General features: G+C 41.9%; 1 protein-coding gene across 15 annotated transcripts; it reads left to right on the forward strand.

Annotated features, from left to right (window-relative positions):
• The first annotated feature begins 5,110 nt into the window (after positions 1 to 5,110).
• Positions 5,111 to 46,056, forward strand: MYSM1 (Myb like, SWIRM and MPN domains 1). 15 transcript variants are annotated; one of them, XM_070609429.1, is made up of 21 exons: positions 5,111 to 5,273; positions 9,583 to 9,661; positions 11,180 to 11,250; positions 13,166 to 13,243; positions 13,337 to 13,360; positions 14,481 to 14,559; positions 17,512 to 17,610; positions 18,343 to 18,443; positions 19,803 to 20,575; positions 24,381 to 24,511; positions 25,661 to 25,764; positions 27,016 to 27,093; positions 29,065 to 29,153; positions 31,973 to 32,027; positions 32,364 to 32,414; positions 33,121 to 33,195; positions 34,274 to 34,462; positions 35,032 to 35,164; positions 39,245 to 39,350; positions 39,528 to 39,585; positions 40,885 to 46,056. In XM_070609429.1, exons 8-21 carry the CDS (start codon positions 18,369 to 18,371, stop codon positions 41,050 to 41,052), a joined length of 2,085 nt encoding a protein of 694 aa, XP_070465530.1. In that variant the 5' UTR covers positions 5,111 to 5,273; positions 9,583 to 9,661; positions 11,180 to 11,250; positions 13,166 to 13,243; positions 13,337 to 13,360; positions 14,481 to 14,559; positions 17,512 to 17,610; positions 18,343 to 18,368; the 3' UTR covers positions 41,053 to 46,056. The 15 variants fall into 15 exon arrangements, with proteins under 15 accessions (XP_070465530.1, XP_070465527.1, XP_070465521.1 ...); XM_070609426.1 differs by having other exon boundaries at positions 44,430 to 46,056; XM_070609420.1 differs by lacking the exon at positions 18,343 to 18,443 and having other exon boundaries at positions 5,117 to 5,273; positions 39,525 to 39,585; positions 40,885 to 41,062; positions 44,430 to 46,056.
• Positions 46,057 to 71,928: the final 25,872 nt, after the last annotated feature.

The raw sequence follows: 71,928 nt of genomic DNA on the forward strand, positions 1-71,928 counted from the left end.
AAGGCTTGAAGACTGATGTGGCTACTCACATTGAGAACTGTGACTGCCACATGTCAATAAATCTCTCATCAATAGGATCAGTCCAAGCTCTTGTTCTGTGGGAAGAGAATTCACGAAATCTGAAGGTTAGTTTCTGAGTGTGAAGTCATAACAAGGAGAGTTAAGTATGTTTCCAACTTAATGGCTCCATGCCATTAGTCATGGCCTTCTGTGAGCATTTATTCAACAAATATTTACTGAGTGCCTGCTATGCAGCCAGCATTGTTCCAGGCCATAGGAATAAAGCAACAAACAAAACAAAGCCCCTCCTCTCATGGCTGCTACTTGCTTTATTGCAGTATGAGTGGTCCAGCTAACAGGATGGAAACATAGTGGAATCTTTCTCCATCCGTACTAGAACTGTAAACCTGTAATCCTCCAGCTTCCTTCTTCTTGGACTTTGCTCAGAAAGGCATTGACAGTATTTACCACTGTGAATTTAGATGTGTAAATTCACTCAGGTCTGAATGTCCTTCTGTTTCTTTAAGTTTACTTGGATATCTCTGCTCTAATGAGGTGATGTCACCATTTAACTCTAAAGACGATCTGATGTTCTTTACTTATAAGTCTTTGAGGGTCAACTCTCTGTAGACCAAGGAGCTCAAGACATTCATATTTGATAACATATAAACTGGAGAGACAGTCTGGTGTGGAAAAAGTAACACTAGTTTTGAAGCTGGCTTTGGTTTGAATTCCTGTTCCACTAATTCCTAGTTCCTAGTTTTACTTCCTTTAGCAAGTTACAAACCCTCTCCTTTCGCTGCATTCAAAAAAAAAAAAAAATAGTAGGGCTAGCCCAGGGGCCTAGTGGTTAAGTTCTGTGTGCTCTGCTTTGGGGGTCCGGGTTCAGTTCCCAGGTGCTGACCTATACCGGTGGTCTGTCAGTGGCCATGTTGTGGCGGCACCTCACATACAAAAAGAGGAAGATTGGCAGTGGATGTTAGCTCAGGGCGAATCTTCCTCAGCAGAAAAGAGAAGGATTGGCAGCAGATGTTAGCTCAGGGTGAATCTTCCTCAGCAACAACAACAACAAAAAAGTACAAGTAATATATGAATAAATTTCCATTGTTAACATTCAAACTTTGTTTTGTTATTGTACTGATTACTTTAGGGTTTATACTATACATCTGTAGTATATCACAGTGATAACATATTCAACATATTCATATCACTTCATATAATAACCTTACAATAATATGCTTGCATTTCTTACTTTCTAGACTTTATTTTATTGTTGTTATATACTTTACTTATACATATGTTATGAATCTCATACTACACTGTTATTATTTCTGCTTACACAGTCAACTTTCTTTTAAAGAGATTCAAAATCTAAGAAAAAAATCCTGTATATTTACCATGTAAAGTCATGGGTTGCTTAATGAGGGGGATACATTCTAAGAAATGTATCACTAGGCAATTTTGTCATTGTGTGAACATGACAGAGGACACTTACACAAACCTAGATGGTACAGCCTACCACACACCTAGGCTCTATGGTACCACTGTCGTATGTGTGGTCCATCCTTGACCAAAAAGTTATGTGGCACGTGACTACTTTCCATTCCCTTCCTTCTTTTAGGTAGATCAAGATTTTCATCTGATATCATTCCTTTCTGACTGAAGGATGTCCTTTAACATTTCTTGTAGTAAAGATAGGTCGAGGGGCTGGCCCCGTGGCCGAGTGGTTAAGTTCATGTGCTCCACTTCAGTGGCCCACGGTTTTGCTGGTTTGGATCCTGAGCACAGACCTGGTACCGCTCATCAGGCCGTGCTGAGGTGGCGTCCCACATAGTAGAGCCAGAAGGACCTACAACTAAAATATGCAACTATGTACTGGGGGGCTTTGGGGAGAAGAAGAAAAAAAGGAGAGAAGACTGGCAACAGATGTTAGCTCAGGTGCCAATCTCTAAAAAAAAAAAGACAGGTTGATGATGAGTTGTTTCAGATTTTGTGTCTTAGAAAGGCTTAACTTTGCTTTCATTTTCGAAAGATATTTTTACTAGGTATACAATTCTCTAAGTTGACTGAATGTTTTCCTTTCAGTAACTTAAGGATGTTGCCTCCATTGTTTCCATCAAGAAGTTTGTTGTCATTCTTATCTTCCCTCTGTAGGCAACATGCCTTTGTTCTCTGGAAAGTTTTCCTCTTTACCACTGGTTTTGAGCAATTTGATTATAGTGGGGCTTAGTGTAGTTTCCTTTTGCCTGGGGCTCCTTGAGTTTCTTGGATCTGTGAATTTATAGGTTTCCTCAAGTCTGAAAAAATTTTCAGTCATTATTTCCTCAGATATTTTTCCTGATCTCCTGCCCTTCACTTTTCACAGACTCCTTTAACACACACATTAGGAAGCTGGAAGTTGTGCTCATCAATTTTCTGTTCACTTCTGAACCCTTTTATTTTTCAGTGTGTTTCTTTTATCATGTGCTCTAGTTCACTAATCCTTTCTTTTGCCATTAATCTCAGTCAGTATATTTTTCATCTCAGGCATTGTAGTTATTATCTTTAGAAATTCAATTTCATTCTTTTTATATTTTCCATGTCTCTACTTAACCTTCCAAACATACAGAATACAATTAAAATAACTTAATGTCTTAGTGTGGTAATTCTAACACCTGTGTCAGTACTGGGTGGGTTCCAACTGGTTGATTTTTTTTCCTTATCATGGGTCACATTTTCCTACTTCTTTGCGTGCCTGCTGATTGGATGCCAGACATTTTGAAATCCGTTTTGTTGGGTGCTGGGTATTTTTGTATTCCTACAAATATTCTTGAACTTTTTGGGGGTGGGGAAGGGCACAGTTGCATTTACCTGGAAACAGTTTGATCCTTTCAGATCTTGTCTTTAAGATTTGTTAGGCAGGACCAGAGCATGCTCTACCTAGAACCCATCATTCTCCGTGACTCAGGCAATACCCTTCTGAGTTATCTACCCCGCGCCAAATGAATCATGAGGTTTTCCAGCCTGGTCAGTGGGAACAGACACTATTCCTAGCTCTGTGTGAGTAGCAGGGACTATTCCTGCTAATCTTTTTCCGTTGATTCTTTCTCCAAGTTAGCAACAGGGTCTCCTATGTTGTATTCCCCAGAGCTTAGAGCATTACTCTCAAATTTTGACTGATCAATATCTTCCTCAGAAATGTGATTAGGAGAGGGTTCATTCTGAGATAAGCGCCCCTCCTCTGTGATCCCACAGCAGCCTGCAGCTCCTCCATCACAGAACTTACGACATCATCTTGAAATTGCATGTTCGATAGGCTTTATGAGGGCAGAGGCTGAGCCCGTCTTGTCCAATGTCACTGCCCCAGTATCAAGCACAGTAGGAGTACAAGTATTTGTGAAATACACATTCTGAATTCTTCATTCTGCTTTCAAACTACTTGGTGAGAAAATGGGTCTTTAAACAAGGCACAGAGTTGCAGACCTCTGGAACAGGGAATTTTAAATAGTAGCCAGGCCTCAGGCAGGAGCTCACCCCCTGTGAGGTTACAGGCCTATCCCTGCAGATAGTTGGGCTTAGACCCTTATGAGCCTATTTCACCTAAAGGCAACTAGCCAGGAGCATGGTGTGGGGTATGTATGGGAAGGCTTCAGACTAGTCTCCCTGTTTAGGGAGGCCTCTTCATCTAAAGACCTTGGGGCAATTTGAATTCTGTGCAGGCCTTGCCTTCCTTCTGCATATATTTTAATGCCTACCAATGCCTGGCACTGGGCCTGAAGACCTTCAGTGCTGGGTTGCAGAAGATGCTGTTCACATGGTATTCTGTTTGACAGTCTAGGAGGCATTTGATATCATGTGTATCCAGATCGCCCTGCTAGGGTTCCCATCCCAGCCTGCTACATAAAGATCAACTAAAAGCATGTCTATTCTACATTTCTTTTGACTATCTGGCCAAGTACATCTTTCTAATCTTACTCTAAATTAAATTCATCGATCATCTTAGAATGCCTGCTCCGGGCCAGGTCATTGGAGAAGCCATTTGACAACAAGAACAGCACCCCTAGGGTGCCCTAAGGCTGGGGCACTAGGCAGTTTCTGAGCACTGTATCTCCCTCTTTACAAAACTTTCTCTCCACCTTCTGCCATCACCTTCACAGTACAGTTCATCTTATGCCCTGAGCACAAACAAAAGTGAGATGGGACGAATTGAGAATACTGTGGGAAGTGAACTCATTTCATTGATTGGTTCATTCGTTCATCAATTCAATATTTATTGAGCACCTACTATGTGTCAGACACCATGCTGAATGCTGGTAGTATAAAGACTAGCAGATACTGCCTTTGTCTTTAAAGAATTCACAGTCCAGTGGTGGAGGCAGACAAGTGAACAAACAGTTACAATAAATGTGAGTGATAGACGCTAAGGCAGGAAAATACATAAGGCCAATATCTAATTTCTTGAAGAGTCCAAATTCTCTGAGAGAAAAGGTGTTTATCTTTCACAGTTACCAAAAACACAGTTTGTAGACGGTGAGCCCTCAGTAAAGAGTCAAAAGAACTGGATTCTGGTTCCAGCTCTGTCTTCGAACAGCTTAGTAACCCGACAGTGATTTCAGCTTTCTGAGCCTCAGTTTCCTCATCTGTAAAGTGTGACTGATGACACCAGTCCTGCCTACCTCATTGGGTTATTGCAAAAATCAAGGGTCACGAGAGTAATTTTTTCGTTAACTGTAAAGGTTTCTACAAAATAAAGCATGCAATCATAAGTTATATTCCTGTGTTTAATTTTAAACGTTGTTCAGCACTTCACGTACGTGCTGAATGATCGTTTTCTTAAAAAAAAAAAAAAGAATACCAGCAGGTAAGCGTCCCTCACTGTCGCCAACTTCACAGCTCAAAGCAGGTCGGCCTTGCCCTTTCCTGCACTCCAGAAAGATATTTGCCGTCGTCCCCACTTCAGAAACGAAAGAGGGGAGGCGCCAGAGCACCCGTCCCGAAGCACTGCCTCTCCAAAGCGCAGGCCCGGACCCCGCCCGGTCGCCCCGCCCCCGCCCAGGGCCGAGGACCGAGGACCGCGCCTGGCTCAGGAAGCCTCGCCTCCCGGCTCGGGGGCCGGAGGAGCCGCGACTCCGCCCCGTGACGCGCAGGCCCCGCCCCCGGCCCCGCCCCCGGCCCCCACCTCTCGCGCGATCTCTCGAGACTAGAGGCCGGATGGGGTCGGGGCCCGTGATGGCGGCGGAAGAGGCGGATGTGGATGTGGAAGGGGACGTGGTGCCCGCGGCGGCACAGCCCGGGTGAGGCGTGGAGACCGGGTCTCTCCGGGACGGGGAGCGCGGGGATGCGATGAGAGGCCCTGGAGAGGCCTCGGCCCGGCCGGGGAGGGGCGCGGGGCCGCCCGCTGGGCCGGTCTGCGGCGGCTGGGAGCGCCGCGCCTCCCGCCTGCTGTGGGGCGCCGCCCGCCGGCGGAGCGCTGGCTTGCTCCCTTGCCCCACCCCGGCACCCGGCCCTCGCCCAGCCGGGCGGCAGCTCGGACGAGGGCGGCCTCTGGCCGGGACCTGAGCCCGCGCATCCTCGCGCCGTCGCCTGCGTGCCGGCGGCCTTGGGCGTGCCGTTCCATCCCGCCTGGCGCGACTTTCCTCTTCCACCGGGGGCGGTTGTGGAAACCCCCTGGAGGCAGCCCCACCGGAAGGAAGGGGCGGGCTGCGGAGCCGGGCAGCTCTGGGACCTCCCGCATGGGCTGGCCCCGCCGTCGCCCGCAGTGTGACCTTGCCCCAGAGGTGTAGGCGGCCCGAGTCTCAGCCCACGTGTAAACTGACAGTCGGGATGAGCACCTCCTGCGGTCGCGGGAGGGCCCCGCGACGCGGCGCTGGGATGCGCAGAGCACAGGTGCCCTGCAGCCGCCCGCTGCCGTCCCGGCTCAGAGCGGGCGCTGAGGACCCGGCAGGGGTCGCAGGCACCTGATAGCGGTTCCCGCGCAACCGGCCGCTGTGGTTTAAGCGGCAGCCTCCAGCTTGAGGGCTCTAGCCCTTTGCTTGCTCTTCGTGTAAGAAATTGATACCGTTTGGAAATGTGTTTCCAGAAGCGCCTTTTAGTAACGGAAGAAGCCTAGCCTGGTCAGGAGTAAGACATAACAGGCACTGTTCACGTATGTTTAGACGGAGTCAATCTTGACCAAGTGCTTTTGCATGCGTGACTTAACTCACTTTTCACAACAAGGCTGTGAGCTGGGTGGGCACGGATGTCTATCTGCAGTCCAGAGGGAAACGATCTGGCCTTGGAAACGCTGAAGATCATCTGAGAGCGTTGGCTCTACCCCTTTTCATAGCTTCTGTATTTTTCTGATTGTGTGTAATTTTTCTCCCTTTTCTCTTCTTTTCGCTTAGTATCCTCATGGAGCCTTAGGTTTACTGGTGGCACCTGTGATCATTCTACTCTCATGCAAGCAGGATTACAAAGGTTGTTGGTTCCTGATGGTCAGAGCCATTGCTTTACACAACTCCAGGGAGCACCCATAATATTATATTCTGGTGAATGGTGCTCCCCGGTGTTGGGGCTCAGATCATACGGAGTCTAGGGTGAATGATGCCCCCTGAAGTGTGTAGTTACAGCTGATGATAATGTCTGTGGAACCGTTGAAGATTGATTGAAAACACACTTTTTTAAGTACTTGCTAAGCGCTAGGTACCAGAGGTAGAAGATGGCATTGAAACTTTTTGGTTTCCCTTCTGCTTCTCTGACCATTCCTTCTAGTCTTCGTTTTCTTCTGCTTGACCTTTAAATCATATCGTTTCAAGGGGTTTTGTTATGAGACTTCTCACTGTGTAGCCCCTGGTGATACCATCTCAGAAGACTTAAATTTCTGTTAGGTTAGACCAAATGAAATTTTGCCAATTTTTGACCTACAAAAATGGCTGTTTTAGGGCCTGGCCTAGTGGTTAAGTTTGGCACGCTCTGCTTTGGCAGCCCAGGTTCAGATTCTGCACCATTTGGCGGCAACCATGCTGTGGTTGTGACCCACATACAAAATAGAGGAAGATTGGCACAGATGTTAGCTCAGGGTGAATCTTCCTCAGCAAAAAACGCACAAAAAAGGCAGTTTTATAAGTTCCACCTAATACATGCTGATGTTTCCCAAATCTGTCACCCAGTTCTCTCCTGAGCTTCAGATCCGTTTGTCCAGTTCTCTGAAATCTGTCTGTCCTTGGATGTTCCACAAGCATCTCGATCTCAGCTTATAAACTTTCCCCACCAAACCCACCTCTCCAAGTTCCCCAGTTCAATAAATGGCACCAGTCACCCACGGCACAGACCTAGACTTTATCCCTCCTTCTTACTCTCTTCTTCCACTCCTTCTATCCTGTCAGTTCTTGAGGGTCTGCTGACTCTAAGTATCCTCTCAGATGTATTCATCTCCTATTTACACTCTGTGTTCGCTAGGTCTGGGTTACTGTCACCTCTCTCTGGTATTTGTGTAATCACTCCCTCTTCACTGCTCCTTTCTTTTAAGCTCCCTTCCGTTCTTTCCTGAAGTTGGAGCAGTCTTTCTCACATCCAGTTCTGATCATGTTATTTCCTTCAATCCCCACTTGGCTTTATGGTAAAATCATTGTTCTTTAACTTCTAGAGATCTGTGTGTTCAATGCCCCACCTACCTCGTTCATTCAATCATTCAGCAAATGTTAGATGGAGCACCTTTTATATACCAAGCCCTGGGTAGATAGCAGTTATCAGAACTGAGTGCTTGCTGTCATAGAACTAACATTCTTATTGGATGAGACAGACAGTAACACATACATATGCCAGATGGAGATAAGTGGAAAAAGATAAAAGAGAAGGTGGATGGCTTGTCAGCTTTATCTCGTGTGCACGAGGAAAGGTCTGGAAAATGTTAACGTCTGAAACTACAGGACCTCAGAGGTCAATGTGGATCTAGTGGAGGGACTGGATTTGAAAAGGGGGGAAGCAACAAATTGGGTGTGCATTGTAAGGCAGTAAGGGCAGACTCAGATTTCTGACTTGGGCGACCAGAGGGATGGAGATGCCATTGGCTGAGATAGAGAACAATGGAAGTGGAGCAGATTCGCTAGGTGAGGTGAGCTAAGGCTTAAACATGTTTGATGTGTAGTACTTATGGAGGTTCAGGTAGGTGTCCGGATGCATACGCCAGAGGTATGGATGTTGCTAGTCTTTGTGCCAGAGGTATAGATGTTGCTAGTCTTTGTTGAGGAATACTAGGTAAGAAGATGGCTGCAGTAAACTTGAAATGATGCTAGTCCCACTTCCTGCACCCTTAGCAGACCTAGTTAGTTAAGCACAGGCTTCCTTCTGCTGATAAAGTCTCAGAACCCTTTTTTTTTTTCCTTTTAGATTAGCACCTGAGTAAACAACTGTTGCCAGTCTTGTTTTTTTTTTTTGCTTTTTCTCCCCAAATCTCCCCAGTACATAGTTGTGTATATTTTTAGTTGTGGGTCCCTCTAGTGTGGCATGTGGGACGCTGCCTCAGCGTGGCCTGATTAATGGTGCCAGGTCTGCACCCAGGATCCGAACCGGTGAAACCCTGGGCCACTGAAGCGGAGCGCACGAACTTAACCACTCGGCCATGAGGCCGCCCGAGAACCCTTTGTTTAGCATTCCTGGTAGTCTCTGCCCAAGCAGAGTTGGCCCTTGAGTTCAAACCTTTTTGCCATCAACAGTTGAGGGAAATTACTGCTTTTAGTTCTTTGTGGACAGGCTGTTAGTCCCGCAATTTATTAGAACCACTGTAGCACTAATTGAAGATTTAAGAGTATAAACCTGTAGATAGGTTTTTGTAGTCTAATAGGTACAAAATTCCTACTGCTAGACTGGGTCTGGGAAAAGTCAGTAACTTAACTACGAAACTTGATAACTTTAAGGCATACAAAAGCAAACATTACATTTAATTATATCGTAGATTGGGCCTCCCCAAACTTAACTATTCAGTATTTTTTCTTAAAGTGAGCAGTATGACTTTAGAGAGTTCTTATTAGTTCAATGAAAGGAGTGGGTAAATTAACAAAGTTTAAACTACCATGGACATAGAAAAGCCCCCAAATAACTTGTTAATTTTTTTTATTATGTGAGTTGTTGTTGCAACAGTGCGTTTTCTTATATCTTCGCTTACTGCCCTTCAAGTATTTCCTATTTTGGTTCTTCCATCTATTCTTATTTTTACTTCATTTTGAGGGTGGTGCTGTTGATAGTGTCTTTTATACTTTAACTAAAAAAAAATAATAGTAAAGTTGAATTCCTGTATGTACGTGGATACTCATCAAAAGACATCTGCAGTGTTGGTTCATAGCCACAGAGCATGTTGGGGTTACTGCTTTGGGGTATTTTTTTCCTCATGAAACAGAAGAAATGAACAGACGTGATGTGTAGCAGTTGAAATAGGGTGGCTTAAAGCCTCTCTGAATTTCACAGACCAAAGAGGTAAAGCAGGCGTTTCTGCAGTGTTAAATCTGTCACGGGGAGAAGGGAACTGGATATTTGCTTAACATCTACCACCTGCCAGTCACTGTGCTGTGTGAATTATATCCCTTAACTGGTATAATATCACTTTTGTACCCATTTTCTTTATTACAGAAGTGATGAAAATACAGCATCTGCTTTACAACAAGATTACTACCTTGATTCATCGTGGAGAACTCAGAATGGTTTTATTGTAAGTATTTTATGAAAATATCAGGTGCATTAAGCTGTTACTCATTGCCCTACTTTTTTACTTGGTGCTAGTTCTCAGCAGTCGCAGAAGTAATATATTGAAATGTTTTTCTTACTTTGAAAATAGAAGAAACTTATTCTTATTTCTTTTGACTTTGAAAAATGGCCTTTTGGGAAACAACTTTGGAGCCAGCTAGATTTAGGTACAAATCCTTACTCTACCACTTATAAATTTATGAGCCTCGGTTTCCTCATCTAAAAAGTGAGGATCATTGCAGGGTTCATGTCTTCATTTAGGAGTTATTTACTGAGTACTTACTGTGTGCCAGACATTGGGCCAGGCTTGGGGGATGCAGCTATAATCAAGACAGACATGGTCCTGCTCTCAAGGAGCTTATATTCTAAAGGGGAGTCAGGTGATAAACAAGTAGACAAACTAATTATAGATCATGAAGAACATGAGCAAGATGCTAACTGAGTAACAGGTTGGGGAACCTGCTATAGATAAAGTTGTCAGTGAAAGAAACTGAGGAAGTGACATTTAAGTTGAAAAGTAATAGACAGTGAGGAGTAGATTTGTGAAGAGCTGAGGAAAAGCATTCTAGGCAGAAGGACTAGCAGCACAAAGGCTCTGGTTGAAAGCCACTGTCTAAACAGTGGGACAAGGGGAAGTGAGCTATGACAAGGGTGGAGAGGCAGAGGATAGCTCTGTCATACTTGTAGGACGCAAAGAGACCAGTTGGGAAACATTTGTCATAATCTAGGCAAGATTTCGTGATGACTTGGCTTGAGGTTGTGGCGGAAGTGGACAGATGTAAATTATAGTTTAGAGGCAGAACTGCTTGGTAGGTTGACTGTGGGGATTGAGCAAAAAGGACAGAATCCAGGACGATTCCTGGGTTTCTAGCGGGAATAACTTGAGGACTAGAGGTGCTATTTATAGAGTTGGGAAGACATGGGAAGGATCAAGTGAGGGTATGTGATGTCAAGTTCTGTTTAGAATATGTGAAGTTTGAGAAGCCTACTAGATATCCAAGGGAAAGTTTTGAATGGGCAGTTGCATGTAACAGTCTAGACAGAGCTTGGAGAAGAGACCTGAGCTGAAAATGTTTGAGTTGTGAGAGTTGCAGTTGAGTATGATCATTTAAGGAGAGATTGTGGCTTATGGGAAAAAAGAGCAATGTGTTGAGTTTTGGAAATTGGCAAAATGCCTGACACCTAAATTGTTCCTCATATGTGACAGCCTTAGTTACTTTATAATGGGTAGGAGCCTGAGCCTTGGAATCCAACAGACTTGTGTGTCAGATCTCTGCTCTTCTACTTGAAATGCTAGCAGTGCTGTGGATGCGTCAAAAGTATTGATGCTCACCTGCTAGCGTTATTGTGTGTGCTCAGTAAGTGGTGGCTTTATCATTTGTAATCATTGTATCATTTTATGTTTTTATTTAACAAAACATAGAAGCTAATTTCAAAAAGTAGTAAATAAAAAAGAAAAATATATTCTTCTCTTTTTTAATAGCCTTGGACTCTGGATAGCACCATCAGTGAAGAAAACAGAGCTGTCATTGAGAAAATGTTGTTGGAAGAAGAGTATCCTTTAATGATTATGAGGAAAGTAAGATTTCAGTGTTAAAAATCTGTAAGTGCAAAACTTACAAAAGATACCACTGTTGATTACTAGATGGATTTTATTTGGCCCCAGATAGCTTTTATATGGTATGTTGCCTACCTATGCAGAAAGCAGCCTTTTATTCCTGTGGTTCTATTTTATCACTGAGGCTGAGATCTAACTCAGTATTTTTGAGTTTCTGTTATCAACCAACTCTTTATACTGTCTGAATATTGAGTAGAAATTATAGAATGTTCTAAGTCAACTGGAACCTTTAGTCCAAGCCTCCATTTTCAGTTATATAAGCTGAACCCCAGAGACATTAATTTGTCCAAGGACACAGAATTACAATATGAAAAAGTTCTTCTCTCTTCTTACTCTACCAATTTATAGGTGTTACGTGGGAGGAATCTAAGTAAAAAGGCGCAAAACAAATACCATAGGATGAAAATCTCCCCCCCCCCCCCCAGGAATTGTATATCCTTACCCACAGTTCAGCCACTGGCTTCTTGTCCTTGTTTCTTTTATCTATTTGTGATGTTGGCAACTTAACTTCTTTGGGACTCAGTTTTCTTATATGTCAAATGAAAGGATTGAACAAAATGATTTCTGATTTTATGATTTATAAAGATTATTAATAGTCTAATAAGTAGTGGTTTATTTTTAACTCTCTCATTTGTATTTCATGGATTTCTACTTCCTTTTTAAGCCAGAATTTCTCTGTTCCCTTTATTTCCAATTAGTGCTATGTTGATTTCAGAGTGTCTGTCTACCTTTAATTATCATAGGTTAACTCCTTTTGGGCTTTCTTATTCTCTATCGCCAAACATTGCAGTTATAGCCGAGATCATTGCTTTTCAGTAGAAAAATAGTGTGAGTTACATATATCATTTAAAATTTTCTAGTAGCCAGAGTAAGAGCAGGTGAAATTAATTTGAATATATTTTATTTAACCCAATGTATTTAAAATATTGTTATTTCAGCATTTAATCGATGTGAAAACATTATTGAGACATTTTGCATTCTTTGTTTCATACTCTTGGAAATCCATTGTGTATTTCATACTTATAGTACATCTCAGTTTGTGCTAGCCACATTTCAAGTAGTCAACAGCTATATGTGTGGCTGTTGGCTAATGTATTGAATAGTGCAATTGTAGATTCATGAATACTTCAGCAGTCACTGGTTCACTTCCAGATTTGGAAACGGAAAAGTTGAGAGTAAAAGCTATGTGAGATCTTGAAGGATGGGGGTCATGTTTAGTTGTATCTTTGTCCTTAGCACTTGGTATGTGGCGTAGTGCCTCCCATACACACTGTACAGTCAGTATCGATTAAGTGAAGAGTGTGTGAGACTAACCTGGGAGTATCGCAGTCAGCTCGTTGTGAGAAGTTTGAGAGGGAGGCTCCCTGGTAGCTTCGACCTAAGTGTGTGCTATGTTTATTAGGGTGGAGAACAACCCTGACCTCTTCTCTTACGTTTAGAAATATGAAAAGAAATACTCCTAGATTACCCTGGACAACCAATCAAATTCATCTATTACATTCTCCATATATTTTAGGAAAAAAGGTTTAAAGAAAACATTGAGGACATTTCTTCTCTTAGCCACTTCTAATAGGGAAGATAAGAGGAACTAGCGTTTATGCAGCACACATTTGATGCAGGCACTGTGTTTGTGCGATTCCACAAGAAGTAGCTAATCCGTACGACAACCCTGTGAGGTATGAGCGTTTTATCAGAATCTTTGTAGACCTGGGCAGCGTTTTCAGAGGGACTGGTTTAGCCGGGATTCAAACGTGACTGTCAAGAGTGTGCGAGGGCCTGCTTTATAGTAAAGTCGCATAAAAATTACATGACTTTATTATTGTTTTAAAAGTTTCTTTAATAATTACACAGGTATTATTTGTCTAAAAAATCACTTCCAGAAAAATTCTGTCTTGATCAAAAGGAAGATCATAAAAAATATATGAAAAGGTAAAATCTATTTATAATACTTTTGAAAGTCTGGACTGTATTTTTAAAAGATTCTTCACAAGCTTCCTTATTTTCTTTTTTCATGTGGTGCAGTGTGCAGAAAACAGCAAAAATCATGTATGTACTTATGTTTTATATTTTAAAACCTTTTTGATAAGTTAAAAATTATGGGAGAATTAAAAAATTATTGTTGGCCTGTGAAAAAGCCCTTTTGACCTTGGCTTATGCAAAAATATGAAATCGAAAATTTTTTTGTACAGATTTTGGAATGCCCCAAGATAATTTTATGATGTTACTTATTTGCCAGAATTTCTTTTATGGCCCTGCATAGGTAATTTCGTTAGATTATAGAAAAGACGGTTTCCTAGGGATTTGGGGTGAAATTTTTTAAAGCTGCTATCTATTAGGAATTGACCTGATTTCTCTTGCTCTGTCAGTTAATTTTCAGGCATTTCAAAGAAAAATTTAATGTGAATTTGTGGCTTTCAAAAATTATCTGGAGAAATTAAATATTAACTATTTTATAAATATTCTTTCCCTATAACTGAAGAAAATTTGCTGTTATTTGGTGTTTGTAAACTTGCCTAACCTTAAGGGTTAGGTCCCTTAAAGGGCACACTTACAGATGTGCACTTGCCAGGAGCTTGAGTGCTGAGCAGACCTTGGCCTTTGCATTTTGCTGAATAAACAGCAGCAACAAAAAATGAAGTTAATGAAAAGATTGATGGTTTGTTTGAATTAAATTAGTGAGCTTCATCACTATTTTTTAATTTCTTAAGGTACTGCATTTCAAAAGCAATAAACATAATGCCATAGTTTTTTCACTTCTTTTCTGGCTTGATATTTACATAGATTTACATGGAAGAATGAAAGAGAGAATATTTCTGGAGCCTGTGTAAGCTCTTCCATACGTTCAGGATTTGGAAACATTAATGTCTACTGCTTTTTGTCCATTTTAAGGAAGCCTGTTTGTCTTTTATCACATTGACTTCCCTTGATGTCTTCTAATGTTGTCTTCACTCAGACCCAAGGGTTGTGTTTGGGGGCTGTTACCCTCCTGAGCTAGAGAAGGCAGGGTGAATCTGTGCCCCAGGTGGAGGCTGCAGCCTTCTTCTTTTTAATTCTTAGACTCACAGTATTGAGTTTTTAGCCCTTGGCTCTCTATAACCTTTAGCTGCATAAGTATGGAATGTTCCATTTCAGAAATTTTTTTTGCAATTCCTTTTTTTCCCCTCAGGGTACACTCTCCTACAAAACCAGCCAGTTACTCAGTAAAGTGGACGATAGAAGAAAAAGAGCTGTTTGAACAAGGGCTGGTAAATAGAGCAATTTTTAATTTATAGTAAAGTAATTCTAGAAGCAAATATTGAATTACAGGGTGAAATTAATTTATAGAAACTGGAAATTTCTTTTTAAATACAGTGATCACACCTATTTTTTTTTGTAGCGTGATAATGTTTGTAGTGTACAAGAGAATTCCTTTTAACTCATATCTAAATTACTAAAATATTAAAATAGATTTGGATCAGTATTTTAGATAATTTTCACTGGTTTTTTTTTGTTATTAACAAAACCCAAGAAATTGAGCTATATCTACATACATGACACCAACTACGTGGATTAAAAGACAAAATTATTCAGTTATCTGATGTTTTTTCTCTTGAAAAAAACTTGTTGGGTAATTAGCTGAGTTCTTTTTTATTCAGATATTTGGCATTGTACACATGTTCTAAATATTTTAGCAAATTTAATTAAAGACCAGAAACATCTTTTGAATTTATGTTACATTGAGATTTATTTAAATGTCTACAAGTTACATAATGGAAAATATATGTACGTCAATTTCTAAGTCTAAAAATACTCCTTAATATGAAGAAATCTTTAACAAGATATTCAGGAATTTTTTTTTTTTTAACTATCAAGAGTAGATTGTATCTTTCCCTTTAATGTAATTGTTACTAAGTATTGTGCTAATTAATTTTGAAATTGTATATTTACATATATAGAATATTTATGTAGGATTCATGAATGCAAATTGAAATATCCTTGTTAATGTTTCTACAGATCATGGAAACAAAATGTGCTTGTATTTTTATAGGTAGTCATCACTGTGACATCTATATATTCTTTGATGTTTTTATGTGAATACATAAACTATCTTGAGGGTTTTATCTCTTTCTGAGGTTTTTCTTCAGTACTGTTGATGTTTCTTATATTGATATTTAATCTGTTGCATGATTGTCATTTATATAGTCTGACTTTAATGAACCAATCATTGATTTAAGATTGCTGACAGTTTTGGTGTTTTGCCCCTTACCAAAGACCACAGATAGATAGACAGACAGACAGACACACCCACATAAATAGATAGGCAGACAGACACACAAACAGGTTGTGAATTTTTAGGTAATTATTTTTGGCATTGGCAGGGACTGTGTCTGCATGGTTCAAAATTCAGAAGGTGCCTGAAGTTGTGGGGTATTAACTCTCCCTCTCACTCCTGTCTCAGCCTTCAGTTCTTTGCCTGATGTGACCATTGTCATCTGTTCTTTGTCTACCCTTCCAGAGAGATTTTGTCCCTATATAAACAAATATGCGTTTATTTATATACATATGTAGATATCTACCTATATACTTTAACAGATATTTTAAATTTACAATGTTTTCCCACAAAAATGCATGTTGCTGTTGGCTGTAGTCTCAGCCTTTTTTTTTTTTTTAAGAAGACTGGCCCTGAGCTAGCATCCACGCTTATCTTCCTCTACTTTATACGTGGGATGCCTCCCACAGCATGGTGTGCTAAGCGGTGCCATGTTCGCACCCGGGATCCAAACCGGGGAACCCCAGGCCGCCGAAGCGGAACGTGCGCACTTAACCGCTGCGCCACCGGGCCGGCCCCAGTCCCAGCCTTCTTAATCTATTAACAGAGTTTGATCATCGACTGAACTCGCTCAGGCTTGAGGGAGGGGAGTTACGTGGTACTGAATGATGAAGGGAGGTTTTTCCTTCCCTTTGTTGAGTATAAGCTGTCCCTTTCTCTGTTTTGAAATTGATGAATTTTTTTTTTGCTTCTCTTGTTAGTGTCCCCTCTCCAATATTTGTAGTGCCCAAGCCCCTACAATCCCAACTGGTCGCGTTTTATCCAGATCTTTCCTGTCTTCAAAACTGCCCCATGCTACTAAGTTATCGATTTGCCTTATCCCACAATAAAGATAACTAATTCTTCAGTAAGTTGATCTCAGCTAGTTAAGAAAAGTCTTAAGTAATGAGTTTATACTTACTAATAATTTTCCCAGAAGTACTTTCAGTTGTAAGAAATTGTCCGTATGTCAGATTTCCTCATGAATACCAGAAATAAGTGTATACGTTAAGCTTTATCATTTGGGCCTGGTCTTTGAAGAGTATTTACTACCGTAGGTCATGACTGCTTGGCCTGTTGATCTGGCCCTGGGATCAGCTTCCCTGAGTTGTGGCTGGGGTTTTTTTTTCTCCCCATAGTTTTAAGAATTCTAAAAAATTGGAATTGTTGAGCTACTTTAGGAAGTAGAGAGAATCTTATGTTGGAGATATCGTGAAGGAGATTTATGTGTCAAATGATAGACTTGATACCTAAAAATCCTTTTAGTTTAAAGTTATATTGCATTCTTTTCTGTGCTTTGGAACACGGCAGAGCTCCCACCAGCTCTGTTTCCCACCGCGGCGTCAGTGTTAGCAGGCGCACAGCCTGTGACGGGAGAGGGGGCAGGGAGGCACTGGTTGCAGGTCACTTCACGTGTGATTCACTCTTGGAAGTCAGTTTTCTGTAAAAGTATCTGCTATGGGATGTAATGGCTATTGTCACAGGTGGAATCTGGGTAAAAAAAATTTTTTTTAATTATTCGATTGATTCTATAAATGGAAAATATAACCTGCCTCCATTTCAGGCACTTGTTTTTTTTAAAAAAATTTAGATTTGGAACATCATAATACACAATATGAGTACATGCTGTTAGGAATACGTGAAAATGATGGATCTTCATTTAGATAGCTATAAAAAGAAAACCAATTTCTAAATAATTTTGGTCAGTTTTCAGAAGTCCAGATTCCAAAAGAAGAATGTGGGCTTTGATTTTCAGAGTCTTAGCTATGTATGAGGCTTCACTGTGTGTTTTAGGAAAGAAATAAAGATTGGGGAGTTTTTTAAGGTTTCTTTCTTAATGTGACAATTGCTTGGAATATTAGCAAGCAAGTTAATCAAAAGCTATTTCTTTTCCGTTCTGATAACATAGGCTAAATTTGGCCGAAGGTGGACCAAAATTGCAAAGGTAGTTGGAAGTCGCACTGTTTTACAAGTGAAGAGTTATGCCAAACAGTACTTTAAAAATAAGGTAAGCAGAATATAAATATTCTAGTTAATAATGATAATATTTAAAATAAATAAATTTAGTAAGCAAAAATAGATCTTTAATTCAGGCATTGAAGGCTTAATGTTCAAAGTTTTTATAGTGAAAGTATTTTATACCCATAAAGTACTCTACAAACGTTTATCTTCAAAAATGTCAAAGCATTATCTTCAGTGTTTTGAGTATTGCTATTAAATAGGTATTATGTTATTCCACTTAATTTCATACAGTTAATTAGAAGGTCAAAATATTAATTGCTCAGAAACATCCTATAAAGCAAGTAGTATTCCACAAAGAAAACCTTAAAGGTCATTGTTTCCTGGAAAATATCTTTTCTTTTTAAATATTTGCATTATAGAAACTTTTAAGAATGATTAGAGTTTAGGGGCCATAAATTCTAACATCATTCTAAGATCTGTTTAATAGCAGTGAAACTTTTACAATTGTTATGAAGAATTGTCTGAAAACTTTAATAAATTGCGGTCTTCAGAAAGATATACTTATGGTCTAGTTTCTTAATCTTTCAAGTAATCTGTGTTATATTCAACCATGTAGTTTCGATATTTAGAATTTTTTAATATGTTCTGCTTGAGTTCTAGGAACATAATGACATAGAATTGGAAGTATCTTAAGTGAAATTGGTGTTTTCTTTTAATGTAAAGAATGAGTTTTACCCTGTACACAAGATTTGTCTAACTTCGTGTCATTTGCGCGTAGGAAGTAAGTAGCGGAATGGCTTCCTCATGCGTCAGTCATCTCTTAGGTCTTCTCACCAAGCAAAAGCAAAAGCGTTTCCAAGGCAGCTCTCCAAGGTTGAGGTATTATGCAACAGAGTAAAGCTTAACTTGGTTATTCCTACTTCCAAGCTTCTCAGACTAGAACATGCAGTACATCTTGGAGTGTCAGTTTTATTCAAAGACTTGGGGCGAAAGGGTACATTTTAATATAAAAAGAGACATTAATACATTGTGAAATATAATGCAAAATTTTATCTGAATTTTTAAGATAAAAACAGAAGACTTTGAATAAATAGCAAGGTTGTTAAAAGCTATTTCAGGCTTTATGTCCAAATGTCCTTCTCCCTCCTGCTACCCTTTTGTTCTCCACTACACAGGAAGCTAGTTAACCTCCAATACAAGATTCTGGGTTTCTCTTGTGCTGCAGGGTCTGTAAATAATCTCTTGGGGGGCTGTCATCCCTCGGGTATGTCGGTCACCTATAAGATTTTTCAAAAACACTGTATGTAAAGATTTTATTTAAAATCATATGTGCTCATTGACATTCATTTTCCTTTCCTTATTACATTATCAGATATTTATGGCAGATATAGAACGTAATTTCATGCCTTAAATTATAAGCTCTATAATATTAGCACTATGTTAACCTGTGAAAAAGTTTTTTTTCTATTGTCTCTGTATTTAAGTGAAAGATGATTTTAATTTACCAAGTAGAGATATGTGAGATAGATTCCTTTAAATAAAGGATTATTTAGCTTTATAAATAATGATCAGGGGCTGGCCTGGTGCCGGAGTGGTTAAGTGCGCACATTCCACTTCGGCGGCCCGGGGTTTGCTGGTTCAGATCCCAGATGCAGACATGGCACTGCTTGGCAAGCCATGCTGTGGTAGGCGTCCCACATATAAAGTAGAGGAAGATGGGCATGGATGTTAGCTCAGAGCCAGTGTTCCTTAGCAAAAAGAGGAGGATTGGCAGCAGATGTTAGCTCAGAGCTAATCTTCCTCAAAAAAAAAAGAGAAAAAGATCAGCTGAGGTATCAGACATTCTGAGAAATAAGGCTTTGAAGATATTTTAATATCTTAGAGAAGATCTCTTAGTCTGGTAGTTGTTACTTGTTTCTCTGTGGTTTATCTGAGCCAGATCCCTATTTCAACCTTAATATTGAAAAATTAGTAGTAGTTCTTTATAGGTCATGATTATTTAATTAATAAAGATCACCAGACCATGAATGAGTCAAATATATTTATGGAAATTTTAAATGATTATCTTGTACATTTAAAATGCAGTTGTAAACCCTTTGAAGAAAAGCACAGTAAAGATTTAATATACCATTGACATATACTCAGTTTAGTAGCATTGTATTTATCCTATTTTTTTGTGCCGGTGATTAAATTTTAAAATGTTGATATTATGGGGATTTCATCTTGATTTTTAATAAGGTAAAATTAGATGGTCCAGAGAAGGAAACACCACATCAGAAGAACGGCAGTGATCTTCAGATTAAAAATGAAGATGAAGCCACAGAGGTGTGGACACCATCAGGTTTAAGGGGACGTGCCGATCCCAACTTGAATGCTGTCAAAATTGAAAAGTTATCTGATGATGAGGAAGTAAACATCACAGATGAGGCAGATGAGTTGACTTCTCAAGCTCCCCAAAAGAATCCTAGCAGTGATTTTTTATTAGACATTCCTAATAGTAAACGTCATGAAACCAGTCAAGTAGAAGTCATTGCTTCTGACAGCCAGGAAGATCCCATTTCTAAATCTTCTAAGGAATATCTTCAGAATATAAAGCAAGGTGAGATGGAAACACTTTCAAGCTCAGGAATTACATTTTGGACTGAAAAACAGAGCACAAGTGACAAAAAATCAGTTGAATTAAATGATCAGAAATGTAATAAACTGATGAAGAACTGTGATAAGCATGATGGAAATGGAGTAACAGATGATGCCAGGCACTTGCCTTCTCCAGAGCCTTGTGAGGCTCAGAAAGATTTGAGTGATAATGAAATGCTTTTTCATTCTTCCTGCCAAGTGGAGGAGGAGAGCCATGAGGAAGAAGAGCTGAAGCCACCAGAACAAGAAGTAGAAATAGATAGAGATGTCATTCAAGAAGAAGAAAAGCAAGCAATTCCTGAGTTTTTTGAGGGGCGACAAGCTAAAACACCAGAACGCTATTTGAAAATTAGGAATTACATTTTGGATCAGTGGTAAGGAAGAATTATATTTTAGATGCTATTTTAAGATTTAACGATCTCTAGAGTGTTTTAATTAGGCCTATGCAGAATTTAATATTGTACATTGCTAGTGATCCAGAGAGCTTTAACATGGTAATATACTTCAATAGGTAAGACTTAAAATTTCTCAGAGTGAAACTTTTTGAAAGTTTTGGTCAATACTGTCTTCGATAGCTCTTTTAACCCATCAGTCTATTCATTAAGAGTGTTTAGTCCTGGGAAAAAAAGGGAATAGATGATCGCCTTAAGAAGCCAGTTCTTAGGACAGTGTTAGGAAGGCGCAGAAAACACTGCTGCACTGGAAGATGGGGAGTACCTTTCCCAGTCTGTCACGCACTTTGAAGTATAAAGAACGAAAACTTTGGTGACAGAAGGATAGTGTCATTAAATGTAGCTGGGTTTCAGAAACCCTTCTAAATAGCTGCCTTAAATGCTTTCAGCTTTGACCTTGTAGCATAATATTTTAATAATTCCTTCATCCAGCTTCATTAGGATACAGGAATTTTCTGATATATGAAGTTTACCCTCCAAATTGTCAGTACCTTTTATTTGAATTATTTTAGTGAAGGATGGGGAACAAACCAAAAAACTTCCCGCCTTATTAGTCTAAGTGCTCTGAAAATAATTTGGATTTTTCATAATAGTTGAATTAAGGCATTATCAAACATTCGTAGTTGTTGCTGCTTCAGGAGCTACTGAATCGTGTAGGGCCATCTTTACAGAGGGCTTCTGCTATAACCTAGGATGATTATCAGAGGAGAACAACCAGACTTATTAAAACCTTCATTTTGTACACACAATATTAAGTAATTTGGGTTTTAAAGATAGCCCTATTCTAAAAGAAAGATTTTTGGTCTTGTACTTGACTCGTGGTTATCTTGTAAATGGTTGAGATTGCTAAAAGTAAAACTTGTAGATAAGTGTGGTATGAGAGTAAAGAATATTTACGAGGTGCAATTCCTGACATTTGCCTAGTGCTTTACAGTCTACAGAGAGCTCTTTTGTGTCAGCTGATTCCTCACAGCAATCCTGTAGAACCAGCGGGTGTTTGAAAGAGCAGTTCTGAGGTTGACCCGCCTTTGATTATGCAGCCAGCTACTGACAGAAGAAAGCCTTCTGTAGATCATTCTTCCCGTTATTTCACATTGCCTAATTCACGCTATGAAAAAAGACAAATTAAATTAGCTCTCTATTGGTATCAAATTTGTTTTTGAAAATAAGAGTATGACTGGCCAAAATTGAAGGTCTTCAGAGTCATAGCTAACTCAAACATGTCTATGTAAATCATCAGTGAGTACTTAGTGTTACTGTAATCAAAGTCCGCTTGTTACCTTGAAGTTTTGATTTTAAATGAGGCGGAATAATTTATATAGGTAGTATAAATTATATGGCAGTAGTTTCCTAATGTCATTTGCCTTAGTTCATGAAACCGGTTGAATGTGGCTGTTTCACTATGGTGACTGAGCAGAACAGTGTGAAAGCAAGAAGAAAGGTTTTGAACAGGAACTCAAACGTGTGCTCTTCAGAAATAGAACAGAGTGATTAGGGACTGGAGGTGGTGGTAAAATAGAAGGAAGAGTTAGAGTTTTAAAAAGAAACAGAGGCCTGCTTGATTTGCTTGTGGCTTAAAGATCTTTTCATAAAAGCACATGGAATTGACTCCGTTTGGGGACACCTTTACTAAAATAGTAGCTGATACCATTATTGAAGGCCTGTCAAATGCTGTGCATTGTATTTAAATCATCTCCATTCCTCTTGACAACCTTGTCCTCATTTTGAGATATGAGAAAAGTGAGGTTCAGAGAGGAGAAGGAACTTGTTCTGGGTCACAGTAGGTGAAGGTGATTCCAGAGTCTGCAGTCCTGACTCATTATTTTCACACTTTCTGCTCGGGCCCTCGACCCAGACTTCTTGCTCTGCCTGGCTGATTCTGCCTCCCAGATCCTGACGAATCTTGCTTTGTCGTCTCCTTCAGGTCTGCTCAGGGGAAATTAGAGGCCTTCCCTGAGCGCCCTGTGTAAAGTAGCTCACATGCCTTCTCTGTCTCATTCCATACCTTGTGTTTAATTTATCTTCATAGAACTTCCTACCACTGAAAATATTGTCTTTGTATTTGTGTGTAGTCTCCTCTTCCTCGCCATCCCCTGAGATAACGCAGGCTCCACGAGGGCAGATCTTGGTTTTGTTCAGTTTCATCCCTAGTGCTTAGGACAGTGCTTGGGGCGCAGAAGGCGCTGTCTGTGCGGGGAAGCTGGAACCAGTGAGTCAGTGTGGATCTTCAACAGGGATTTTAGAGGCCTTGCTGTTGGTTCACTGCTGGACTAGTGCTGGGCTCTGTTTGAAGCCTCTGACTCGATTGATCTTTGATTAGATCAGTTCCCTTCTGGATTCTGACAGTTCTTTGGTAGCCACTTATACTGTGCTCATTCCTGCTTCCCCGCTCCCGTTTGTGCGGTTCGTTTCCTTTTCTTGGAAGACACTGAAATCTCAGCTTTTCAGCGGAACTTCTGATACCTCCCACATCACAAATTACTTTTTACCCTCCCTGAACATGTGTAGAATTTATGATTTTAAACTTGGTCTCTGCTTAGAGGCCTTCCCTAGACACCCTATCTAAAATCTCTGTGCCTGTTTGTCTCACCCGCTCCCCTTAGCCTTCTTACTTTTCCTTCCTAGCACTTAATGCTACCTGACACTATCATACATATTATTCATAAATGTATTGACTGTCTCCGCCATTAGAATGTAAGGTCAGGAACTTTGTGTTCACCTCTGTATCCTTAGTGCATAGAACAATACCTGGTGCGTAGGACACAAAATAAGTATTTATAGAATAAAATAAAGATTGAATAAGAAATACCTATGTTATACGAGCTATCTGAATACTTGGTTTATAATATGTGTTTCAGCCCTGACTGTCACTTCCTTAAGTAAGTGCTTTAATCCTTCTCATCTTGTTGTTTCCTCATCTCTAAAATAAGAATAAGAAAATCTACTCTGTAGAGTTGTTGTGAGGATTAAGGTTATGTAACTCTTAGTACAGCACCTACACTTAGTACACTTAGGCTAGCATAAGCACTCAGTCATCGTTGCTACTATTATTAGGGTCACTGTTACTCTTAAACTTTATATTCTACTATCTGGCATGGTATATTAAGTATATTCAGTAAAATGTGTTTTATTATATACCTCTTATTTCTTTCATAGTCTCTGGACGTTTCTTGATTCCTTTGGAATCTTCTGTACTATCTATTTCTGTTTTCTACCGAGAGTAAGCACTTAATATTTATTGGTATAATGGTTAAAAACTAATGAAACTTTTAAGCATTTATAAGGTAGCTTATAATTATAAGATACTGTCCAGTAAAGTAAAAGTAGATGAACACAAGTAATATATTAAAAATTCAAAAAGTTTAATACTAAATACTTTCAATATATTATGAAAGTGCCCTTTTTATTCAAAGATTCGGCTTGAATTTGGATCTGTAGATAAGTAAGCTTCTGAACTTCAAAGTTGTGGGATAACTGGAATCTATTGAATTTAATATTGAGGAAGAAACGTGTAAAAGTCACGCTATACTTGTAAGTTATTGTATTATTTAAAGGTATTTTAGAAAAAGTACACTTGGGTGTTATATATTAACATTGTATTTACTACACGTTTACATATTAGAGGGGGTAAATTTTTAAGATGTTTCAAATATTAAAAGTTTTCTCCAGAAATCTTTTTTTCATGTTTTTGTTTATCCAAAATAATTGTACTTCATCTCTTAATTAGGGAGATATGCAAACCGAAATACTTAAATAAGACCTCAGTACGTCCTGGCCTGAAGAACTGTGGGGATGTTAATTGTATTGGACGGATTCATACATACCTCGAGTTGATAGGAGCAATCAATTTTGGATGTGGTAAAAATAAAAACCCAACAGCACCTTTACTCAACCTTTTTCATCCTTATAGCACCTCTTAATTTCTTCGATGCTTAGAATTCAAGTAGATTTAGTATAGATATAGAATTCAGAAAGATGATCTAACATTATGGAATAAATGTGTTACTGATATTTTGTTGTAAAACAGATTTCTGTTGATTATACTGTATTTCCCTTTAATCTAGAGTGAAAATTGGTGGTGTGATTTTTAAGGGAAAAATATTCAGTCTAAGTAGTAGAAATAATTTAAGAATACAGTTCTTTGTCAAGTAAAAGTAATTTTATGAAAAGTCTAATAGCCCATTTAATTTGCAAATACAGGATTAATGTTAGAAATACTGTCTAGCACTGTTTAAATAAAGGAAATAGTTTATGAGGCTCTACACTTAAATGTAATAAAAGTGTCAAAATATTTTTCATGGAAGAAAGTTTCTTTCATCCTAGTTTTTCTCAAATTTAAAGTCAATCAATATGCATATTTTTATATACATTGTGCCCTTTTATTGAATTAACACGACAGAAACATTTTGAAGAAAGATAATAGCCGTAGGTGCAAAGTGACAAGGTAATTAGAACCTTGTACCCATGGTTTGAGAAGAGTATGTTCTATATTCTGTGTCAATGAAAAGACAACTAACCAGAAAACTTCCTGTCATCAGAGACGATTTCATTTCATGTAGAGATAGATGGAATTTACAGTGTGCCCTGGGACCTGTACTTCATTTCAGTGTCTTTGTTTGCCCAAAGCACTGTCTATTGGGACTGGCTTTTCAGGAAAGCTGAGGTGTCATACCTTCCTCAGCCACTAAAAGAAAAATGAAATCATGTTTTTTGTGTTAGATTTCCAAAGTTAGTAAAATGGGCTTAGCACTCATTTAATCAGAAATTAAACAAATAACCCATTTCCTAACTATCCCATTTTATTGAGATTTTCTTATAATAATAGCATTACTGTTATGTGAGAACTACCAAGTAACACATCAAAGGCGTGATTGTGGAATCAAATAGAAGCTCGTGTATAAAAAATCTTAGAAATCAGCTTATAGTTGATAGTCAGTGTAGATGTGGCTTCCTGTTTAGCCAGTGAGTTCGCTAAAGTAATCGACTGTTGTCCTCAACTTCCATTAGAGCAGGCTGTGTATAGCAGGCCGCAGCCGGTCGGTAAAGTTCGGATCCGGGACAGGAAAGAGGCAGTGGAAGCGCGCCAGCTCGCCCAGCGTCTGCAGTCCATGGTGAGCGGCCGCCTCTTGCGTTAAGTGACCTCTCCAAATTGCTCCTTCCCTGGTGAAGTCACGCACTTCTACTTTTCTTCAGCTGTTTGACAGACGGCCGTTTGGTGAAGAACAGGTTTTCTCTTGTATTTCATCTTAGCCATACACTTTTCTGGTTTCCGTTCAGTTTCGTGTTGGTTTATGAGGCAAAAACAAACCAAAAACACCTCAGAATTCACTAACAAACTTTACACAGCATAATATTTTGCTAAAGAGGTCTTAGACTGCTTGGTTTTGATTTCTAAGTCTAAATCTTTTCAAACTATACAGTTAAGCTTTTTTTATCTATTTCAGTTATTTTTTGTTTGCTTAAAATTCTTAAGATTCAAGATGTTGGAATAGCTATCAGAAATGTTTTAGCCTTTATTTTTAATTCTTGAGGTTAGTGAGTTTTACAATATTTTAAAATTCATGAATCTGATTTTAAAAACAATTCAACCAACAAGTCTCCTAAAAGGCAGAGTTATATTGTGATCTTATTGGTTTTACTAATAAGGTAGAATTGTTAAATTGGTAATAGGTGAGAGAAATGAAAAAAAGTATACATGATAGAGTGGGTATTTTTCTCAGGGTATTTAGGCTGCAACCATCTCTACCTAGACGTCCTTCATTGAGAAAGGATGTTTTCAAATATATCGCTGGAGATGGCGCTAGTAGCAGACTGGCTTCTAGCAGCTGGGCCGTTTCAGAGGCTTCAGTATTGAGGTTTGCCAAACTGGGTCTTGGTAATCCAGTCAACCAACTTTGTAGTTTTTACTATTTGTTTTAACTAGGCAATCTTTTCCTTTCTAAGGCTGAGATATAATTATTTTGCTTCTGGTTTGCAATATTATACCTCTTGCTGTGTTTTTTTGCAAGTTTTCTCCCACAAGTAAGGTTGAAAGGGAAGTCATTTTCTTGGTGGTTCTTTTTGATCTTAAAAGTATTTTTTATCCTGGTGTTTTAGCTCCCAAATGGTGAAAGGAAATGAAAATTAAGAAATCTAAGAAAAATTCAGGAAATCATCACTGATTTATTTCTGAGCAGAGTGCTAACTATTGAACATAAATTAATAAAATAAAATTTAGTCAGGCATTGCTAATCAGACATAATATTTTAATGGAGAAGTTAATTGGTGTTTAGAAAATTATCATTTTGGTATTATATATTAATGTGCTGTGATTTCGCCAAGTTAATCTTGTTACCTTTTGCTTTATTTTAATCTCATCACAGCGCACAAGGAGACGTAGGGTCCGAGACCCCTGGGGAAATTGGTGTAATGCAAAAGACTTAGAAGGACAAACATTTGAGGTAACTATGACCTTTTCTTGTCTTTTTTTTTTTTTGCTGGAAAGATTTCCCTTGAGCTAACATCTGTTGCCAGTCTTCCTCTCTCTTTTTTTTTCTTTTTCCTCCCTAAAGCCCCAGTACACAGCTATATATTTTAGTTGTAAGTCCTTATAGTTCTTCCATATGAGCTGCCACCACAGCATGGCTGCTGACAGACAGACAAGTGGTGTGGTTCTGCGCCCAGGAACTGAACCCGGGCTGCTGAAGCAGAGCACGCCGAGCTTTAACTCCTTGGCCATCAGGGCTGGCTCTGTATTAGTATATCTCAACTCACATGTGTTACACTTGTTTTACATGTCTACTTCTATAGGTCTTCTCACGTTAATTTGTTTGTCGAGAAGTCACCAATAAACAAAGTAGAAAGCAGTGGTGGTGCAATTAACTAGGAATTTGACTCATTTTCAGAACTTTATCTCTCTTTACATTCTGGTCTCTAGCTCAAGAATATCTGTTAGGGTGCCAGGAAGTTGGTATGCCCAGTTCATTTCAATAAATATTTATTGAATGATGTTCTGATGCACCAATTAAAAGATTGTCCCAAAGGTGAGACATAAATTGAATTACAAATATTAAAGTGTTATTTCTACTAATAAAAACTATAGGCCTAAAAAGAAACATAGGCAACGAATGTGTGTATGTATACACACACACCTAGTCTATGCATACATAATTTGTCTGGGAACCAGTGCAGTAGAATGGAAAGAATGTGAATGTGGACTTACCAGCTTTGTTACCTTGAACAATTTCTTAAACTCACTGAATCTCAGGTGGTTATTTATAAAGTGTGAGTAGTAATACCTCCCTCAAAAGATTGTTGTGAAAATTAAGTGATATAAATGAAATAAAATATATGAAGGTCTTAGTACTAGGTACTTAGTAAGCGTTGCATGTATGTGACTCAGTAAATGTTAGTTCTCTTCTTTCTCTCTTCCCTACTCCCTGCCCCTAGCCTCACACCTGAGCACTCTTCTAGGCACCACAATTAGTAATACATGGTTTCTAGAAGGAACTTAAATTTCTGGTAGGAAAGAGAAAACCTGTGGTAAGTTCCATGAGGTTGGTCCCAAGAAATATGAGGTCCTCCCAAAGGGTGTGATGAGGGCGGGTCTCACAGAAGATGTGGTGTTTCATCTGTGACATGAAGGGTGAGCAGTAGAATCTCCAAATGTAGGAAAGTAGGTGAGGGTACTCCAGGCTGAGGGATCGGCATAAGCAGGCGTACAGATGTGGGGAGACACCAGACGTGTTCTGCAAAAGGTGCGTAGTTAATCTGGACTAGCGCGTAAGCTTGGTGGTAGAAATAGAATGAAAGAGACTTATTTTACTTTATACTTATATAGGGCTTACTGTGCGTCAGACACTATTGTCAGTATTTCACGAACATTAACTCATTTAGTCTTCACAATAGCACTGTGACATTGTCACTGCCATTATTATTCTCATTTTAAAGATGAGGAAATTGAAGCACAGAAGCCTTCAGTAACTTGGCCAGGGTCACCTAGCTAGTAAGTAGCAGAGCCAGGATTCTGCCTCCAGAATCGTGCTGTTTATCATTATGCTGTCATGTCTCTTGGTTGGGAAAGAAAATTCAACACACTAGGATTGGTGACTAGAAATGGGAAATGACTGAGAGGAAAGGCTCAGGTGAGTCTGAGGCTTTTCAACCTGGGTGACAGGTACCATCGATTGAAACGCGCAAGTCAAGAGAAGGAGTAAATTTTAGGTTTAGTATGGCTCTGTATTTTGGAACAATTTTTTTTATATATTATCCAGCATTTCTGTTTGTTAGTAGCAAGAAGGAGCGACATCGACATCACTTAGTCTGTCTTGTTCTCACATGCCCTCGAATATGGTCTTAAAGGAGTATTTCTTTTAAGTTAATTCTGCCTGTCAGTGGTTGATGGACTCTGATCACCGTGTTGTCTGTTTTAGCATCTCTCTGCTGAGGAGTTGGCGAGGAGAAGAGAAGAGGGAAAATGCAAGCCTGTTAAATCTTCAAAAGGGCCAAGACCAACAAAAAGGTGATTCTTTTTAACTTATCACAAATGATTAGAAGATATACGGAAAAAATATCCAATATAGCAACATTATATTCTTCACATTAAGTTTAAGAATACTACTGAAATTTTTGAAGTTTTTTATTTCACTGATAGGCAATTTAGGAGACCTTGAGCAAAAGTTTAATTTGTTCAGGTTCAGTGAATATAGGATCCAACATGTGTTGTAAAGGGGACCTGGTTATGACAGGTGGTCTTTCAGCTCCTTAGACCTTATGAATAGGTAAACTCATGAAATGACTAGTTCTCTCTTTGGTCGGTGCTGATGTTAGCAAGGTTTTGTTTTTTAATCTAAAATTTGGAACTTGTAGCATTAAGGGTCATCAAGTAAGTTAAATGCCTTGATTTTCTAGACCCTCACTTCCTGCAGATGCCCCATTGAATAGACTGTAGTTTTGTGTCCCTTTTAAAACAAGACATCCAGGAATGCCACTGGGTCTTTTTCAGTGGAAAATGCCCTGATACTTAACCAGTATGTCCTTGGGTAGGTTACTTAAAGCCTTTATAAGCCTCGGGTCCTCATTTGTAAAATAATAACTATAATAGCTAACATTGTTACCTGCGTTTTAAGCACTTCGTGTATATTAACTCATTTAATCCTCATAACAACACTATGCAGTAGTTACTATTATTCCCATTTTATAGATGAGGAAACTGAGAGGCACAAAGAGGTTGAGTAACTCACCCATGCTTATTAGTGGTGGAGCTGTGATTTAAACCCAGGCATTAAGGCTTGAGAATCCATATTCCTAGCAATTACATTATATACCACCTCTCTAAAATAAAAATAAAAATTTGCAGTTGTTAGAATAAATTAAATCAGATAGACTGTAAAAATATTGTCACGCATAAGCTGGGACTCCTCATCTAGTATCTGTTTGATTTTCTGAATCTAAAAGTGAGACACATTTATTGTGATTTTCACGTCATTGTTCCAGTTTGTCAGAATCCTTGTGAATCCAGATCCACTTTTCTCATGTTAGCCTTCGTAGCTTTGCATCATCAACAGTTCAGTAAGCTCGCCTTGTGCCCCATTGATCACTGATTAAAATGTGTAACTGAGATAAATGCAAACCTCTGACATCGTTGTTCAATCTGCTATACGTTGCCATAATTAACCCATATTTCTTTGTCTTATACAGAAGAATCATCATAGCAGACGTCTTGCTTACATTCAGAGGAAATATATTTGAATCTTTGTGTGTCTGCTGGTTTCTAGCAGATCATTCCTATGGAAAATAAAATTTAGGTTTTACTTATGATAACTTATATTTTCATGAACCCATTATTTTTCTTAGTAGTCACCTCTTCACTGACTAAAGGTTCAGAAATCAGCTGTTTAATACTTTTCTAGAATCTTCCAGTTATTCAACATCTGGTTTTCTGCTTCTAAAGTCTGCTGTTTTATGTTTTGAAAACAAGCCCAGTAATTGCCTATCCTCAGTCCCCCGATTATTTTCCCATTCTCTACAGCTCCTCAGAGAAGGTTGACTGGTTTCCCATTACGGTTCTTCAGTGCTATGGGACACATATGCTCTCTTTCTGTTTTCTCATCCATCTTGGCTTTTAGTTTCTTTTTATTTGTGTTGATTAAGCACTATCTAACTTGAAGAGTTTTCTTCTTCATTCGACAAATACTTTTTGAATGCCTGCTGTGTGTCAGGCACTGTTCTAGGCACTTGGAATACAGTTTTCAGCAAAACGAAGGGGCTCATCTCCTCGTGCTAACTGTTTCTGGTGTAATAGGAGCTAAATAGTCCTGCTCTTTTCCAGTTGTGTTGACATGAGCATGTTCCTTGTTTGTTTGACTTTTTTCTTTCTCTGAACATAGCCTAAAAAAACCTTTTTATCGTTCTTAATATTTTCTTCTGCTTTTGAATCTAGCCTTGCTTAGATGCTTCTGTTTCCATCTTTTTTTACTTTTTCATTTTAAAATGAGTTTATCATAGAACTTTCTATATATGTTAATTTCTTTAGTGGACATGTTTGTCATTTATTCATTCAACAAATATTTATTGAGTCCTCACTCTGTGCTGAGCACATTATTGTACTGACAAGTGTTTTTTTTTTTTCTCTCTCTTTTTTTTTTCTCTCTTTTTTTTTCCTCTCTCTTTTTTTTCTCTCTTTTTTTTTTTCTCTCTCTTTTTTTTTTTTTTTAAAGATTTTATTTTTTCCTTTTTCTCCCCAAAGCCCCCCGGTACATAGTTGTGTATTCTTCGTTGTGGGTTCTTCTAGTTGTGGCATGTGGGACGCTGCCTCAGCGTGGTCTGATGAGCAGTGCCATGTCCGCGCCCAGGATTCGAACTAACGAAACACTGGGCCACCTGCAGCGGAGCGCGCGAACTTAACCACTCGGCCACGGGGCCAGCCCCCTGACAAGTGTTTTTGAGAAACTTCCATCTTTCTTGAACTTCCCTTTCCCATCTCATGTCAAGGAATTGGTTACATTTTCAGTGAACTTTTTGAAACCTGTTTTCGGTATAGAATACATGTCTGCCAATTTGTAATGTTCTCTTTGAATGTTAAAAGAAATTAAGACTGTAGAATTACTTCCTCTCAAAGGTCCTGTCATTTCCCGTATTTTTTTTTCAAGTCCAAAAGACCAACGCTGCTTTCAAAAGGGCTGTATGGAATGTCCTAAGAAATTCTCCTGGTTTAACATTTTTCTCACTCAGAATTTAGGTTTAGATTGTTGATATACATTTTCAAATTTGTAAATAAATGGTTTTTTTTTTATCTTGTCACTGAGTTATACTAGAAATGAAATGTTCTTTCTTTTTCAGCTCATTTGATCCCTTCCAACTGATACCTTGTAATGTTTTCAGTGAAGAAAAGCAGGTACTACATATGTATCACTGAATGACCATGAATAATGCTCCTGTCAGACATGAAATGTTTCTTCTTTTTCTGTCCGTGCAAGGCATTTGTATGTGAAAGATTGGACAGGGCAAGGTACATTAAGGGTGAGATGAATGATACAGATGGAAAATGAGAGAGGATTTCTCCATGTTGGGGTTTTGATTAATGTTTTTTAAAGTCTTGTCTGTGCTGAGCCTTGATGGGTGGTGAGAACGTGGTGTGATAGGTAGAGGAGAGAAGGGGGACACTCCAGACAGGGAGAATGATATCTCTATTTTTATGCTACCCCATTTTTTTTTTTTTTTTATATTTCAGGAGCCATTTCAGGTGAAAGTGGCTTCAGAAGCACTTTTAATAATGGATTTGGTAAGGATCATCTATTGTGTTTACTTAGTTATTCTGATTTCTATTCTTGTGTATTTTTATTGCAGGCATAAGAGAGTATGGAAGACGTGTATTTTGGATCTTAACTATCCTCTTTTACAAGGAATCTAAAAATAAATCTTTTCTTTTGGAGAAAAGCCAAACAATTGCATGTTTCCGTATTTTAGAGAAAATAACTTAATGTGAGTTTTTGCAGACTGTTTATCATCATTAACCCTGTTTTCATTTCCTAGTATCCTTTGTCTGCTGCCTTCTAGATCAGTGCAACAAAGCACAGCTCATATAATGTGGAGGGTCCTTGTTGGCCCTGAGTCACTGAGCCCTCCACCTTGTTGTGTTTGTTTGCGGTATTTTTCTGTAGGAGGGTCCAGGGTGATTTTTACTTTGTGTCCTTATGATGCCTCTCCTGGATAGGGAGAGCAGCGATATCTTCATTTTGTAAATGAAACATGGCATCATGGAGTGTTGGAATGTTAGGTCCAAAGCCTCCCAGCCGGCAGGGAAGATAGGTGCGGAATTTTAGGTCTGTGCGCTGAGCCTGGCGTCTGCTTCCTCTCCTGGGCTACTTCACTTCGGGAAACATGGTTACCTTACTCGTAAACGGCCTGCTATGATAAGTGAGTTTTATTCTGAGTCTTTCTCAGGTGGGTTTGTTGTTTGGGCTGAGTCTCTCTTGTATTTCTTTTAGCATGCTCATGTTTCTCTCGCAGAAGTGATTGGTCTGTTAGGAGGAAGATACTCAGAAGCTGATAAGATAGTTGAAGTAAGTTCTCTTTTCTTAAAAACTTTTTATTTAGTCTTGCCACCATACAAAATGTTTTTATAGATTTCAGTGGGTAAATTAAAATACGGACTTTACCTATGATATAAATGAGAATATGCAAACATAGAAAGTTCTGTGTTCCCGGAAGTGACTTAACATTCCATATACAGTCGTGTGCTGTGTGGTGACATTTTGGTCGAAGACAGACCACTTATACCATGGTGGTCTGATAAGATTGGTATCATTGGGCCAGCCCAGTGGTGCAGCGGTTAAGTTCACACGTTCCACTTCTGCGACCTGGGGTTCGCCGGGTCGGATCCCGGGCGCAGACATGGCACCGCTTGGCAAGCCATGCTGTGGCAGGCGTCCTGCTTATAAAGTGGAGGAAGATGGGCATGGATGTTAGCTCAGGGCCAGTCTTCCTCAGCAAAAAGAGGAGGATTGGCAGCAGTTAGCTCAGGGCTGATCTTCCTCAAAAAAAAGATTGGTATCATATAGGCATGGTGTGTAGTAGGCTATACCATCTAGGTTTGTGTAAGTGCACTCTTGTGGTATTCACACGACAACATCGCCTGATGGCATGTTTCTCAGAACGTATCCCCGTCATTAGGCAGCGCATGACTGCAGTGAACATCTGTCTCCTTTTATGACCGAGAGCACAGGAACACTGCCAGGCCTTGGCTCCTCATTGCCTTCACCAGCCAAAAGTTACAACTCCTAAGAGGCCAGTAAATGTGTGCTAACCTTATAGTTGAAACTTGATATGTATCATTCTCTGGAAATTATCATCATAAATAATAGGGTGCACTGAAGACTGTGTGCACATATTGTATGGGCTGACCTGGAAAACTAGCAATTATCATGACCTTATTTGAGTAGAAAAATGGATTCTGAGTTCCAGGCATACAGTCACACTTTTGGAGTGTAATTCATTCACAAGGTAAAGGCTGCCTGTGATACAGTCAGATGAAAGACTTGACTTTAAAAAGTTTCTGTATCTATGTATGAAAGAACTGAGACATTAAAGTATTAGGAAAAACAGGATTTCAGTGTAATCATAAGGCTTAATCCTTTCCAGGTGTGTGCAGCGGAACCGTGTAACAGTCTGAGTACAGGCCTCCAGTGTGAGATGGACCCAGTCTCACAAACGCAGGCCTCTGAAGCCCTGGCTCTACGAGGGTGCAGCGTCATTGGATGGTATCATTCTCACCCTGCCTTCGATCCTGATCCCTCCCTACGAGATATTGACACTCAAGCCAAATACCAGGTGTGTTTATACGGCTTGTGTGTATGTAGTCTGAAATAATTACACATTCTCTCCCCTCATTGCTTTCTATTAAATAAATATACTTTTAACATTTCTAGCAAAATACTGCATTTATAGTATTCTTTACATCTGGAGTTTTGAAATAACTTACATTCTTTTCTGATTACAAAAGTAATACATGTTTATTTAAACATTTGGAAAATCAGCAATTTTGTTTAATACAGATAATTTTATGTTTGATATGTGTATGTTTTTGCTGTAGGCAGCTGTTTGTAAATTACTATCATATTGATAAAGATTATAGCTGAAGGGTAATGAATATAATTTGTAAAAAATATTTATGGCAAATACAGATTTTGTAGGGCAGATGATCTTTTTAAGGGTCGTTTCAGGTTGGATTGAACACATTTTGGCCTGAAAAATTTAGTGTGTGAAATGAATATATAAGACATTACATTTAGCTGCTGTTTGGATGTGGTTTTAACACACCTTTGTGTTCCCTTTTCCTCCATTAGATGTTTACAATGTTGGTATGTAGTTGAAACTAATTGTCTTTCCTTTCATTGTAGAGTTACTTCTCCAGAGGCGGTGCAAAGTTCATTGGAATGATTGTTAGTCCTTATAATCGGAACAATTCTTTACCATATTCCCAGATCACCTGCCTGGTTATAAGTGATGAAATTAGCCCAGATGGCTCCTACCGTAAGTTTTCAACAACGACATCATCATCCTATTTCTACCTTCATTTGTTTGAATCTTACAGCTCAAGGAATTTACAGCTGTGCAAAACTCTGTGATGGAGAAGTTTGTGCCCTGAACTAGGGAATCACTGTCAGCACAGTGTGCAGTACAGACACCCCCTTCTCTTGTCTCGTACCTTTCCAGATTCACGTCCCTCCTGTGTTACCATGGTCACTGAGCAAAAGGATTACAACGTAGCGGAAAGGTGTGGCCAGGCAGTGTCCCTGTTAGGTACCAGAGACACTGCAATAAGCAAAATAGACAAAGTCTCTGTTCTCATGAAAAATTTTTGATAAATGCAGACTGGCTTTCTCTGCAATGACATTCAAATGAAAAAAATGAAAGAAAAATGACCACCCTAGCACCAGCTCTCCATGGCCTCGCAGTTTAGGCTTAACAATGGCTAACTCGATTTTTATATCTCGTAGTTTCCATTCTATCTCGAGGAAGAATTTGGTTGGTTTAGCCTGCCATATGACTTGGTTCCTTTGGGGTTTATGTCCACTTCTGGCCCAGTCGGCTCTGGCTGGATAGGGAATTATTGTAGCAGACTAGGGAAAGTAGGGGAAGGTAAGAAGGGATTGTGGGTAGAGCTACAGGAAGAGATTGGAGGCAACAGTCGACATCCCCAGGATATTGATTCTTTCTTCTCTGTCCTTACCACCACTGCTCTAGGTCACTGTCCTCTCTGGCGCTGTCACTGCACATTGTACTCTTCCCCATTAGCCCATGGGCTGGCTCGTTTAGGGTAGAATTATATTGTACTCATTTTCCTATCCTCAGTTTCTAGCACAAGGCCTGGCATAACGTAGGTACTAAATGAATGTTTGCTTAACAATTAATGTCTTCATTCTTAATGATGTCAGTCAGATGCCCTGTCTTTGACAAAGACCCCAGCACTGGCCCTGTGTTATTTACTCTTAGAGCTGCTTGGTTCTCTGCTCACTGTTGTCTTGCAATGTCATTCATCAGTTGAACATGTCTGGCTAAACTGCCAGCCCCAGAGAGCAGAGCTGTGTCTTCATTGTCTTTGTGTCACCAGTACCATCTAATCAGTTGCCTTGCACCTAGGAAGTGGGCAGGGCTCCATAGGGTTTTATTGAATGAATAGTATTGACATTAACTTTAGTCTAAAATGCCCATTTTGAGCATAGCACATATGTACATCATTCTTTAGCCCAGTCTAAGTTTACAAAAAGTTAGGAAAGGGGGAATCACAGTTACCTTATTCTCAGTTTAAATCATTTCCTTATGTCACAGTGTGCTAGGTTTGGAAGTGAGCCTCTTCCCTGATGCTGTCCAACACAGTAGCTACTAGCCACATGGGACTTTAAATTAATTAGGATTAAATGAAGCTTAAAATTCAGTTTCTAGAATTCTACTTCTGGCCAAAATGAAGTAACAAAGACCTGTCTGAAACAACCAAAGAACTGGACATAATATTTAAAGCAATGGTGTTTAGGCTATAACATCAGGCAGTGAAGGGAGATGATTGCTGGGAGACGGAAACAAATGAAGTGAGCCCCAAATTTCCCTAGCTTCCTGACTTAAGAGTTTTCAGGTATGGCGCAAGGAAAAGAAACCCACCCAGAGCCTGGCAGACGTTGAATTGAGGTGATGGAGATGAGAAAGGCAGTTCAGTTTGGAGGACAGAGTACCAGAGAGGGGAAGCCGCATCGAGTGCAGGCTCCAGAGAGGGTGTGGACTTAATATTGAGCAGGATGCAGACCGCTGCGCGCCTGGGTGGAAACTGCCCCAGACAGGCAAGAGCCGCTTGAAAGGAAGGGAGGATGCAGTACTGGATGCTCACACAAGCCACCGTGGACAGCGCACAAGCATCCAACATTCTCAGTGCAGAAATTTGTTTTGGGCAGAGCTGCTCTTAAATGACTTAACCATTATTAGCACTCCTTATTAGGCCTTAATCCTAGGTCCTTCACTTTGCTTTTCTTGGAAACCCTCTGGTTCAAGAATTAAGATTTTCTAAAAGCCTTGGGATACCTTGTGTTACAGTACTTTTAACTTGGATCCTATCTTTATTTTTTTTTCTTCTTCTTTTAGGTATATACACAAATCCTGTCTTTAAAATATCTCTAATGGTTAAGCACTTTCTTTGCTTGTAATAGGCAGGAAATATATGTGGTGATTAGTTTTCTGATGTTTTAGTGGATAAAAATATTCAGTACAAAAGGACGTTTTTACTGGTTTTAGTGCCATTTTTTTAACCTAGAAAAATAAATTCTTAATACTAAATAGAGCCATATATTGTGTGCATTAGTGAATTTTCATGGTTTTCCATCAGCACAGATTGAAAATGCATTAATTTACCTCTCTTTATTCTGTTTTCAACTTTTGTTAAAAGTAGTTGCTTACCTGGATTCAGATCCCAGCTCTAACATTTGTTGGTTATTTTACCTTGGGCAGATTACTTAAGCTCTCTTATTCTCCTTTGCCACATCTGTAAAATGAGAAAAAATTATTCCCTTGCTTACAGGGGTAAAGATTGTCAGTCATGTATGTAAAGTCCTTAGCAAATAATAGGTCTTTGATAGGTAGTTATGATTATAGCTGTTGTCTGTGCTTCATAGGTGATCAAAACATAGCAAGTAAATGATTGTTATCACCAAAAGAAGTTTGCTTAATAGCTTGCAGACTGTAATGTGCCACTCCAGTTTTGGAGGGGAGAAAGTGAAATGGTGGAGAATTGAGAAATCAAAAAAAAAGATCAATTATCATCATGCCTGCTCTTTACTTCCCTCCTTCCATACACCTGAAAAAAAATGGGGGAAAAACAAAAGGCTTTGAGAGCATATTGACAAACTATTCCTGTGGGGAGGAAGTATAGTCCTGGTTTTTTTTCTTATTTTTTTTCATGCATTTTGATTTGTTGGCATTCATTTACTTGAAAAGCCTTATGACAGCTGAAACCCGGTTGAGAGGCAGTCTAATTTAAGGGTTAAGAACATGAACTCGAGGCAGACTGCCTGGGTTCAAAGCCGGGCTCTGCCTCTTCCTAGGCAGTTACTTATGCCCAGGAACACGTTAGTTAACTTCGCTGTGGCTCAGTGTCCTCATCAAAGAAAAAGATTGGGGACCGGGGGGCACAATACTTACTGGTAGCTGGTTCATTTAAGCGGCCTTGTATATATAAAGCACCTTAAACCTGGCACGTGATAAACATAAGTGTTACTAGAATTATTATGGTAGTGGCCGTTGGTAATGAACCAGCTGAGCTTTTAATATACTGAAAATACAGTTACATGGGAATTTTGAAGGATATGTGAGAAGTTTCTAAGTAGGCTCATCCTTTGATACCTTTTCCTTTCTAGCTGTCTCCATGATATCCACCCCTTGGGCTCCTTTCCTCCAGAGTTAAGCAGGACAGCTGTGACTCCAGTGCCGTTGCTTCCTTTCCAGAATTAATCCTCTTCTGTGTCTCGTCTTAGATTAGCATGTGTTAGGGAGGTGGAATGAGTGGGGCTCAGAAGTCAAGCAAACCTCCTAGGGTTTAAGCTCCACGCTCTGCCACTTTATTAGCCTAAACAGGTTGCTTAACCCGTCTCAGCCTCAGTTCTCTTGTCTTTTAAATAGGAATTGTGCTGCCTACCTTATAGCATTGTTGTCAGCTTGATAACCTATGTCAAAAAAAATCGCTGGGATGGGATATGTCTTGGTTTGCTTACGTCAGTCCCAGTTTAAGCCTGTGGTTCTAGCACAATTATGAATAGTGGCCCCTTTCACCCAAAAAGTTTCTTGGTTCTGTCATAAACTATGTGATCTTCCTGTCTCTCACAATTCTTTGCATAGAATTGTCATGCAAATGGCACTTTTACTTTTTTATTATTATTATTAGTTGCTAGGCATTAATATGCTTGATGGACAAGTTTGGCCAGGCAATAAATATTTAATGAATGCCCACTATGTTCAGCTGGTCTGCCAAGCTGTGGTCATGAAAACACAGAAGGGAATTTTAAGTAGTTAAAAGGAGATTAGAAATTTAAGAAATAGTTGATGAAAATGTGCTTCTTTATGTTTTTCTAGGTTTACCGTACAAATTTGAAATAGAACAGATGTTAGAAGAACCTCGGTGGGGATTAGTGTTTGAAAAGACAAGATGGATAATAGAAAAATACCGGCTATCCCCTAGGTATGTGCTGTGGGTGGAGATGGTGCCCATCTGCAGTGTTTCTTATTAAATTATGTTTTACAGAAAACCCAAGTTAAATAGAAAATTGTGATGGATGGCATCAGTGATGGTTTATTACAGAACTGATTAGCCTCTAGTATCTGTTTCATCAGTTTGTTTTCGTATTTCTTCCAGCAGCAGTGTCCCCATGGATAAAATCTTTCGCCGGGATTCTGACCTGACTTGTTTGCAGAAAGTAAGCTGCCTTCATTTTAATTGGTTCCATTGTTCACAGATTCTAAAGCTGTTCGTCTCGATGTGTTTTCCCATGATGCCTAATGCTTTATGGATGCATTTTCTGCGTCTTTGCTTTATTGCTTTTTTCTTTCTAAAATTAATTTCTAAGAGATAATTAGTAATGTGTTTTTGCCCACACTTGCATATAGGGATAATAGTATTTTAGAATAAATTTGTCAGTGTTGGCTGATAAATTTTTTGGCAGATTATTATTGTACACAATGGAGAACACTTTCCCCATTTTATGAAATTCAAAAGTGCTGGGGCTGGCCCGGTGGAACACTGGTTAAGTTCACGTACTCCACTTCAGCAGCCTGGGGTTCGTGGGTTTGGATCCTGGGCACAGACCTACACACCACTCATCAAGCCATTCTCTGGCGGTATCCCACATACAAAAAATAGAGGAAGATTGGCACAGATGTTAGCTCAGGGACAGTCTTCCTCAAGCGAAAAAGAAGAGGAGGATTGGCAACAGATGTTGTCTCAGGACCAATCTTCCTCACCAAAAAGAAAAAAAAATTCAGAAGTGCCACATTTCCATTTAGCTTTAACAGTTGATGATTTTTAAGAACGATAGTATAAATCTAACAATTAAATTTAAATGGTCGTTTTATTTAACTTTCTGGTAGGAAATAAGAGTCCTGAATTATTTTATTTCACTTCTAGTTTTGTTTCTATGATAATGAGTTTAGACCGGTAGACTGTCAACATTTGTGTGTCTTTTTCTTGTCTTTTTTCTTTTGGTAGCACTTTGGGAATAGAAAATTTAAACATATTAAGTTTCTTTTTAATGTTTTTGACCTGCTGTTATAGCCACTTTCTCTTGTTCTGTTGGAAGATTAACATACACATTTCCCAGGAAATAGCCGATAGCATCCTGAGTTTGAAATGGTAGAGTCTTGTGTATGTCCATATATTATTTTCTTACAGGATTATTTTGCTTTGATAATGTAACTACTTAAAAAAGAAGCAAAATCACAAATTTGTCCAAAATAGAAAGCATCACATGTGTATAAGATTTGGCTCCTTATATAAAATCACAGAGGGACTAACTTCAGCATTCCTCGGCAGTGACGTCCTCCACTCCAGCTGCAGACTTACAGAACACAGGTTTATCATTCATCACATTTAAGGAGAATGTTTCTCATTTGACCGTTAGAAACTGTGAAATTTGGGAAGGGATAAAATAATGATAGTAGTACAAATCCTGTTTTACACTTTGTCTGTATTTAAATATAAAACTTTTCTTTTCAACTAGCTTTTGGAGTGTCTGAGGAAAACTCTGAGCAAAGTGACCAATTGCTTCATTGCTGAAGAATTCTTGACTCAAATAGAAACTTTATTCCTTTCCAGTTATAAAAGCAAGCAGGAGAATGGAGTGGCTGAAGAGAACTCTACTGTGGGTCCAAAGGAATTATTGATGTAATTATTTTAAAGTAAGGCATTTTAATCTTGACATAAAAGATCCTACTTTCAAAGTTATAACCTTGACATTATTGTGGTTAACCGTGGCACAGCTTTGATATCTTTTCTCTAGTTCACAAAATCCCAACTTTGCCATGTAAATCATGTGACAAGAAAGACAGAAGGACTAGTTTCCCTACAGTCAGGATGAGAGCTCGTGTGAACCCGGTCTCCTGTGGCACTCTGTCCCACCATGGCCTGTGCGTAGCGTGGTCGGCTCTGAGGCCGTCTGCTCTCCTGTTGTACTCAGGGTGAGCCGAACGGGCCTCTGACTTTGACTTCTCCCCGAACTAGTCATTCCATTTTGGTGTCTCCTGTTTCATTAGGAGCACTCATGCTTTCTACATGTTTGGTGAGATTGGTTTATGGCTGCAAATGAGATCTGGATGGGTGGTCACTGAGGTAATTAAAAATCTGACAGTATGCTACGGGAGGCCAGGGGACGGGTACGGAGAAAAATCTTCAAAATAGAAAAGAGACCCAAAGAAGAGAATCACATTACCAGTTTTTTAATTACACACATTTGCTTCCATTTTACTTTTTAATAATAGGATAGGACATGCCATTTTCTTAGCTATCTGAAACATTCTGTATGGATTTCAGATACATAAAATAATTAGATCCGACTGTGTGTCCACTTACATAAGCGTATGTGATAAAACCTTGTTTAACTGCAAGACAGGTAATCATAACCCTCAAACGAGATTTTTTTCCTACTGCCTGCTATCAGGAGAAAGAGGCAAACTGCAACAAAACTCAAATATCAGAGATTTAATTTTAAAAACAAGAAAGCCTTCCAGGACATACTACATATTCAGCCCAGTTACATGTACTTTGTGAATCTAGAATAGAGGTCAGCAAGCTTTTTATATAAAGGGCAGTTAATCAGTAATTTAGGCTTTGCAGGCCACATACTGTCTCTGTCAGACCACAACCCTTTAGACATGTAAAACCACTCTTAGCTCATGAGCCTCACAAGAAACAGGTTGCTGGTCCTTATCTTCCAACCTCTGCTCTCAAGAATTGCGAACATTGAGCATTTATTTTCAGATGCATGAGCCTTCGACACTGAAAGGTCTTGCATCATCTTCAAATAACAACAAAACTCAAAATTGTGATTTACATTTACGTACATTTTCAAATAGAAGTTAGCAGTCATGCTGCCTGATTTTTTTCTAATAGATTTTAGTTTATTTCTATTAACCGTAGAATTGATTTATACCCATTCTCCAAGCATTCTTATTAATAACAGTTTTATTACATTTATTCTGGGTTTAATTCTGTGTTTTTCCCCTTTTTTGGTTCTCATCAATAGCCGAGGCAGAATATGGCAGCATTGGAAGCGGCAGCAAGCCAGTGTTAGGCGGCCTGGGTCTTGACGCAACCTTGTTATTTTGGGAGATAGTTTACCTTCTCTGGGCCTAAATTCTTTGGTAACTGAGCTCAGAATTATCTTCCTAGCATCCTTCCAGATCTAAAATCGTATGGTTCATTCTAATTGTCGGACAACTCACCTGGAACTTTATATTTTGAGATGGTACAGTTCTCAAGTTAACAAATATATTTAAAGAAAACTGGTAGTATTTTCCATTTCTCTATATGCATTTAAGATAAACAATGAAACATAACTTATAAAGCAATTACTTTTGGGACCAGGCATGTAAGAGGCTGTAGACCAAAAGCCAGGAAACCTGAGTTCTGGCCCTGATTCTCTGGCCAGCCTTGCTGTGTGACAGGGATAAAGCACTTACACTGCCTGGGCCTCAGGTCTTCGCCTGTGACTTGCAGGTCTGAGTTTGATGGCTTAGGGTTTCCTTCCATGTGAGAAAGCCTGTGACACTGTAATGGGTAGTAATTCACTCCTTTGTGCTCTGCCTTTTCACATAGGTTCCTCATTGTACATCAGGGACAGATCCTAAAAAGTGGTATTAATTACTTTCTTGATTGACGTTTGCCTATCATATTGATGAACTTGGGTGATTGAAAATAGTGGAAATTGTTAAAAGTTCTGTTCTCAAATCCTCTGCGTGCCGATGGGTACCCTGTTTACTAACCTAAGCCGTGCTGTGAGGAGCTCAGATGGAAACCCTCAAAGTCTAGCGTTTTGAAAGCCCCATTTTTAAAATAATATTTACTGAGTGTTTTTTTCTGATTATAGAGTACACTTAGCTTATAAAATATTTTTTTAAAAATAGAGAAGCATAAATTAAAAAACAATCTCAATCCGCCTATCTAGAAAAGCAGTTAACATTTTAGTATAAACCCTTCCCCCTTGTTTTTGGAGCATGTAATTTAGAACATTGAAAGCCGGTGTTTTCCTTCCTCATTCATTCTCCCTGCTTCCTTTTTTATCTTACCATATTCTTAAGACATGTTTGCAGCTACAGGTGCCCACATTCCTGTCACTGCCCGCCTTGGGGTGCTGACAGCAGCGGGAGCCAGGCCTTGGAGAAGCACAGAGGGGTCGAGAACGGAGGGGCAGGGTGCTGCAGGAAGTCCAGGAGGCAGGTCTCAGGAAAACCTACCTCTAGGAATGTTCACAGGAGTAGAGATAGGACCGGAAAACATCCGGGTCTCTTGATCCTCACGTGGTTCTTAACTGTTGCACGAAGCAGTAGTGAACGTAATTCTTTTTCTAGCTTGGCTAGGGGAAATTGACACTAATACTTTGCCAGTATTAGACTAGCTCTCTTTAAAAGTCTGATCCCAAAGTAACATTCAAGAAAAGAAAAATCGGTGGAATACGATCACCGAGACCAGACTCTCCTTCCCTCCATCACGTCAGCCTTGAAATGCTGGCCCTCTATTCACAGCTTTGGTAGGGTTGTCCTGGCCTTAGGCGTTTTTGCCTTCTTGGCCCTCTTCTTCCATGAAAAATTTAAAAATTAATGCATTACAAGTGCATTTATATAAAATTAATATTATATGTAACATATAATCTACAGTCCTTCAATCTAAAAGTTCATTTTTTTCTTCTGAATTAAAAGAAATTAAACCTTTTCCATGGGCCTCTAGAACCGTTGTGGGCCTGAGCTGTGGTGCCTCTAGCTAAGCTGGTCTTGACTCTGTTCTGTGGGGTGTTGTTGGGGAGACTGCTCTCTGCCCTGTGCAGCTGCCTCCCGAGTTCCGGAGCCCTGCCTCCCCAGCCGAGAGACTTCGTCCTTTCCGTCCTGACTCAGGAGTATTGCTCAGGGCCATTCATCCTCAGAAAAAAAGGAGACGGGTTAGTTTTAGTTTTCAGGTAGATATTTTTGTTCTGATTCTTAATGTATAGTTTTGATACTCATGCCACATCTCCCACCTTTTCTTCACCCCACCCCTCCACTTCTCACCTCTCAGCATGTAGGTACAGGAGCGCTCATTCTGTCCTTTGCTGAGAGCAGGGCCTGGAGAGTAGAGATGGACAGACCCGTTCGCATTTCCCGGGAGCTGATTATGCTGCCCCAGCCTGCTCTGCATGACTCCTCCCCTGCACGAGTTGGGGGAGGTCTGACGGGCGGCCTGTGCGCCGGGCAAGAGCCTCCGCAGCTGGCTGGGCAGCCGAGGAGCCTGGCCTCAGCATGCCGCCGAGCAGGCCTCCTGCTCTTCGGTTACCTCTTCTGTTGCTGGTCCTGACGAGGTGACCCGGAGGACCGGATAGAGTCAGGATGCCCTAGGATCGATGCTTTGTCCTGTACTTACAAAGAGCCATGTGACACCGGCTGTCTATCGTCAAGTCAGCAACAGGCGTCAGTTGATGGATTTCTCAGTAGAAATTAAGTCAAAGTACCCAAATTTTATATTTTTTTTCACTTACAGTCTTCTCTAGCAATAGCTAGAGACTAAATCTGGAGTCACACATTATGACATTTAGGAAAACTTATTTCATCCAAGCACAAAGAGAAAAGCACATCGTTTTTATCATCATCTGCTCCATCAGGGTTGATAGAAAATTTAACAAATTTGATCTGCATCTCCAGTTTTCCCGTAGTTTAATATTTCCCTTACCATAATTAATTAATACCATATTTTGCAATACTTCCAGAAAATCGCTGTGGAGAATAATGTGATCCCTTTAGCTTAATTGCTGATCTTTTCTTAAATGGTTTTATATGTGCTGTTCCGCCAAACTGTTTTCTCTGTTTTTTTTTTTTTCATTTAACCTGTATTTTCTGAATCTATCTTTTAAGCCCCCTTAAATCTTTTCTGAAACAAGGCAGAGAATAAATATGTTTATCCCCCTAAATCAGGAGAAAATCAAAATATCCCAGAGAAGCTGTGGGTAGGCTGGGGACAGTGTGCCCACCTACATTTGAGAAGGTGAAACTAGCTCATAATGCCTGGGTTGTTTTTATTTTCTTCCTTTGGATATATTTATGAATGTATTCCTAACTTTAATTTCAGGGAAAAATGCCTGCTTTGCGATTTTTAAGGTTTCCGAGAGGAGTTTCTTAGGAGTCAGGAAGTATGTTAAATAGAATTTCGTAGTTTGTATCCTGTTTCATAGGTCACCACAGATCATTTGTTTCAAGTATGAATTATAAAAGAGTATTTAGGTTCTAGAATGGTTTGAATAGATTGGTCGTCTGTCTTTAAATTTGCTGATTTAACGTGAACTGTGTGTGAGTTTAGTGTGTTTACTGATAAAGCTCTTGCTCTTGTTCTCCCCAAATGAGATCAGTGTTCATGGATCTCTTTTATTTGAACTTTGGAATGTTCTGTAATAAAATATAATGATTTAAACTATTTTGTACATTTAAATATGCCATGTTGTCTATATCTACATTAAAAAATATTGTAAATACTTGTGTACAATCATGAAAGCTTTTCCTCAAAATGATTGAACTCTCCTCCCTGTCCTAAACTGTGACATAATATAAAATATCTGATTTTAAGCTTTGGGATTTTATCTTGTGGTAAAAATTAAAGGAAAACATTCTGAAGATTCTGTATAAATAAAATTTTGAAAATAAAGTGGTAAATCATTTGGTGTCTTTCTAATTATTAATGGCATACACATTGAATTGCAAAAAATGCCCTGTTAATTCAGCAAACGTTGGTTGAGCATCTATTATGTGGAGCATCTTAGGGGACATGAAGATGAGTACATCTTGGTTTCTTCCCACAAGAAGCCTGTTGCCTAAGTGGGAAACACATAAAACTTGACGCGGAAAGCTAAGACACTAAGATACCAAGTGGGATTGGTTATAAATGCCTGTGAAAGACGTCAAGGGTAATAGGTGTTGAGATAAATGAGAAAGAATTCTCTAGAATGTGAGCAGGGAGATCAGAGTCTTGGAGGAGACTACCTTTAAACAGTCTAGTAAGGTTTGGTTAAATGACATTTGGGGGAAAGTGTTCCAGAGAGAAGTGACCTTAGCATAGGTATGCAGGTAAGGAAGGAGAAATGTTGAGAGAATGGTGAGAGTCTGGCCAGAGGGCCAGGGATATGCAGATGTCACTTACGAAGGCTGCTCACGTTCAGTCGGCTGAGGCGGCAAGGTCTGAAGTAAGAGAAAATCTAACCTTCAGATCAGAGTTAACTCGTTAACTGGTCTGTAACTTTCCAGTCTTGTTTACTAGCACATATAAAACCTATTCATTTAAAAACAACAAGGACAACAGGTCACACTGTGTATCTTCGGTTTCTGTCCTTTCACTGAGGACGTCTGTGTCAGCACAGAGACAGCTGTCTGTTCTTTGCAGGAGGCACATAGCATTCTGTAGTGCACGTGCTATAATTGATCCATTTTCAATTGAACTTTAGGTGCTTCCCATTTTTCTATGAAAAATAAATTTTATTTGCACACTGTTAGTATTTCTCTGAATAGATTCTTAGAGGCTTAGTTGCTAGGTCAAGATCCACGTACCTTTTAAATTTGGTTAGCATCTGCAGAAAAATGTTTGGTTTCTATAAACTGATTTTCCTCATAGTACAGCCACATTTATCTTATTTACGGCACCAATTTGGTGCCTAAATGATAATTTAGGTGGCAAAATACAATAAAGTCTTGAGTTCTCATTCCATGAGGCGTCCATTTCATTGGAAGTTCCTTCCTCTGTATGCTGTCAAGTCTTGCTCACTGACCATTTGCTGTAATGTTCTGATCGTGGCCAGTATCCTGCTCAGCCTGTGGCTCCAGACCAGCGTCAGCCACAAGCCTGTTTGTGCTGTAGTGGTTTTTCTTCCTTTCGTAATGTGTCTACGTCACTGATTCTCAATTCTGCACCTATAGGATGCTAGCTTAAATAGAAGACTGGGTATTTGCAGAGAGATGTAGCTAAATAGAAAATCTGCTTTTGTCTTCCATATTTTTCCCGCTGTCAGAAACAAGCCTTGTCAGTTAGTGACTGACACCTGCTGCTGGGCGTAGGCAGTGATTGCTTGCCCACATCGCCCCACGTACAAAGTCACCTCGAAATGCAGAAGAATCGGGAAGTTTCAGAAAGCAAGTTAACGGCTTTGTTTATTTTATCTCGATCAGTGTTTATTGAACTTTCTTTGTTCCAAAACCTCTAATAGATGATGGAGCCGTAATTGTGGCTTCTCTACCCATTGATGGGAGACTGTCTACATCAGACTCCCTTTGCTGAACAAAATTTAATAGTTTAAAAGATAGCTTGGTAAGACATTTTTCAGAACAGAACTATTTTCCTACTGACAAAACATAAACAATGAGTGGATTTAATCCTCACCCACCGAGAGAGAGAATGAAAATTTGCTTTCATGAGGTCAGTTTGCTGTGATGCGGTCCCTCCATCGGATTCCAGCATCGTGGAGTTGGAGAGAACGTTAGGAGAATGAAAGCTAGCTGCTAGGACAAACCAGCCCTCCTTTTCAGTGGCTTAACACGGTAGACGTTTATTTCTCACACAAAATCCATTGCAGGTGTTCTGAGGGAGTGACCCCCCAGGCAGCTCTTCAGTAGGTAATTCGGGTCACAGTGGCTCCGTCATCTTGTGCTCCAAGTAGCCCCTCTGAGGACAAGAATAGAGGATCGGACTCTTGATATTTAACTGCCGTGGCTTGGAAGTACACACATCATTTTTGCTTAGATTTCTCTGGCAAGAACTAGTCACGTGGTCCCACCTGGATGCAGAGGGGCTGCGAAAGGGAGTCCTGGGTGGGCAGCTGCTTCTCCACAGAATTCCGCTCTGTGAAAGAACGTGCATCTCTGTTAGTGACCAGCTGTCTCTTACAGGGGGCTAGGGTTGGCTTTATAAAGTGTTATCAACTCGTCTTCGAATGTGCTTTAAACTACTTGAGACCCAACGTTCGTAAAGAAAAGTTGACATCAGGTTTCTTTGAAGCCACAGCCCTAATATGAAAAGAAAATGGATAATGTAGCCCCCTCGACAAAGACTTAGAGCTGGAAAGGATGTTCAGGCTTAAAGCCCCAGATTCCAGTAGGAAGTAGCAGGTCCACAGAAGTGAAGAGAGTTGCGCAGCCACACACGAGCGGGCAGCGAGGCTGCCTCTAGAAAGACCCCAGTTCTGCTACCACGCCTTCCTTCTGAAGGATTCCAAGTTGTTTTCAATTTCACGGCATAAAGAACTACTCTGAAGTCTATACGTGCAATTCAGACATGCGATATAATTTATGTTTTAATTTAAAATGTAATTTTGTCATTTAGAACTGCAAGGTCTAATAAATGCCCAGAACATGACTTTTATGGAAAAGTTGACTAGGGACTTACTATCAGAAGTGATACAATTAATGAGACTTTACTAGCTTTATCTAAGATTAGCTTTATTAGCTTTATCTAGGATTAACGAACCCCGAAGTCCTTGCTGTTTGCCTTTATAACTCCACAAAGCTGCGTCTGTTCTTGAGTCATCTTAATGAAAGTGTTGGTATCCAGGCCCACTGGAGGGCGCTCTGGCACAGGTTATGACGCGATGGTCTCCGCCCTCTGTGGGTGATTGGCCTAAGGAGTCAGAAAAGACGGGACAGGGCCGAACTTGTAAACACCGTAAGTCGTCGACTGTCTGGGTCCTTGAATTGTGTGCTCCCGAGGCGTTTCCTTGTTTGATGGTCTCTTCAGGTTAGCCATTTTAATTTGGGGAGGTGTTTTATAATAGTAGCATCCATCCATTTGTAGATGCAGTGCTAACTGCTTGACATACATCACTGGATTTAATCCCCACAACAGCCTTTTCTTTTTTCCTGGGGGGAGTACCAGTTGGTACCCCACTTTGGAAAACTGCCAACACTGACGCCGCCACGTCACCCTTACGACGCTGTTCTGCAGTGAGCTCTCTCCACAGGCACCCAGGAGGTTGCTGTTTACTCCTAAATTCACTGGACATGTTTGATGGTTTTCATTGTGCTCTGACTGGGATCCTTTTTTGATTCTGATTGCATTTTCTAATTGGTTATTACTGCACTATAGGAAAGCTTGATTTTCTGTGTTCTTCCTACTTCTGGCCATGTGTGTTTTTATAGTTGTTTATTTAGGTAGAAACCCTTAGAATCTAAATCAGCATCAGTTACATCTTATCCTTTTATAGAGTTTTCCACATTTATTTTATGTTTTTTGGACTATTGCTTTGGGAAAGATCTCCATTAACATTGCTGAATATTAGTCATGGCCATTTTTTATTATCCCTATTTTTAAAAAGTGTTTTATTATCCCCATTTTAAACTTAGCCTTAGAGTGTTTAAGTAGCTTAGCCAAGGTCATGCTACCGGAAGTGGCAGAGACAGAACTCAAACTGAGATCTGTATGATTCTAAAGCCAGCTCACCAAACTATCACGTTATTTGTTTAAGGGCTGGAAGGAACCTAAGGAACAACTTAGTCCCATCTCCTCATTTGGGGGATCGGAGAACCGATGCCCAGCGATGAAAAGTGGCTTGTCCGAGTCACGGACTCAGTCAAGGCCAGATTGGGAAGTCAAGGTCTTCCCGTTGCCCGAGCTCCTGGATCACACCTCCTGGGAATCTCTGCCTTCTCTCGACAACCAAAGAAATCCTGTGCTCGTAGATCATGTACCACACTTTGCCCCAACACGCTAGATGAAGCCATGGGGATTATTAGTATGGTACCTACAATAGAAGAAATGGGCTTTATGGATAGAGATTTTGCTCCAACGTGGTTCTCTTCTCCATTACCGCCAAGCTTAGGGGAAGAGAATTCATAAGAGGAACCCCTTGCAGTATCAAAAGTCAGTCATCTCTCTGCCTCTCCATCCTCTGCACTGCAGCCAGAGGGGTTTTACAAAGCACAGATCTGAGCATGTCACAGCTCTGCTTAAAACTCTCCCAAAGCTTGCCGAGCTTTCTGCACCAAGTCCAACACAGAAGCTGAGAAGATCCTTGTGATGTGCCCCTATCCATGCTCTAGTCTCACCTCTTGCCAGGCCCCGTCTCCTTCCAACACACACTCACACACACTCACACATGCTCTTCGCCTTAGTCATACTGGACTATTTGGCGAACCCAAGCGTGCAGCTCCACCCCTGCAGGCCTGTGCACGCCTCTCCCTTCACATGGAGCGCCTCGCCCGTCCCGCCATTGTCTTACTTGTATGGGGCAGCACTTCACCCAGAAGCCCACCTTGACACTTCACTCTGCACTCCAGGCTGGGTGGGATCCCTTCTGCTGAGCTCCCCCACACCCTGTTCTTACCCCCATCACTGCCCCAGCCACACCGGCTTTTACTTGCCTCTTTACTTCTCTGCTCCCCTCACTGAACTGTGAGCTTCTGAATAGCGTGGACCCTGCCTTTTTAAACTTTGTATCCCTAATGCCTAATATAATAGCTAGCATAGAATAAAAAGGTACTTAATAACAGGTTGACGAATGAGTAAATGATTGAATGAAGGAAAGAGAACAGAAGGCAAATCTTTCAGGGAAAATCAGTTCTATCACCCTCAGATGCCAGACATTCTTGTTTCCACTACGAGGAGGAGAAAGAACTGAGGCAGGAGTGTTTGTTCTGCGAAATGGGTGGGTGGGAGCGTCTGGTGGGAGCCGACAGCCTGGCAGAGCAGCGTCTCTTAGCTGAAGCGCGATGAGACTTCTGGAGACATGAATCAACTGATTAGCGAGGACGGCTTGCTCCAGAAGATGCGTCCTCCTGCAGTCGCCTCAAAACGCAAGGACAGGTGAGATTGTAACACTGCAAACATAACTGCATTTTCTAATCAAAAGTGCGACACAGCGTCGATAATGATGAGGCCCTCAGTGGCTTTACTACTCCACTTCCTGAGACTTTTTATCACTGAAAGCCGGGGGCGGGGGCTGGACCACTTTGATCCATCAGCTCGTGTTCTTTTCCGTACATGTGGAGAAAACAACTTGAAATGAAAACGCAGGCAGTGAGGTGGCATCCAGTTTCAGATGACAAGAGTGCCTTGGTAATTTGAGGTCAGGCTGGGGAATGGGCTCTGCGATCTTTGGGCAGGTGGTGTTTCTCTGTCAGGACGTGGGGACCACGAGAGCATTATCCTCAGACCTGACAGAGTGGAGCAGGAGGGGCAGCCCCCCTCACATCCAAGCCCCTGTGCCACTTTGAAAGATGCCCGGGAGCTGTGCGACCTTTCCACCCAGGGAGTCACACAGCCCCGCTTCTCTGCCAAGGGCCGAAGGAGGGCAGGCCTGGCTCTCTGGACCCAGAGTGGAGTCACCCGCTCCTCCTTCGGAGAGACAGCAACAAAGACTAGAACAACAAAACAAAAAACAGGCTTTCGCAGGACCGGAGGGCTCTTCTCATCGCTGCAGAGGGAGAAGAACGGGACTATGCCGTGCCCCGTGGTTCGGTACCTGACAGTCCTTCCTCCCGACCAGGGACGCAAAACCCAACCGTGCGTCTTGCAAGGCTCCACGTGGGCGGCTGTTTCTTCTAGTTTCACAGAGGCAGGGCCACGCAGTAGGAGCTATGGACTTCCACTCAAAAGATTTCTCTGTGAAACGGAGAGCCAGATTTGGACAGTCAGAGAAGGGAGAAAAGGCATGCTGGGCAAACGGTACCAGGCAAGCAGTGGCACAGTGACAAGAGCAAACAGAGCCCGTGTGGAGTGAAGATTTGCAGGGGACTGGTGTGCACTGTGTGTGACTGGAAGTCAGGGGTCACGACATAAGTGTCGATGGGTCAGATGCTCAAGGGCGTCAGATGCCATTTAGAGAGGGGAATATTCATGAGCCTCATGAAAAGAGATTCAGGCAGTCCACAGCCACCATCTTTGAATCCTAAAATGCAGGGCTCCCCTGAGCCAGTAGTATCCAGGCTTTTATTCAGCTAGACATCTCTGTTTAAAGGAGAACTTGCATAAAAACTATGCATATAGAACAGAAAATAGCCAAAAAGTAGAAACAAGCAATTGGCCATCAACTGAAAAGTGGATAACAATGCGTAGCATATCCATGCAGTGGAATACTATTCATCCATAAAAAGGGGTGAGGTACTGACACATGCTGCAACATGGAGGAACCTTGAAACGTTATGCCCAGTGAAAGAAGCCAGACACAAAGGACCACATATTGTGTGATTCCATTTATCTGAAATGTCCAGAACAGGCAAATCACAGAGACAGAAAGTAGTAGAGTCGCGGTCGCTCGGGGTGTGGAGGAAGGAATGAGGAGTGACTGCTAATGGAGACTGGGCTGCTTTTTGGAGAGATGAAAATGATCTGGAATTAGGTAGTGATGGTAATGATGGTTGTACGACCTTGTGAATATACTAAGAACCATGGAATGTACCGAAAACCATGCTTTAAAATGGTGAATTTTATGGTATGGGAATTTTGTCTCAAAAAAAAAAAAACCCCAGAAGCCAAAACAGACAAAGCAGCACAGGGCTAGTGCAGGGCGGCACGCTGGGGCGACGTCGCCCTCATAGCTGCCCCTATCATTTCCCTTCCAGTCTCCCAGCCAGAGGTTTTACACCGGGCTTCCAGAGCCCTAAGGAGCCGAGTAGGAGAAAAAGTGGGAGTCTTAAAACTGAGCATGTAAACTTTCACTTAATTCCCCTGTTCACTCCCAATCCAGAAAAGCTGTGCTTTGCCCTCCCCAGAGACTGAACGGGCAGCGACCTGGTGGGCTTGGAGGGTCACTGCCTGCCGAGGAAGCAGGAGGACACTGAGGGGGACCTGCTTCTTAAACATCCTTCCTGGCAGTCCACGTCTTTTTAGTTCCGTCTTCATCCCCAATCCAGATGTGCTTGGTGCTGTAAACTTGAGGGATCGGAGAGGCTCCACAGAGCAAACAGGTTCCTTCTCGCCAACCCCCACTGCGGGGGTCTTCTCCCTGCACGGTCCCAGGTCTGCTAAGTCAGGCCTCTCCTGTTTGTCTTCTGTCGTCACATCTGTTAGTACAAATCAACCACCACCACCTTGGTGTGCTTTCCTGAGGTTCCAGGGGGGCACGGGAGGTTAACTGTGAATATTCAGTCTTTCCTCTCTAACCCGGAGTCCACCATGCTTTTCCATGTTCCTTAGATTCCCTTCAATTAGCATATGTTTCTATAATCAGAAAAAAACGAGAAGGAGAAAGGTGGACATTTTGGAGGTCGATTTGAAAGAACTTGGAAACTGCAGACAGGTGTGAGAGCTCGGCAGGAGCCTGGCACGTCGCGGGAGGGCGGGGGCGCTGCCGGCAGGGAGATGGGATCAGAGACCAGAAGTGGTCTGATGGTGCTCAGCCAGAGTTTACGTTGCTCTGTTCTCACGGGAGGATTTGTCTGCAAGCTCTGATCGTAGGCACACGGAAAGACCAGCTTTCTAGAGTGACCTCTTGGGTGTGCAGTGTAAGCAGGGGCCTGGCCCACGGCCCCGGGTGCCCCTGACCTTGGAAGCCAGAGCCACTTGACACCCTCCTCCACCTGCTCTCCAGACTCAGCCCTTCTCTCTGTTCTGGGACCAGTTGTGACTCTAGTGAGGGTGGGGTGAGCTATAGGACATCTCAGGCGCTGGAGTGATTAGCATCCAGATAAGTCCAGCCGCAAATTCCCCTCTGACTCACATCCCAACCCTAATAACAACCCAGTGGAAAAGGCCCTGCCTTAAACTCCAGTTCTAGCACCAGCCCACCGACACACTTCTAAGTCCCGTGTTGTCGGGCCTTCCACCAGGGCTTGAAATCCAAGCCAGAACGCACACCTTGTAGCTGGATCCCGGTTGCCTGCTGCCACCCGTCCCCAGCACGCCCGTTGATGTTTCTCAAGACACCCCTCCCCCCGCCCTCCAGAACCGGAGTGCTCTCACCCCACATGTTCACGACCAAGGAGGCAGTTACAGCAGCCGATGCCATGGCCCCACCGGGGTCGGCGTCCTGAGTGACGAGCAGCAGAGAGAAGCATGCCTCACCTGAGGCAGCTGCCCCAGGTCTGCCCTCAGATGGATCTCACCCCCCAGGTTAAGCCCAGGCCTGGCCTGTCTTTCTGGGGCTCTTGAAAGCTTGATGATTTCTTCCCAATGTCAGTAGACAAATTTCCCTGTTGCCCCATCTAGACCTCACTTTGGGAAGGCCCACTCTAGGGCTCGCTGAGCCAGTTTTGCAACACAAATTTGGAGGAGAGACTGGATATGAGCCGCAATAATGAGATTGCATTATCCATAATCAGATCTTACTGCTTCTCTGCTACTAATTAATAAACTGCTTTTAGAAGGTTAAAGACGGTGAGGGGCCAGGGAGCCCTAGGGTCAGGTGAGAGAAACAGAGCAGACAGCTAAGAAAGACATCTTCCTGGCTGTTATTATCCTTGTGGTATTAATGCTGGCACGGCGCCGTTTTAAATCCACTGCCACCACTCAGTAGGTGTGTGACCTTGGGCAATCATTCTGCATCTCAGTTTCTTCATATGGAAAATGGGGTTACTAATAGTGCCTAAATCATAAGGTTGTTGCAAGGAATAAATGAGTTAATACATGCAACACACTTAGGACAATGCCTAGAACGAAGCAGGCACTCAATAAATGTTAGCTCTCGTCATTGTTGCTGTTACCATTCTTACTACCGTCATTAGTGAGGTTGTCAGCGTTGTTATTTAAACACAGGCTCAGTGAAGCTTCACTGTGGGAAATAGAAGCCACTGTAGGTGTTTTATGCAGGAGGAGATTTAACACCAGAAATTAGATGCTTACAAAACCACTGGAAAGGGGTGAGGCTGTGGGCTCCAGTCAAGGCCTCCAGGAACGGTCACTGGGTGGTTCCCACTGCCCAGGCGAGGTTGCTAGGACCTTTGAGGCCACACTGGAGCCTGCTGGAATTGAGATCCCACCATGGCTGCAGTGACCACTGCTGCTGCTGCTGCCTCTGAATGCTGAGAAGCCGGGCAGTGACCACTCGGGAATCGAGAACCCAATGAAGGAGCCCTCGTCACCAATGGATGGACACTGGAAGAAAGATACACAGAAAACTCATCTCCACATCCCACTTGCAGCAAAACCATCCTAAAAGAAGCAGGAAGACGGCTTTCCTCTCACCTCCACCTGCCGGGTCTCCTGAAAGAACATCTAAATGGCAGAACCCAATTAGCATGCAGAACTCTGAGAGTCTGGGAAGCAAAGTTTTTAGCTTTACAGTTTTTCCAACTAGGAAGGAACTGGAAGAGAGGTGGAGAGAGAGAATGCGCACAATCCGACGCAGGCAGCCGCATGGGCAGGCCCTCCTGAGCAGGAAGCACCCTTTGTCTAGAGGGCAGACCTCACCTACAGGAGCAGGTCGTCCCAACATCTTGCAGCAAACGAGACGAGCATAGAGAAGGGACTCAGGCACAAGTAGAGAGGCGATCTAACTGTCCTGGCCTTCGCCATGAAGTTGGGTTTACGCCATGAGCGGAAATGTATCACCTAGGAAAACACAGAGTATTCTTATAATGCTTGCCTTTCGGGCAAAGCACCAACACCAGAAGCCACGAGAAAAAAGATGGACATATTTAACTAAATAAAAACTCTGAAATGAAAATACAAGCAATTAATACAAACAGTTAATAGCCATGCTATATCAGAAGCTCCTTTAAGACACGAGGAGTGAAGCATTCCCCTGGAGCAGGTCACCTGATGCTCCTCACAGCTTGGGGGCTGTGTGTACTCTATCCTCTGTCAGAAGAGCCTTTTCCCTCCCCCACCTGGAAAACCCCTATTGATATCCGAAGGCCATATACCATCCTAATCTCCCTGACTCATTAAGTGACGCTGCCTCTGTGGTGGATGTTATGGTACATGGCCAGATTGCCCTTCAGAATGGAGGTACCAGTATCCCCAGCTACCAGGACAATTGAATCTTGTTCAGGGGATTCCCACTCCAGAAAGAAGCTACCCTGCCCAAGGTTAGACCACTTCCCTGGGGGCAGCCTGCATCCAAGACTGGGGGACACAGGAGTGCAAATGCCCAGAGCCCTTGGACAATTAGGACAGTTCAGCAGCCAGCTCCAGAGATGCCCGTGGACTGGCCAGGGCCTCTGTTCAGATTTCTATATCCAAACAACTCCGCCTCCCTCACCCCTCGCAAGCGTTGGTCCAGAGAGCACTACCCAGTAACCCTCCCCCGCACAAATCTGAGTACTGGAGTCTCTTTTCCTGGGAATCTGAGCTGTGACACTCTGCTGTTGGTGGTTTATAGATTTTCCCATGGCGACATCTGTTGATTTAGTCCATCCACCTTAACAGCTTCTCATTGTACAAACATACCACAATTTAGTTATTCCTCCCTCGTTACGGACATGTAGGTCATTTCCCACTTTTTTTCTTCTATAAACAGTGCTTCCATTGTTATCTTCTCACGCATCTCTGTGAGCACACATGGGAGTTTCCTGGGGACGCGCACCTGGAAACAGCACTGCAGAGTCAAAAGCTATCTGCAGCTCCAAGTGTGGAGATGGCCAAATTCCTCTTGGAGGTCGCGTTACCCATCGACACTCCTGCCCGCCTTGCGTCAGGGAGGCTGCCTCTCCGCACTGACTAGGTGTTGTCAGCCTCCTAAATGGTGCCAGTCAGCTGGAAGGGAAATGCCATTTCATTGCTGTTTTCACTGTAATTTCCCAGGTGACTAGTGAGCTTGAGGATCTTTTTGTGTTTGTGGAGGGCGGCGGCCTATTCCCCTCTTGGAATTACTTGTTCATATCTTTTGCCCATTCTTATATTGAGTCATTGGGCTTTTCTTATTAATTTGTAGCAATTCTTTATATTTGGGCAAATAGAGATCATCTGTTGGTTACACGCTTGGCAAAACTACTACCCCCTCTAGTTTCTCCATTAATTTTCTTAGGCTTCTTTACACACATAACTTTTAAATTTTGAAATAGTTGAAAATCTTTTTATTATTTACTTTATGACTTATATGGTTTTAGGTGAAAGAGATGATTTCCTAGGGCCATAAGAATATATTCTTATATTTTCTACGAGTTATTTTTGTGTATGGTTTCTTATGTGTATAGCTAATTGTCTCACCCACTTATTGAAGAGGCCATTCTTCTCTCACTGATTTATGATGCACCTCGCTCACGTAGCAAACTCTCATCTACCCCGGGCGCTGTTTGGGGCTCACTGTTCTGTTCCACGAGTCTGTCTGTCCTTGTGACAGTTCCTTCCCACTTTAATTTCTAGAGCATTATAATAAGTCCTTGTTTGATGCAGCAAATCCTCACTTTTTTTTTTTTTTTGAATTGTCTTGGCTAAACTTAATCCTCTAATCAACCATGTGACTTCTAGAATCAGCTCAACAGTTTCACCAAAACTACAACCACCTTTTGGGAGTTTGATTGGAATTGCATTGAATCTACAGAGAATGTTGAGGAGAACTCACGTCTTTAAAATATTTAGCATTCTTATCCATGAAGATAGTATATGTCCCTATCTGTATTATATCAACTTTAATGTACACTTTGTTAATGTCTTGCAGTTAAACTTTATACTTTTGTTTATAAAGGTCTTACACACATTTTGCTCTTAAAGTGTTAAGATTTATTCTTCAGGGCTGGCCCCGTGGCCGAGTGGTTAAGTTCGCGCGCTCCACTGAGTTGGCCCAGGATTTCACTGGTTTGGATCCTGGGCACAGACATGGCATTGCTCATCAGGCCACATTGAGGCAGCGTCCCATATGCCACAACTAGAAGGACCTACAACTGAAAAATACACAACTATGTGCTGGGGGGGATTTGGGGAGAAAAAAGCAGGAAAAAAAAAGAAGATTGGCAGCAGTCATTAGCTTAGGTGCCAATCCTTAAAAAAAAAAAGATTTATTCTTCAGTATCTTAATTTTTGACATTTTTGTAAATTACATCATTTAAGAAATTTATAATCAATTGTTTGATGCTGGTGTATAGAAATGCAGTTTACTTTCATGTATGGATTTATACATATAAATCTTGATAAGTTATAAATTCTAATAATTTATAGATTTTCTCAGGTTTTAGAAAATAATATCATCTTGAAATAGAGACTCTCTCTTTCTAATCCTTATACCTCATATTTTGTTTTATTTATCTTACCATGCTGGCTAGGACCTTCAATAAAATTCTTGGGGGAAAAGAGTAATGGATGAACTGGTTTTATTAAAAGATTTGTTCTTAACGTTCCGCTATAAAGTATTATATTTATTGTAGGGATTTGCTTGTTTATGATATTTTTATCAAGTTAAGAAAGTTCCCTTCTCTTTCTGGCTTTATAAGATTTCTTTCTTTTGTCATGAATGGCTGTTGAACTTGATTAAATATCTGTTTTCTGCAGCTATTGAAACTTTCCTGGCCTCCCGTCTTAATCTTTAGAGAAACACAGAAATATGTGACGTATGTCAGGATATTGTTCCTAAGGCAGCTGGAGATGGGACCAAGGAAAGCTTTCTATGAATCCATCACAACCTTGGTAACGCAGGTAACTGGGGAGAAATCTAGGCTAGCTTTGACTGACAAACTGGGTGGTAGGAAACGTGGTACTCAGAGTCAGAAAGTTTTCCTGACCTGCCTGGAAGAGAACCTTGTCTCTAAGGTCCCCATAAGCAGTACCCTCCAACTACTGAGGGTAACTGATATTAAACATTGAGATTATTGGCATCCTTGCTACAGAGAGCACTGGTCAAGGATGCAAGACCCAGGAAATGAGAATGAGTGCCTCTGGGACCAGGTGTGGCCAATGGCTACTCTTTGTGAAACCCTCTAATATAAGCTTAATCATACAGAAGCCCAATTTATTTCCATTGTTTAAGCTCAATAAGAAATGGGAAAAGGAGGAAGCCAAGATTGCCTCCTTGAAAGGAAAGCACTCAATGTAAAAGAGGTGGCCACCAGGTGAGAGGTTGATAGCTGAGCACGCTGAGGAGGGAGAGAGGCCACACTGGGGTCCGTGCCTTTGGAGGGCAGTGGGGCAAGAGGAGCTGAGGTGATCCAAAAATGGCCAAATGCCCGTAGGAGAACATGCAGGTGAAAGGACCCTCGCGTGATCGGCTGCAGATGGCGCCTGACAAAGCTGAACATCGCCAAGCATAAGGTGAGAACCATCATTCTAACTGACTTGGAGCATGGAGGTAAGTAGAGCAGGGGGTGAGAGTGGGCACGTGGGAGATGGCAGTCTTGAGAGGCAGAACTCCCCAGTGTCGTAGTCTCAATACCCACTTGTAACCCTAGAAACCGCATGTGGTAGGAGGTGGACAAGGAGGCAACTCAGGGGGAGGCCTGGGGAAGGGAAAGACCAACACTGGATAAAGAAAGCAAGAAACCCATGCGTCTTGGCTCACTCGGACTTTCAGAGCACCTGAGAAAGTGTCACCACCCAGTGACATACTGCTTCACATGTGCTCATGTCTCTCCCCGGACAGAGACTAGGGACAGGGACCGGGTCTCCACCTCGTGGAGGATCAGCAGCACAGCTGACTCTCGTTATTCGTGGTAGTTATGATCTAGAAAGTCTGAGAACCCTGAATTAGCAAAAGCTGAGCCAGTGCTCCTAGGGGAAATACAGGGTTAGGTTCCTACGAACTTCTGGTCACAAAATCTTCACCAACCAATCAATACATAATGCTGCTTGATGTGCGTTTCTGTTTAAAGACACCTTATTGAATATATACTATTGCGTCTTTGACTGTGAACTCACAGCCTACAGCACTGGAGCTTGAACCTGTCTACACGTATCTAGCACGTGTGCTTTCTCCATGAAACATCGTAGCCTTCTTGCACTTAGGCACTTGGCGCCTCAGCTCTATGCTTAGGGGCCATGTTAAACAGCAAAATCACCAACCAAAAGCACAAAAAAGTGAAAAACATGGCACTAAGTAGACTATGAAAAGGACACTTGTTTACAGTAGGCGCTGAAGTAAGAAGGCAGAGCATTGCCTTGTTGAGCTTCCGCGGAGAGTGTAAGGTTTGGGTGGTGTAAATTTTTTGCTGCTCTGTGTATGTCCGCAAATGACCGTGAAAGTACCTGAGTATTGCTTTTGGGGTTACAAGTACATTTTAGCAAGTAGGTGAATTCATAAATATGGAATCCATGAATAATGAGGATTGATTGTATATCTTTTGTGGGCACACAAGGATTTCCTGTGAGGAGAAATATAAGCTCCAAAGACCTAGGGTGGGATCCTAGACACTCATCAGGGAGGAGGTGAGCAGGAGAGCCTTTGCACTTGTGTTTTGGTGTGCAATGAGAGCCTGCTGGAAAGTCCCCTGGAACTGGTAAACACACCCTCTTACACCTCCTTGGTAACCAGCTTTTCGTCTATTTCACCTTACAGTTGATTCTATTCATAACTTCCTCTAGACTATGAGAGGTCCTAGGTACAAGAAAAATATATATTTTGTGGTCCCCACCCCCCCAGTGCCTAGTACATGGCAGGCACACAGTTAATGTCTTTTCAATAAATATAAAGCTGGGAATCTTAAGACTGAGTTGCCCATGAGTGACCATCCAGTCTCACACAATGGCAAAGTGCTTTTCACTTCACAATGTACCTTCACATCCATTGTGCTATTTAATCCTCACAGTGACCCAAAGGAAAGTGTTGTTTTTCTTCTTTGTAGACAAGGAAACATTTCCAGTCCAAACTGCTCTTCTGCAGTCCAGACCATATTCCAGATAGCTATAGAATGTCTCGCCCAACTGGCCCACGTGCACAGCAAACACACGTATCCAGAAAAGCACTCACTGAGCCCCCGTTCCCCACTGACCCAGACCAGAACCTGTTCACGCTCCAGAACTGCCCACCTAAGTTCATGGCACCGCCACCTACCGAGTCACCCAGCCTGCAGTTTGCGAGACTGCCCTCTCTCCTCCTCTCCCTCCCTTCCCACATGCCCTCAGTCTGTGAAGTTTACCTCTCAATGCCTTATGTCTCAGCCCCTCTTCTCCAGACCGCTTTTCCTGTATTAGCTCAGGCCCTGATCACCTCTCCTGGGCTAATGTGTTCGGCCTGGGTGCCGTTTCAAACTCCTTTCTTGCAAACTCAACTTTCACCCCACCACGGCTCCAGTTCCCCTCCCTTCTAGACCACATGTCCGAGTGCTGACAGCACAGTCTTTATAAACACCAACTTGATGGAGTCTCTGTTCTCCTGTAAACAGTTGAATGTCCCATTATTATGAGGACAGATTCCAAATTCCTTAGCTTATTTGGCCCCTTGTGTCTTCAACTCAGCTTTCCTTTCTGGATTCATCACTCCTCACTCCCAATCTTACTCAGCGGTTCATAGCTCACTAACGTGCCCCATCTCTCAAGACTCCACCCCATTCACATGTGGTTCTCTCTGCCTGCATTTTATTCCCGCTCTTTCCACCTGACTTAGGATCAACGTCTCCAGCAAGTTTCACCTGACTTCCCTGGTGCGAACACAGGACTGAATCTCATGGCACATCTGACTTAACTCTGATACTCACTGCTTGGATATAACATGGTTGTTTTCTCTCTATTCCACTAGAGGGCGTACTCCTTGAGGGCTGAAATTGCTCATTGCTATCTCCAGGGTCTAGAACATTGCCTGTCACATAGTAAGTGCTCAGTAAACGTTGAATGGGTAGATGGATGGATGGATGGAGGGATAGGTGCATCCTGTTCAAGATGGCATGGCCAGCAGAGGGAGAGACAAGGACTCAAAGCCAAACCTTCTTTCCATGTTCTTACTTTTGTACTACCTATCTTTAAAACCAGTTCTCCAAATTACACCCGCCATTGCAGGCTGCTACAAATGATGATGCTACGCCCTGAGAGCTGCAGTCGCTCAGATGAAGGGCTCCATGCCCAGTGAGTACAAGGTGGTAATTTGTCCAATGGGCTTTTTGTGTCCTGGACTGAATGCTGCTGAACCAGCTAATAAAATCTACATTGTAATTAGGGAAAATATTCCTGGGGCAGGTTGGAGAGATAATTACTGCCTAATTGTATTTTCCCCTTGTATTTTAACCCAATGGTCTAGAAAAATAATTTAGACTTGTGACTTTTATAATTACCTTTTTTGAGAGGACTGTTCAGAATTGTCACTATCATCTAACAGGGTTGAGAGCTAACTCTGGGTTAGGCACTCTTCTAAGGGCTTTGTCCGCGTTATCTTATTTGGTTATCTCGAAGACCCTATGAGATAGGTCCTAGTTGCCTTATTTTACAGATGAGGAAACTAAGGCTAAGATGGGTTAAGAATCTTGCCCAAAGTTGTCCTGGCAACAGGGTGAACTAGAAGAGTCTGTCTGCTATCAAAGACCGTGATCTTACCCACTTCCCTGCACTGCCTCCATGATTCTCAAAGGATTCACTTATTCAGTTAATTTAGAAATTCTTTTTTTTCAAAGATTTTTTATCATTCCTTTTTCTCCCCAAAGCTCCCTGGTACATAGTTGTATATTTTAGTTGTGGGTCCTTCTAGCTGTGGCATGTGGGACTCCGCCTCAGCATGACTCGATGAGCGGTGCCATGTCTGCGCCCAGAATCCAAACTGGCAAAATCCTGGCCCGCCGAAACGGAATGCCCGAACTTAACACTCGGCCACGGGGCCGGCCCCTAGAAATTCTTTATTGTTAAGTAGTGCTAGGCACCGTTTCAGGTGCTGGAGATACAATAGGAAACAGAAGTCTCTGTTTGCACGGAATATATGCTCTGGGGACAGAAGGAGGCAAACAATGGAATAAATGTATCCTATGTCGGCTATGGTAGACGCTATGAACAAAGGTAAAGAGAGTGTGTAGGGAGAGCTACTTAAAGAACAGATGAGGGGCCAGCCCCGTGGCCGAGCAGTTAAGTTTGCGCGCTCTGCTTCGGCAGCCCAGGATTTCGCTGGTTCGGATCCCGGGCGTGGACGTGGCACCGCTCATCAGGCCATGTTGAGGCAGCGTCCCACATGCCACAACTAGAAGGACCCACAACGAAAATTACACAACTACGTACTGGGGGGCTTTGGGGAGAAAAAGGAAAAAATAAAATCTTTAAAAAAAAAAAAGAACAGTTGCATCTAACTTCCAAAACAACAGCATCTTCGGCTAAGTTCTCTGGAGAACACTCTGAGCCTGAGATGCACGCAGATTGATTGGGAAGCACCCTCAGGAAATACACCTGTAAGGAAACGAGGACAGCAGGACTGGGCAGAGGAGAAGCTGAACCAGGATGGGACTGCATCCGAACCCTCAGCTGACACTACAGTGAGCTCGCAATTGAGAGGACTCTGCAGGGTTGTCTAAATCGATGCAAAGGGGGCCAGGCTTTTGTGTCCCTCATCAGGCAGGCATCGTCTCCTGGCTATCGCAGGGAGGGACTGAAGCCTCTCCTGCAGCCGAGGACAAGGGCTAGTGAGGGGTACTTTTGGAGTCTTGGGTGTTGTTTCTGGACAGTGGGTATTTCCCTCAAGACTCTCTCTCTCTTTTTTTTTTTTTTTAAGATTTTATTTTTCCTTTTTCTCCCCAAGGCCCCCCAGTACATAGTTGTATATTTTTAGTTGTGGGTCCTTCTAGTTGTGGCATGTGGGATGCCACCTCAGCGTGGCCTGACGAGTGGTGCCTTGTCCACACCCAGGATCCGAACAGGTGAAACCCTGGGCCGCCGAAGCGGAGCACTCGAACTTAACCACTTGGCCACGGGGCCGGCCCCAAACTTCTTTCTTTTTCTTTCTTTTTTTTTTTTTTTGAGGAAGATTAGCCCTGAGCTAACATCTGCCGCCAATCCTCCTGTTTTTGCCAACAAAGATTGGCCCTGAGCTAACATCTGTGCCCATCTTCCTGTATTTTATATGTGGGATGCCTGCCATGGCTTGGCTTAGGTAAGCGGTTTGTATGTCTGTACCCGAGATCCAAACTGGCAAACCCCAGGCCACCAAAGCAGAATGTGCGAACTTAACCATCTAACTGCTGCGCCACCAGGCGGGCCCCTCAAGCCTCTCTTGTAAGGTTGTTGGCTGATGCCAAAGAATTAACTACCTAAGCCTCTGTTCTTCATCTTTACAGGCCAGAATAATAACATATCTGCCAAAAGAGTTGCTATAGGGATTAGAATGATAAAATGGTGATAAATGACCCTATAGAAATATAATGGAGATTAAATGAATTAAGGTCATCTATACTGTGGAATAGCACAGATGATGTGTGAAAAATAAACGATCTGGAAACAAGCCGATGTGGAGAGACAAGACATGAGAAAAACAAAAAGGAATATGACAATACGTATCATATGATACCATGTATTTTCAAAAGACATCTATTTGTATCTATATAGAAAGACAAATGGAAGGCTATCCATCAAAGTGTTGACTGAGTGCAGGAGTCAGCCATGGGGATGGGGCGAGGCAGAGCTGGAACAGAGACGGGCTGGAGCTGGCTGCACTTAGATGGGAGGAGGCGGCACAGAGGAGATGCGGGCAGATGTGAGGGGTGTATGGCAGTGCAGAAAACAAACTTGGATGGGGCTTTAGAGATAACTTGCCGTCCAGACTTGCTTGTGCTCTGAAGTCAGCAAACCAAAGTTCAAGTCCCGACTCCACCACTAACCAGCTGATTAATCTTGGGCAAAGCAACGTCCCTGAATCTCAGTTTCTTTATCTGTAAAATGGGGATAATAATACCTACCTCGAAGAGCTGTTGTCAAGATTAGACACGATTGCCTCAGACACTCAGTCACAGAGGCCACTGTCATCAGCACAAAGTGGTCACCTGACATTCCCTCCACTTCTGCACGAGGAGCAAGGAGCGAGGATCTGAAGGACGGCTTCCCCAGAGGCAAGATAACCCTCCGGGGTGACCCAGCTCTCCCGGGAGCGAACTCTCCTGCTGTGTGCTTCCACCTTGCTAGATGGAAAGCTGATTCACCTAAAATCCCTCTCCTTGTAAATCAGCAGTCCACTTGGTTTGAAAATTTTTCATCAAACTATAGTGCACATGGTTAAAAAAAAAAAGAGTACAATAAGCCTTCTAACGAAACACAGCAAGTCCTTCTCCAACCCTTGATTCAGATTCCAAAGGCAATTGGAGCTCATTTAACTCATTGAGCTTATCAGTTACCTCTGTATTTCTAAGTAACATGCTTACTTTACTGTTTCCCGTTTTATCAAATTGAAACATCATCTATTGTCTTTCTATTATGATCCAAGCATTTAGCATTCTTATACCTCTCTCTCATCCCCCATCTGCCCCATAGTTTTAGTTAAATTGAAAATCAGGGTTTATATTATAATGACTGTGTAAATACAACTCTTTAATTTTTTTCAAACTCCTCATCAGATCACCCATTTACCTATTCTTTGATTATTGTTTTCAAACATCCTCATATTGGATACTTTATTTATCTCATTACCTCCTCTTTCTGTTTCAACGTGGGGACATTTCTCTAGGAGCCTCTGTCCTCCTGCTCAGACTAGATGGGCAGCCTCTAGGTCTCCTGCACAGCTGCCATTGGGGACTCTCTTTGTTGTTCTCTGGGGTGGAATCCTGGGTCGCCTGGGTTTCACGTCTTCTTCTTTCCCTAGTTTCGCTGGAGCACATCCTTAAAAAACAAACTTGGTGGGGAGCGGTGTAAGGTTTCTCCTTACATCATCCTCTGGATTCCCCATGTATTTGCAGTTGGCCAATAGTAGGATGGTTTTCTTCCTGCAAGGAACTTCACAGCCCTGAAGTTAAACAGGTGTAATCAAAGCGTCACACACTAATGCATTTGTTTAACAAATATGGGCAGGAACCAGGGCCTGTCCAAGGATCTGAAATCAACAAGGCAGAGACCCCGCTCTCAAGATGCTGTTTCATTGGGGAAAATACGTAAACAGGCAATGACATAGTGTGATCAATATTATGGTAGAAACTTCATAAGGTGCTAAAAGAGTGCACCCTCCCCCCGAAAAGGGACTTGACCTAGCTTGGGGAGCTCGTAGAAGGCTTCCTAGAATTGGGACTGCCTAAATTGAGCCTAAAAAATGAGAATTCCTGTTTATTTATTTATATGGTATATAAATGAAGTGTGTTAAAAAATGGATCTAAGATATTTTACAGAATGCTTATAACTGTCTGGTATGCTTACCACTGAAGTACTTCCACCTTCCACAACTATGTCTAGGCCTCTCTGGGCTTCTGGGTTTCAGCATTTTTTTCCAGGGACTCAAATAGTGCCCGATACATGGTTGTTGAATGAATGAATGCCAGAAGCAGCATTATAAATCAGTGGAAGGAGTGAGTTCTTCCAAAAGAACGTTTAGTAAATGACCTTGGGCAGCTTACTATTAACACACACGAGAAAATAATAAAATTAGTTCCTTGCTTTAATTCACTTACAAAAATAAATTCCAGACGGACTAAAGACAAAAAATCTTTAAAACTTTTTGAAGACAGTACAAAAGAATATCTTTATGACATCAGAGCAGAGAAAGATTACTTAACTAGGACAGTGCATAAATCACAACGTAAAGATTGATAACATGGACACTATCAAATGCAAAATTTCTGCACAACAAGAGACACCAAAAGATACTTATCCCAGGGTATTGTCGAGAATTCCTCTTCCACTGGACTTTGATGGTCGTATTTGTTAGTCCGATAGATTTTGATTCTAGACATGACTTTGCCATTTACTGGTTATGTGAGCTTGGACAAATAATTGATCTTCTCTGAGGTCAAGTTTCTTCTTCTGTAGAATGAAGATAATGTCATTTTGGAGCATTAAATGATATGGCGAATGTAAAGCTCTAGGCAGAGTGCATGGTTTATCTTAGGTGCCCAGTTCGCCGGGTGTTGATGTTTTCAGGATTAATGAGGTATGATGCCACCCTACACCCTTGAAGAACATAGTGTATCAGGCAATTTAGACAAATAAACAGACACTTAACTGTGTATAGGGTGACAAGTGCTGTCACAGTTCCTTTTGCTTTGGCCTCTTGCCGACCAAGAAGCAATGGGACACAGTTGGGGGAGCGGCATGTTGGCCTCCTCTGTTAGTCCCATTCCTCAGGGCTCTCTCGAAGCTCCTCTGCTCTTGCCATGAACTCTTTTTCAGTGATCTCATCCACTTCTATGGCCATGAAGGCCATCTCTGTGCTGCCAACTCCAGAAATTTTATCTCTAGCCAACACCTGACACATCCATTGAAATGTCTAAAAGATATCTCAGACTTAGTGTGACAGAAACTACACTCTTCACTTTTCTATGTCCCTAAACAAACTCTTTCTCCACATTGGCCTAGCTCAACAAATAGCCCTCAACCCACTCAGTTAATCATGACAAAAACCCAGGGCTGGGGTCGGCCAAGTGGTTAGGTTCGTGTGCTCTGCTGCAGCGGCCCAGGGTTTCGCCAGTTCGGATCCTGGGCGCGGACATGGCACTGCTCATCAGGCCACGCTGAGGCGGTGTCCCACATGCCACAACTAGAAGGACCCACAACTAAAATATACAACTATGTACTGGGGGGATTTGGGAAGAAAATAAAGCAGAAAAAAAAAGATTGGCAACAGTTGTTAGCTCAGGTGCCAATCCGGAAAAAAAAAACCCAGGGCTGTCCTTGATAACTCCCCTCACTTACTGCCCAAGCCGTGTTCATTCTCCCATTGAACTATTTCTTAAATCCATCCCCTTCCTTCCACCTCCACCTTAACTACACTGGTCTGAACCATCAGGGTCCCTCACCCGGACTTCTGCTGTAACTGCCAGCAAGCTCCCCCCAAAACTCTCTTATCCTTCTTCCCTGGCTCATTCTTCAGCCAAATCTTTTGAAAATGTAAATTCAGTTGATATTTTTCTACATGAAATCCTCAATTAGCTTCCCTTTGTACATAGGTAAAACCCTCATCTTCTACCGTGGTCCACAGGCCCTGGATCACCTGGCCCCACCCACTGCGCCTGCCTTGTCTCATTGCCTCTGCTCATCAGCCTTCAGCAGCGCTGGCCTTCTTCCAATTTCTGCAACACACACCTTTCTTTCTATCTCAGGCCATGGGCACATGCCTTCTCTCTGCCTTGAACAATCCCTGCCTCCCCCTCGGCCTAGCTAACCCATCTCACCCTTTTGTGTCTCTTTTTAAATGTCATTTTCTTACAAAAAATGTCCCTGTTGCCCCTATCTAAATCAGGTATTTCAAATTTCTAATCATCTCCTTTTATTCCTTCCCTATGTTTATCAATTTTAAAATATCAGTTTATTTTTGTGATTAATGCATACATTCATCTCACTTGAGAGATTACAGATTTCCTGAAAGCGGAAGCTGCCGGTTGTGTTCCTACTGCTGCTGATGGAGAGGAGTGGGGGGGCGGCACCCAGCTGCGGCCTCCTGATCCTGAATCTTGCAGGACTCTCCCCTTCCCAGCCTCCAAGCCACCTTCTCTCCTGGAGTATCACAACCTTCTCTGCCCCTAGAGGACAGTCACTCCAGCAGCTCTGAGGATGGGCACAGGCAGCCAGGCCCCTTCACGGCCTCTCCCACAGGATGCGGCTCTGAGGCCTAAACCTCATTGGCGTAGATGGGCCAAAAAAGAAAAAAAATTGCTGTCTATAATTTGGTCCCCTTACTACAGCTCTTATATCCAGGGTGGCTTCCTGTGCCCACCTACGCCCCTTCCAGGGAAGTTTCATTGGTGCCATTTGTAAAAGGCCTTAGTTAACATCCTGGCTGCACAGGGTATCGTTATGGGCTGAATATGTGTCCTCCTGAAATTCCTGTTGAAGCCCTCACCCCTAGAGTGATGGCACTTGGAGGTGCGGCCACTGGGAAGCAATCGGGTTTAGAGGAGGTCGTGCGGGTAGGCTCTCCATAAAGGGATTGATCCCTCCAAAGAGGAGGCAAACAAAGAGCTCTCTCTCGGTGCACAGACACAGAGAAGGGCGGCGTCTCTGAGCCAGGGAGCGTCCCTCTCCAGAAACACCATCTGCCAGCACCTCGGTCTTGGCCCTCCAGCCTCCAGAGCTGTGAGAAATAAACATCTGCCGTGTAAGCCGCCCAGTCTGTGGGCTTTTGTTGCAGCAGCTGAAGCTAACTAAGACAGGTGTTTTACAAACATTGATTTTAGGGCTTCAAAAACCTATTGAATCAGAACCTTTTGGAGGTGGAGCCAAGAAATCTCTATTTTTAATAAACTCCACAAGTGATTCCTATGTAAGACAGCCCAGCTCTGATGTCTGGACCTGCTGATCTAGAGAAAAGTGCCCAAGATTAGAAATCAGAAGACGTGTTAGAATTCTGCTCTCTCAATTATTGGGTGTGGCACTTGGGGAAGTCATTTAATATCTCTGATTTTCCGTTTCTTTTTCTGTAAATTTGGAGTCAGAAAAACATCTGCTTCAAAGTGTAGCTGTGGGCTCCAGCGCACAATCTATTTTAAAACACTTTGCAAACTGCACAGTAAAGAAATGTTAGACTTTTCCCTCTGTTCTGTGCAGGACTTGCCTCATCACCTCGGACGACCTGCCTGGCGCAGCCCACACTTCCACAGTGAGCCAGGAGCCCTCCTCACGCGTCTGAAGAGGGACTAATTACAGCAATTCACAGAGCCCTTGCTTCTCCAGAGTTCCAGCCGTCGGTATTTAGATTCACGTCTCACATAGCCACCCTCACCGGCCCATTAGCGTCTGGGGAAGAGCGGAGCCCAGGCAGCAGCGGCGAAGGCAGGAGGACAAAGCTGGCCTCGCCTCCACGGGCGACGAGGGTTGAGTCTCCAGAAAGTCACAAGGAAAGGCCACAAGCAGGAACTGGACGACTTCTGGGCAGCTTCTTAACTCACAGTCACATGCTGAATCCTTTGAACACATCAACTATTGTGGCAACGGCAAAGTCAAGAAAACTGGATTCTCTAGCAGACGTGTAAAGAAAAAAAGTGAACTCTCCAATTTAACCGACTTGCTGTGTGAATCTAGGAGAATCCTCCCGCCCCCTTGGCTCTCAGGTACCTCATATGTTGGACCAGATGAATGTATAAACGAATAAAGGAATGAACCCAACTGCGTGCAAGACCCCTGCTGGGCACGTCTGTTTTTGTCTTGGAACAAACACCCAGTCATCCAAGCCAGATGCAGTCACGCGCTGCATCACGACGTCTTGGTCAACGACAGACCACACATTCGACGGTGGCCCCATGAGATCAGTACCATAAAGCCTAAGTGTGTAGCAGGCCACATCTTCTAGGTTTGCGTGAGTGCGCTCTGTGATGTTCGCACAACACTGAAATCGCCTAATGACGCAGTTCTCAGCACACATCCCCGTGGTTAAGCGATGCCTGACTGTACCCTGATCTGGTGATCCCTCCAGGTCATCCTAATTCCCCATCTTCCCACCACCCCCCATCCCCACCACACTGCCTGCTTCAGCCCCTCGTTATTTCTCACCTGGAATGTTTCTCCGGCTCCTAAACAGGTCTGCCTCCTTCCATTCATTAAGTTATTCATCCATCCATCCATTCATTCATTCATCTAAAAAACATTAAGCATCTTCTCTGTGGCAGGCATTGTTCCAGTGACTGAGGACCTGGTGTTTAACAACACAAGTCCCTGCCTTCAGGAAGCCTACGTTGTAGTCAGGGGAGAGGATCAAAAAACTGGTTAACAAATACATATGAAATCTCATTTGAAGTAATGGAAAGTGTTATTAAGAGAACTAAAGTTGGGTGAAGGAATAGAGCGTGCAAGGAGAGCTCTATTTTATTTAGGGGAGGCAGGCAAGAGCCATCTGGGGAGGAAGTATTTTAGTAGGAATCTGATGTGGGAGTGGAGGGAAGCAGTGGGTCATGTGAAGACCAGGCAGAATTCTATTCTAAGTAGAGGAGGAAATTCGTGCAAACGTCCTGAGGTGTAGACAAGCGTAGTGGGTTCTGGGAATAACAAACGGAGACCGATGGGACTGGAATGGGGTGAGTAAGAGGGGGACTCCTAGAAGATGGACTTAAAGGGTAGGCAGGGGTCAGAATCACGTGAGAAAAAGAGAGACGTTAAGCCTGGCTGCATGACTTCTGCCTGAGCAGCTGAGAAAATGGCGGTGCTATCTACCCGATGAGGAGGACTTGGGGAAAACGTGGATGGGTGCAAATTTTCAAGAGTGCTGTTTCCACCAGTTTTGACAGGCTTATTGGATAACCAAGTACACATATCAAGTAAAATGCTGGGTAAATAAGTCTGAAGCTCAAGGGAGAGGTATGGGCTGGAGAGGTGAGTCTGGAGTCATCAGACATTATTTAAAGCCGGGGACTAGACATGGGAGGATTAACCATGGGGCAACTACAACAAGGCCAGAACTAGAGGAGGAGAAGCGTCCAGAGGAGATGAGAAGGAGCAGCCAGCGAGGTGGGAGGAACACCAGGAGGGGGTGTGGGAGCCACGGAAAGAAAGCATTCTAAGAAAGTGAAAATGGTCACTGTATCCAACGCTGCTTCTTTTAATAGAGGATTTAAATCAACTTCTATTTATTTGAACACTGAGGTATTTGGAAGTCTTTCTTATTGTTGGGTGTAAACAGAATGGTTTCATTTTTTCCAAGCGTTGCTTCCACACTGTGCTC

This window comes from Equus przewalskii, chromosome 2, assembly GCF_037783145.1.
Source record: "Equus przewalskii isolate Varuska chromosome 2, EquPr2, whole genome shotgun sequence".
Taxonomy (NCBI): domain Eukaryota; kingdom Metazoa; phylum Chordata; class Mammalia; order Perissodactyla; family Equidae; genus Equus; species Equus przewalskii.

Excerpts from the sequence above, each read along its gene's own strand:
- MYSM1 (XM_070609415.1), top strand. The coding sequence starts at position 5,191 with ATGGGGTCGGGGCCCGTGATGGCGGCGGAAGAGGCGGATGTGGATGTG. Across the intron at positions 32,028-32,363 it reads TTTTCAGTGAAGAAAAGCAG|GAGCCATTTCAGGTGAAAGT; the intron begins GTACTACATATG and ends TTTATATTTCAG. Across the intron at positions 39,351-39,524 it reads AAATACCGGCTATCCCCTAG|CAGCAGTGTCCCCATGGATA; the intron begins GTATGTGCTGTG and ends TATTTCTTCCAG.